General features: G+C 35.8%; 2 protein-coding genes across 3 annotated transcripts; one reads left to right on the forward strand and one right to left on the reverse strand.

The window, feature by feature from the left end:
* Window positions 1-5242: 5242 nt before the first annotated feature.
* Window positions 5243-30481, reverse strand: golim4a (golgi integral membrane protein 4a). Of its 2 annotated transcripts, XM_067389162.1 has the most exons (16): window positions 29928-30481; window positions 23620-23694; window positions 23279-23328; window positions 22954-23007; window positions 22691-22841; window positions 22477-22559; window positions 20422-20505; window positions 16930-17085; window positions 16580-16822; window positions 14933-15198; window positions 14532-14608; window positions 11471-11535; window positions 9148-9336; window positions 8884-8952; window positions 8706-8792; window positions 5243-6192 (listed from the first exon to the last, which is right to left on the reverse strand). In XM_067389162.1, exons 1-16 carry the CDS (start codon window positions 30112-30114, stop codon window positions 6058-6060), a joined length of 1971 nt encoding a protein of 656 aa, XP_067245263.1. In that variant the 5' UTR covers window positions 30115-30481; the 3' UTR covers window positions 5243-6057. The 2 variants fall into 2 exon arrangements, with proteins under 2 accessions (XP_067245263.1, XP_067245264.1); XM_067389163.1 differs by lacking the exon at window positions 20422-20505.
* Window positions 30482-32497: 2016 nt separating this feature from the next.
* On the forward strand, window positions 32498-44767 carry LOC137022908 (uncharacterized). Its single transcript, XM_067389376.1, has 14 exons — window positions 32498-32579; window positions 33354-33481; window positions 34487-34683; window positions 35706-35843; window positions 35955-36069; window positions 36247-36433; window positions 37241-37382; window positions 37951-38106; window positions 38195-38250; window positions 41412-41587; window positions 41696-42096; window positions 43425-43521; window positions 43597-43774; window positions 44332-44767. The coding sequence occupies exons 1-14, from the start codon at window positions 32498-32500 to the stop codon at window positions 44484-44486; spliced, it is 2208 nt and encodes a 735-aa protein (XP_067245477.1). The 3' UTR covers window positions 44487-44767.
* Window positions 44768-72089: the final 27322 nt, after the last annotated feature.

The following is a 72089-nucleotide window of genomic DNA, read 5'->3' on the forward strand; positions in this document are numbered from 1 at the left end:
CAAACGCAACCGCGTGCATCAGCGAAATGTAGGTAGCCTACTGTCATTATTTATCATAGATTTACGTATAAAAGGCACAAAACATTGTATTTTTTTAATCTTGATGTTTAGCATAAACCTCAATTGATAGCCCTACATGCCCTTATATAAACATTGAAAGCATAATTCGCACACTGGCTATGTAACCACCGCATATGCTCAAGGCTTCACATTCAAAAGCCATCGTCCGTTAAGTTCAGCTTATCTTTTCAGCGGCGATCACTAATTCATATGCGCTTTAGTGTTTTGTTTTAATTTTGGTGTCAATTTCAGCGCCACTGAAACCTGAGCCGAGAAGACTGTGTGAGCGGGAAAGCGAGGAACAGAAAAACAAGAGATCTGACAAAATTTTAGGCCTACAGCTTTTAAAATCTGTGAAGCGGTTTTGTTTGTCAGCAGACCTATGCTTCCCTACGGAGAGCATTTTTTTCCAGCGTTTCCTAAAGGATTCATTACAGCTGCCTGAAAAATGATAACAATGCAGATATGCTAGCTCACAACAACAGAAAAACAAAAAGGCTAAAAGGAAATTGAAAAAGGCATACACTAAAATAAGTATAAAGTGAAGTGAAATGACGTGATCTATACGCTTGTGCATTTAACCCATTTATGTTAGTGGACACACATTAGAAGCATAGGCTATATGGTAACATTTTACAATAAGGTTATATTTGTTAGCACTGGTTAACATGAACTAACAATGAGCAATACTACAGCATTTACAGCATCAATCTTATAGATAAAGGGTTAGTTCATTCAAAAATGAAAATTCTGTCATTATTTACTCACCCTCATGTCGTTCCAAAACCATAAGACCTTTGTTCATCTTTGGCTCACAAATTAAGATATTTTTGATGAAATATGTGAGATTTTTGGCCTCCGATAGACTGCAGCATTATTGCCACTTTCAAGGCCCAGAAATGTAGTAAAGACATCATTAAAATAGTCCTTGGGCCTCATTTATAAAATGTTGCCCAGAAACCGTCCTAAACTTACGATCATTTCTCAGATGTGTGTACATGTGATTCATAGAATGAACATAAACACAGAAAATGACTGTCCGGCTCACTTTCAGATGCGAAATCTATAAATCGCAAATGATCTTGAATTTGCGTGCAGCTGAATGGTTTCAGTTCTCCGTGTTTTAAACAACACCTAATTAAAGGTAGCCTGACTACGTCAGACTTCCTACTTCCGCTCAATTTCATTTCGCTTCTGTACTCAGTCTGATACAGCGTCAGAGCTTTCTGTTTGCCACCGGTCTGGAAACAGCCGGGCCAATCAACGAACAGAGGGCGGGCTGAGAGCCATGAAGTAGATGCTAAACGCTGAGTTTTACATTGTAGGTTAGAGAAATCGAAAACCGAAACGACCGCGGAAATGGGAAACGAGACACGGGATGCAATTCGCTCTGTTATGGAGAACATTCAACTCTTTTTCAAACTGAAGCCAGAACAAGAAGAGTGTTTGATAAACATTTGTTTTATCATGTGTTTACAACAGGTTTAAAGTGGAAGTTCAATCATAGATTTGAGTTCGATGCATGATGTCTGTGCTTCGATGCGGCTGTACAGGCGCATAACATATGTCATAACTAAACGTATCTGATTGGCTTACGGGTAACCAATGATTTTAAACTTCAGACAAGCGCCCCCTAGCGAGAGAGAAAACACTTCTCTATTATGCCATTCCAGACTCTGTCTACGAAGCAAAGTGAAGTAGCAGAGTCTGGTATTACCAGGCTAAATTAAAGGTGCCCTAGAACTTTTTTAAAAAAGATGTAATATAAGTCTAAGGTGTCCCCTGAATGTGTCTGTGAAGTTTCAGCTCAAAATACCCCATAAATTTCTTTTAATTCATTTTTTTAACTGCCTATTTTGGGGCATCATTATAAATGAGCCGATTCAGGGCTACTGGCCCTTTAATTCTCGTGCTCCATGCCCACGGAGCTCGCGCTTGCCTTGAACAATGCGTAAACAATGTTTACACAGCTAATATAACCCTCAAATGGATCTTTACAAAGTGTTCGTCATGCATGCGGCATGCATGCGTCGGATTATGTGAGTATTGTATACTGTTATATTGTTTACATTGATTCTGAATGAATTTGAGGCTATGCTCCGTGGCTAACGGCTAATGCTACACTGTTGGAGAGATTTATAAAGAATGAAGTTGTGTTTATGAATTATACAGACTGCAAGTGTTTAAAAATGAAAATAACGACGGCTCTTGTCTCCGTGAATACAGTAAGAAGCGATGGTAACTTTAACCACATTTAACAGTACATTAACAACATGCATAAAACATTTAGAAAGACAATAACAAATATCACTAAAAATATCATAATATCATGGATCATGTCAGTTATTATTGCTCCATCTGCCATTTTTCGCTGTTGTTCTTGCTTGCTTACCTAGTCTGTTGATTCAGCTGTGCACAGATCCAGACGTTCTGCCCTTGTCTAATGCCTTTCATAATGTTGGGAACATGGGCTGGCATGTGCAAATATTGGGGGCGTACACCCCGACTGTTACATAACAGTCGGTGTTATGTTGAGATTCGCCTGTTTTTCTGAGGTCTTTTAAACAAATGAGATTTATATAAGGAGGAAACAATGGAGTTTGAGACTCACTGTATGTCTTTTCCATGTACTGAACTCTTGTTATTTGACTATGCCATGATAAATTCAATTTTTCATTCGAGGGCACCTTTAATGTCATTTACATATAAAACATCACCAGTCATCGTCCAAATCCTTGGCGAGCTGCAAGAATAGCTTAGATTTCCAAAAACCTGCAGTAATCTGACCAGGAAAAGTCTGTATGTCTGCTCAGACCCTGACGTAGTACTAAGCACTTTTCCATGTCAAAGACCATTTTTATAAATATGAGCGTTGGTGTGGATTGAAGTGTATGCGCATTCTAACATCAAATCTGTGTGTACGCATGCTTTATAAATGAGGCCCCTTGTGTCTACAGTGGTTCAACCTCAATGTTACAAAATGACAAGAATTCTTTTTGTGCACAAAAATAAATAAATAAATAAAGTCGTTATTTTAGTCGTGTTTTTTTTGCACACAAAAAGTATTCTCACCAAAAAGCTCACAGATTTCATCAAAAATGTCTTTGTGTTCCGAAGATGAACAAAGGTCTTATGGGTGTGGAACGACATGACGGTGAGTAATTAATATGCAAGTCATTTCAGGTCATTATTATGCAATTCTTTTGTCTTCTCAGGTGTAAATGAGCCATTAATCATGATCATTCATGCCTCCATGCATACTGTGTTTCTTGACAAAAAGTGTCTTACAAAAACTAAATATATTGTTTTATGAAGGAGTAGTAATTTATAGTAATTTTAGTAATTCAGAAATAATTCTGAAGCAAAAACTCTAGTCTACAACCTCCAATACCCAAAAGTCTTGTGAACACAGATTTAATATACTTTTTTTGGCCTTATTTCAGTGACTGAAGTTTTTTGTTTTTTCAATAACCACGCATAAACATTATTCCTTCAAAAATACAAACATGTACATACATGTTCCTCACAATTTATGGTCAAACTCATTCAGAATCAAATGTAAACATCGCGATTAGACATGCTGCATGACGAACACTTTGTAAAGATCCCTTTTGAGGGTTATATTAGCTGTGTGAACTTTGTTTATACAATAATAGAGTCGAGAGGGGGCGGAGAGCACGAGCGATTAAAGGGGCTGCGGCCTGAATCGGCGCATTTCTAATTATGCCTCAAAATAGGCAGTTAAAAAATAATTTAAAAAAATCTATGGGGTATTTTGAGCTGCAACTTCACAGACACATTCAGGGGACACCTTAGACTTATATTACATCTTGTAAAAAAACGTTCGATGGCACCTTTAAATTTTAATGGATATTTTTAAATATACCAGGTTCTGTCATGAAACTCTAGATGACGCAGACTGAGGGGACCTTAACTCTACCTGCTGACAATCACATTGTTAACTACACTGCATAAGCTGATTGGTTCCTGTTGCATCTGTAGCCAATGAATTTGCTGAACAGCATTTAAATAGTTGGTCAATGTTTGTGTAGCAGTTTGCAGTGTGCCTTCAGAGTTCCTCTGAAACCCTCCACCATCCCCAGCTCCACCTGTATAAATCTGCTATGGGTAATTACATATATATATGCAATTTGTGCAGCAACAGCATGTCTTACATGTGTGTATGTATTGGCTGTAGCAAGTCTCTGTACTTGCTCTACAGCAGCGTGGTAAATCTATTCCGCCAAGACCAAATGCCTTTACATTGTCATATCCATTAACATGCTAAACTCTTCAGAGTTGTCATGATAGAAATACCAATATGTACTAGACAAATGTGGTCTGTTTCTTGAAGAATGAGAGGTAGAAAATGTTTTTGGGATGATTTCAGTACATTTTGTTTTACCATTTCATCCAAGGCTCTTGCTCTCCTCTAAGACTGACTGCAGAGCTCTCGCCCGAATCTACACATTACCTCTGTGTCACTTCTGCTGAATCTCATCAGCCTTCCAGGAATTGCAGGATGAAAGCAGAGCAAAGAGATTTTTCCTCTACTCCAAACATCAGCACACCCGCCAGACTTTGTGCATGATTAAAAGAGGATGAGCGTTAAATCCTTCACCAATTTTTATTCCGCTCACAATGCCATTATCAACAAAACGGCACAAAAATATTTCTCTGTTAATCACTTTCAGAACAGAAAACTTGAGAAAAAAATCTAACATACAGATATTTATTTTAAATATAAAGTATTAAAGCTGAGCACTTAACAGGAAAGCTGGTTTCACCAATATTACATCAATGAATAAATCTAAAAAATCATGTGTCCAAGAAAATAAAAAGGTGACAAAACAAGATTATTCCATTTTATATAATATAAAAAACAAAGTAAATACAAAACAAAATAAATACAAATTTTCAATATTGTAGTGATTTAGCATACATTCAGAACAAATCATTTTGAGTAAGCTAATCTAGCCATTTTGTTTACTTTTTGCATATTCAAATTCTACATCTGAATATTATGTCTCTTATTAATTCTCATTTTCAATGTGCCATTCATTTCTCTGCTGTCATAACAGTGACAATAAGACTTAGACGACCAGGTCCAGTAGCACACAAAACACTAGTTTATACTAGAATAGAAGTTGGTAGATCGGCTTGAAAAGAAAAGAGAGGGGGGGGGGGGGGGGGACACAATAAAAATAGTTTACCATAACAGAGTCAGTCGACAAAGATATCAGGAGCCAAATCCCCCTGGCAAGATGAACTACATTTGAGAAAGTTTTCCTTATAATCTCGATGAGGCACTTGGTGAAAAGCAAATAAAAATCAGTATTTAACTAAGTGAATTTGGTTTATGTTTAGGCAGCAGTAATCCCACTATGGTAAATAAGCACATACAGTACAACATTTAAAAATGACGAACTTTCTACAGCTACAATTATCTGCTTGAATTACATGTAAACATTCATGTAGTGACGTCTGTTGACCCAAGCACCTTGCCAAACTCACCCATGATACAATATTTCTGCATTGCATTATTCATCAACAAGATGGATGAATTACCAACACAAATGTGGGCAGGGCCAGGTGAGGATTTAAGGCTGATTGGTGACTGCTGCCTGTCCATCAAAATCAGTCATAACTGTTAAAAGGTTTACTTCAAAGATGGAATATATCTTGTATGTGGAGCCACAACTGATTAAAAAATGGCAAATCTTTCAGTGCAAGAGATTTAAACTGAACTTATTCACTGCTCCTTAGAAGAAGAAACAACAGACAGACGTACAGTAAAGGCAGACAGCAGGTGTTTGGTCTGTAAGTCTTTGGGCGTTTTGGTGCATCTCGGTTTCAGAGTTACACAGACCGGAAGAAAAACCGGTTTCCTATTCATCAGAACGACCCAACAGAACCGTCTCCAGGCATAATGTTTAAGAGGGTGGGGTGGGGAAACCCAATCCAAACATGGCAGCGATTGTCTGTCCTTCAATTGCCTCACATTTCTGCCCTGCGAATGGGTGGTTTGTCCCCATTACCTTCTTCTTCCTCCTCTTCTTCTTCGTAGTTCTCTTCATTGTGAAGTTGGGCGGGTTGATTATCCTCCTTCACAACCTGACCTCTAGCCTCTTCCTGTACAGATACAAAAAACAGCATTGTATAAAAATAATCAAGTATGATGTTTGTTAACACACCTATACTTGGCATTGAGTCTGGTTCTTTGTTACTAATCACCTCAAATTTATTTCAAAGAAGAAATAAAGTGATGCCCTGCATCCGAATATGCCTATATAGTAGGCAAAAAACGTTATTTTAGCCGAGTAGTATGTCCGAATTCATAGTATTCATGAAATAAGCACTCGGATGACCTACTACTTCCAGCAAGATTCTGAAGAGCGCATCCATTGGACACTCTACTATCCCACAAGGCCACGGGAGAAGGTTTGCGAATGGCAGTGTAGTGGCACAACTGACGCCGTAGGTCACAAAACTGTTACAACATGGCGGATGTAGTATGTCCGAATTTCATTTATACTATATCGAGCATACTATTATATTGGTCAAAGTACTTTTCAACTATGTAACCAAATGTAGTACCTACTATACAGACACAGCTATGGGTTTGGACTAACATGAGGGTAAGTAAATGTTGACAGACTTTTCAGTTTTGAGTGAATTGTAACTTTAAAAGTGCACAGATGTGAATAGCATGAAGCATGAAGAACATTCCTTAAATCTAAGAGATGATGTGGAAATGGAGGATGGATGTTTAAAGTGGAGCTGGACCCATGGAAGTAACTGAACACCGTGGAGGACGCTGCAATCGATCTGACTCACCCAACTGTGGCACTGCCACCAGTCTACAGTTACAGCAGCAGTTTGTACAAAAGAATAAGTGAAAACGTACACACACGTAAGCACTACATAACTCTCTGTGATACAGTGGCAGAGACCATAAAATTGTTGGTTTGGAACAGACAGCTTAACTAGAGAGATTCATGGTCCTGCCTTCTACGTTTTTGACAAGAAAGTAAATGAACACTACAGTTATTTGCTAATTTAAGTCATTAACAAATATATAATGCTTACAATGTATTTAATGTATACTAAAATATGCATACAGTATTGTTTAAAATTTGTTTAATTGTGTCTGAAAGAAGTCTCTTATGCTCACCAAGGCTGCATTTGATAAAATTATAAAAGTAGTAGTATTTATAAAAGTATAAATACTATAGGAATTTTGTGAAATATTACAATTTAAAATACTTTTCTATTTCAATTTTAAAATGTATTCCTCTGCTGGCAAAGTTGAATTTTGAACATTATCCTTCAGAAATCATTCTAAACATTCATCATTCTTATTGTTATCAGTGCTGAAAACAGTTGAGCTGCTTAATATCTTTCTGGAAACCATGGTGCATTTTGTGCACCAAGATTTTGTATCATCGTCAAAATCTTTGTCACTTTTCATCAATTTAATGCATCCTTGCTGGAAAAAAAGTATTCAAAAGAAAAACTTTTGAACAATATCAAATACACTACTGGTCAAAAGTTTTTGAACGATAAGATCTCTTCTGCTCACCAAGGCTTCATTTATTTGATCCACAATACAGCAAAAACAGTAATATTGTGAACAAGTTTTACAATTTAAAATAACTGTTTTCTATTTGAATACATTTTAAAATGCAATTTATTTCTGTGTTGGCAAAGCTAAATTTTCAGCATCTTTACTCTTCAGTGTCACATGATCCTTCAGAAATCATATGCCAATTTGTAAAGATGAATTAAATTGATCAAAAGTGACAGTATAGACATTTATAATGTTGCAAAAGCTTTATATTTCAGGGTGAGGGTTCTTCCGCAAGCTGCATGCAGTTCTGTTTATTAAATGCTAGAGCGCCAAAAATTACAGACTGCAGCTTTAAAGCCAGGGTAGGCAATATTTTTCATAAACTTTTTTTGTTATAATGGTTGAAAATCTCTACATCCTGATAGCAATCAATAATGGAAGTTGTCTAAATATATAAAAAGCGTTTTACAGTTCCTCCTGAACCAAACCCGTGATGTTCTACTCGAAGCTGTCCACGTACTCAGACTCAGATTTCTGCCTTTCTACGACAACATTATCAACGGCAAAATGAATCTGCAGCAGTCAGGTAGTACAAGTCAGTGGCCTGCTGCATGAAGCCGGTTTCAGTTACTACCCAGGTAAGCTTAAGATTAGTTTGAGCAAACTCTGTTTTTTTCAGCCTCAAGAAGGTAGACTGGTTTATCACCATGGCAACTTACGCAAACACGGCAAACCTGAGCAGATTTTATCTGGGTTAGATATCGCAGACCAAAACTGGACCAATCAGCTGTAAGCAAAGTGACGTATCTGACGCAATAAAGCCATTCCTCTTGTATCTCTTGCTCCAAATTAAAGCAGTTTAGAGTGAAAGAATTTTAGACAAAATTGCCTCTTTCTTTTTTTTTAAATCTTTTTAATTATGTATAATTAATATAATACATTCATTTAATTATTATATTAATTTACAATTAATATTAAACTTTGCTTTTATATATATATATATATATATATATATAGTGCAAGTCTGATCAAGTCTAATCTTCTCAACAAGCCACAAATTATAAATATTTTGTACCTGTTCTCCATTCTCCTCATTATATGGGTCTCCTTCTTCCTCTTGTACCGCCTCATGCTTCTGATTTTCTACCAGCTCATCTTGAGCCTGGAGAGAGAAAGCCATCCCGATTAGGTAACAAATAACTATTCTTGTTCTGTTTTTAGGACTGCGTCTGTGTTTGCATTTGCTATTCGACCTCATCATCGCCATCTTCCTGGTACTGCTCATCCAGAGCATCTTCCTGTTGGTCTGGGTTTCCAGCCATCTGCATAAAATACCCAAAACTCAGTTAGACATTCACAATTGCATAATAAATATCCCCTAGATGTCGGCAACAGTCAAATTCCCAAACTAAATCACTGAAAGTTTTTTTAATTAAAAAACACTGTTAAACATCATGCTGAAAACATGTCACATCTGCCAGTTAGGAGACTCCAGCTGCAAATAACCGGTCGCTTACCACCAGTTGTTCTTCAGCGGGTGGCTGGTGTTGATTCTCTTCGGCCAGGTGCATGTCAGGGTGGCCTACGGGTGCCGGCTCTTCCTCTTCTTCTCCTCGGGGCTGCTGCTGCTGCTCAGCCTCCTCAAACTCATCCTCACCCTGATTGTTGGGGTCGTCCTCTGGATCAACATCCGCTTCTACAGGTCGCTGAAAGATCGACGTATTTATCATCAGTACACATTCACAATAGCTTAAATTACAAGTAGCAAGCCGTGGATGACTAAATACGTTAAATTCCTGCTGAAGGCCCGAAATTCTGCTTTCCGGTCTGGTAACATGCAGCAGTATAGTGCAGCCAGGGTAAATCTGAAGAAGGGTATTAAGGATGCTAAGGCAGCCTATAAGCGGAAAATCGAGAACCACTTCAGCAACTCAGACCCCCGACAGGCATGGCAGGGGATTCGTCACATTACTGGGCAGAATAACACCAGCAGTCTAACTAACAACAGTGTTCTAGAAGTGGAGCAGCTCAACCACTGCTTCGGACGCTTTGAGGTGGAGAGGACTGAGACTACCATCGATCCAGCTCCTGCCACCAACAGCCAGGCACTCATCATCCAACCTACTGAGGTGATACACATTCTCCAACATACGTAAAGCGGCTGATCCAGATGGCATCCCAGGGCGCGTCCTCAGAGACTGCCACAGAGTTGGGTGAGGTATTTACAAATATCTTTAACCTTTCTCTGTTGCAGCGCACTGTTCCAACATGCCTGAAGACATCCACAATAGTGCCAGTAGCAAAGCAGGCTGCCATAACATCCCTCAATGATTATAGGCCCATTGCATTGACACCTGTAATCATGAAATGTCTGGAGAGGCTGGTCCTGCATTACATCAAGCCTGCTCTTCACTTACTCTGGACCCTCACCAGTATGCATACAGGGCCAACAGGTCGACAGATGATACCATCTGCACTACCCTCCACATTGTACTGTTCCACCTGGAACATCAAGGAACGTATGCACGACTGCTGTTCGTGGACTACAGTTCTGCATTCAATACCATCATACCTAGCGGACTATTTTCCAAGATGTCTGACCTAGGCATACAACACAACATCTGCCTGTGGGTTAAGGACTTCTTAACACAGCGGGATCACATCACTCCTCAACTCTGACACTCAGCACAGGAATCCCACAAGGCTGTGTGCTGAGCCCGTTTCTCTACTCTTTGAATACTCATGATTGTACATCTTATAATACTAACATCATTATCAAATTCGCAGATGATACGACTGTGGTGGGGTTGATCACCAGAAGCGATGAGTCTGCCTACAGAAAGGAGGTACAGAGGTTAATGGTGTGGTGCACAGAAAATAATCTGTCTCTAAACGTCAAGAAACAAAAGAACTCATCATTGACTTCAGAAAGAAACCGGATGTTCACACACCACTGTACATCAATGGGGAGAAGGTGGAAAGAGTGTCAAGCTTTAAATTTCTTGAACCATACACCTCAGAGGACCTCTCATGGACTATAAACATCATGGCGCTAGTCAAGAAGGCACAATGAGCAACTGTACTTCTTAAGAACGCTCAGGAAGATTAACCTGTCACAGCAGCTTCTGGTGTCATTCTATCGCTGTTCCATTAAGAGTGTACTCACACATGGCATGTTGGTGTGGTATGGAAGCAGCTCTGCAGCTGACAAAAAGGCTATGCAGCGAGTCATAAAGACTGCAGAGAACATCATTACAAACCAACAGTTACCTGCCCTGGAAGACATATTCGTCACACGCTGCCTGAAGAAAACACACAACATTCTGAAGGATTTACATCACCCTGCCCATCATCTGTTTGATCTGTTACCATCTGGAAAACGCTACAGGTCTATTAAAACATGTACCACAAGATACATGAACAGTTTTTATCCAAAAGCTGTTTCCCTACTGAACTCTGAAATGAAAAAACATTGCTCAACTACAACACATTCTTGATATTCAAGAGCATGCATTTCATGACAATATCATCTGTGCTCTTTATATTTATATCTATCACCTATGTGCAATAGCATAAGCACTTTATATATATATATATATATATATATATATATATATATATATATATATATATATATACACACACACACACACATTATATATAACAATATAATTTAAGCAGAAATATAAAAAAAATAGTGTACTTTTTGAAATGTACATTATTTGATTTTTTTAATGTATTCCTATATATTTTTTTTTTTAATTAGAAGTACGTGCTTCTAAGTTAAAAGTATGAATCAAGCAATATTATATGTGTTTATAATAACATAAGGGAGCACACCTCATCCTCATGGTGAGCATGGTCCTCTTCACCTTGCCCCGGCTCCTCATGGTGCACGTTCTCCTCTACAAATGACAGAGACATACAAAAATATAATCCTCAGTGCCCAGTTGTTCAAAAAATTTCATAGGGTTCAGAATTATCTAGATTTGGAAATCCCATGTTTTGCTATCCAAGATCAGGTAATCCATCCACCAGTTCTCCAAAATTAAGGTCGAACCACTGCAGTCACGTCGACAGTTTTAACAATGTCTTTAGTAACTTTCCGGACCTTGAAAATGGTGATTATATTGCAATCTATGGACAGGTCATATACCTCTCGGATTTCATCACAAATATCTTAATTTTTGTTCTGAAGATGAACAAAATGTCTTATGGGTGTGGAACATTTTTGGGTGACCTAACCCTTTAAAGGAAATACAAAATGGAAAGGGGATTTTTGTTTGTTTATGTTGTTTTCTTTCTCTTCAAATAAAACACTTTAAAATGACCCCACATTGACTATTTTACCTGTTGTTCTTCACATATTTAGCAGCCTACATTGTGAAATGTATCCCATTTATACAGTGCTGAGAATACTTTTTGTGCACAAAAACAAAACAAAAATAACGACTTTATTCAACATTATTTTCTCTTCTTTGTCATTCTCATACGTTGTTTACGTCCAGCGTTACCAGGTACTCAGAACGCCGACTCATTATTGGCCGGCTCCTGTGTCATCATCACACGCATGCGTCGTGCTGCTCACGTGATCAGCTTTGCCCAATACTGAGCTGACATTCGGACGTAAACATGGAAGCCTTCGTTGTGCTTACTGCGTCAACTATGTAAGGATAATGACAGGGAAGAAAAGAGATTGTTGAATAAAGTCATTATTTTTGTTTTGTTTTTGCGCACAAAAAGTATTTTCGTCGCTTCGTAAAATTAAGGTAGAACCACTGCAGTCACATCGACTGTTTTAACAATGTATTTCTGTACCTTGAAAGTGGTGGTTATATTGATGTATATTGAAGAATACTTCTCGGATTTCATCAAAAATATCTTAATTTGTGTTCTGAAGATGAACAAAGGTCTTATGGGTGTGGAACGACATGAGGGTGAGTAATTAATGACGGTGAACTAACCCTTTAAACTATCAGTCCCCTACTAAGGCACAAAAGAGACATGGTGATGGAAACAAAAAATATGAAATGGAAAAAAAAATTATATTTTAAAGGTGCCCTAGAACTTTTTTTTTAAAGATGTAATATAAGTCTAAGGTGTCCCCTGAATGTGTCTGTGAAGTTTCAGCTCAAAATACCCCATAGATTTTTTTTAATTCATTTTTTTAACTGCCTATTTTGGGGAATAATTAGAAATGAGCCGTTTGAGGGTGTGTGGCCCTTTAAATCTGGTGCTCCACACCCCAAGAGCTCATGCTTGCCTTAAACAACATAAAAAAAAGCTAATATAACCCTCAGCTAATATAACCCTCAAAATGGATCTTTACAAAGTGTTCGTCATGCAACATGTCTAATCGCGTAAGTACAGTGTTTATTTGGATGTTTACATTTTATTCTGAATGAGTTTGATAGTGCTCTGTGGCTAACGGCTAATGCTACACTGTTGGAGAGATTTATAAAGAATGAAGTTGTGTTTATGACTTATACAGACTGCAAGTGTTTAAAAATGAAAATAGCGACGGCTCTGGTCTCCGTGAATACAGTAAGAAACGATGGTAACTTTAACCACATTTAACAGTACATTAGCAACATGCTAACAAAACATTTAGAAAGACAATTTACAAATATCACTAAAAATATCATGATATCATGAATCATGTCAGTTATTATTGCTCCATCTGCCATTTTTTGCTCTTGTTGTTCTTGCTTGCTTACCTAGTCTGATGATTCAGCTGTGCACAGATCCAGACGTTCTGCCCTTGTCTAATGCCTTTCATAATGTTGGGAGCATAGGCTGGCATATGCAAATACTGGGGCGTACACCCCGACTGTTACGTAACAGTCGGTGTTATGTTGAGATTTGCCTGTTCTTCTGAGGTCTTTTAAACAAATGAGATTTATATAAGAAGGAGGAAACAATGGAGTTTGAGACTCACTGTATGTCATTTCCATGTACTGAACTCTTGTTATTCAACTATGCCGAGGTAAATTCAATTTTTGAATCTAGGGCACCTTTAATATATAATTTATATATTTAGTTCTCTCGCAAAAGTTTTGCATTTCCCCAACAAACTTCATAAAGAACACAACTTCTGAGAGTGAATGCAAATTTTCTTGGGGAAACGCAAAACTTTTGCAGAGAACACAAAAGCATTAAAATTCATTTTTCCTCCCATCTCATATTTTTCCTCCCATCACCATGTCTCTTTAGAGTTTCTGTAGCACCTCATGTGACCCACAACAAAAACAAACAAATATGAATGCAATAAGGGATGCAGTTGTTAGAAACTACTTTTGACTGGTTCATCTTTGATGATTGAGCCAATGTAATTTATAGTAATAATTAAAAACACTCTGATTTTTTTTTTTTTTTTTTTGTATCATTTTGACAGCTGTTTGGGAGATGATTTTATTGCTCTAAAATCTTTTCTTTCTTTTTTTTTTTTTTACTTTACTGTACTGAAAGGCTTATTAGGTAGGATAATGTGTACTTTATTACTTTAACAGTTAAACTAATCAAGAGAAAAATAAAAATATAAATGTGTGTATATATTACATGATACTAATGTTGTGTTTTTTGACCAGTTTTAAAGTTTTATTACATTTTTGTTCCTGAAATCCACCCTTCTGCTGGGATCATGATAATCCTAATTTTTTGGGGGATCAAAGGTATCCCAATCTTATCCAAATCAAAACCATGATTGAATTTTGTGATCTAATCTGATTCCACAATCATTTTTTTTCTTTTGAACAATGCATTTTCAAGATTTGATCCAATCCGATAGCGGAAATCCGATCAGATTACTTTTGAACAACTGGGACCAGATGTTAAAACGACAAAAAGAGACACCATGAGTAAAAGTAGCACTGCTATCACATCAAACCACATAAATTGTCACCTTTCTCCTCATTTATCTGTGGGTCATCTTCTCCCTGGACTATATCAGCATCCATGTTTTCATACTGTGCTTTTTTCCTGGTAAAAACAGAAAATAAAATGATTAAATAAACCATTACAGTTTCCTGGCTTAGATAACTGTGACAAGAACAGTAAAATAGCCAACAAACACGCACACATGACCATTCTTCATTAATGTGGAAAGTATTGTTAAAAAAAAATGATAATCACTGATTATTTACTTTTTTGCTTTATTAATATTGCATTTGGTTTGTGACTAACTGTGGAAACCACAGAAAGCTACAGCCTCTCATAGCTTTTAGTTTTTATAAAACATCATTCATAATAAAAATAAACTTAAAATAAATCAATAACTACAAAACTCAAGGGAGGGCCTCTGACCGGAGCATCTCTTGCTGGAGTTGTTGCTCTTTGAGATCGGCTTCTCTGTTCTGCTGTTCCTCTCTCTCTCTCTGCAGACGTAATCTCTGCTCTCTCTCCTTCTGCTGCTGCAGCTGCTGTTTCTGCAGGGCTTCCTGACGCAGGTGCAACTGTCTGCGCTCCTCCGCCAGCTGCGCAGCCAGACGCTGCTGCTCCTGCTGCTGTTCATACGCAGACTTCACCCGTTCTACTTGTGCGTGCTCCACATGCGCCTCAGCTGGTGCCACCTGGGGGCAGAACAGAAGAGTGAGTGAAATGAGTTAAATGTTGGAAGACAATGCAGGAAGGTGGACTGACTAAGCTAACAACTCAATATTAATAATAATAATGAAAACACACAGAATGAAAACACATACTGCAGCACATACAAATATTGGGTGAAACAGACTGTTCAGATTACAGGGAATTACTTTATTGCACAAGAAAAACTGGGATATATAGTGATGTTCCATGTTGTAGTCACAGCCGAAATCTTTTAAACCAGTCTGAATACCGTATACTTCAGGCATTTCCATCACCGATTTTGACGTTATTATTGTGTCACGCAAAAGATAATTTGAAGCCAAAGCGTCCAGACTGAGACACATCTGTAAAAATCTGACTGGAATCGCATTTCCAAACCACCTCCAAATGTGGTTTGCATCAGATTTGAAAAAAAAAAATTGATTTTTGCTCGCAGTCTGAACATAGCCATAGTGTGTTTTTAATTGGATGGAACTGTTTTCGATTAATACTTTATAAAAAAGCATTTAAAACTACATTTTTTATCCTTCTGACCAATTGTCTTATAAGACGGCATAATTTGGCTGCCTGCCCTTTGGAACAGCATGTTATGAAGGCTAAAAATGTTGTCTAGGTAGGCAGCTTACTAGGCTACACTACCGTTCAAAAGTTTGGGGTCAGTGTGTGTGTATGTTTTTAAAGAAATTAATACATCTATTTAGCAAGGATGCATTAAAGGCTTAGTTCACCCAAAAAATTAAAATAATGTCATTTATTATTCACCCTCATGTCGTTCTACACCCGTAAGTCCTTTGTTCATCTTCGGAACAGAAATTAAGATATTGTTGATGAAATCTGATGGCTCAGTGAGGCCTCTATTGAGAGCAAAGCCATTGAAACTCTCAAGGTCCATAAAGGTACTAAAAACATATTTATGTGAGTTCAGTGGTTCTATCTTAATATTATAAAGCGACAACAATACTTTTTGTGCACCAAAAAAACTAAATAACGACTTTTCAACAATATCTATATAGGCCGATTTCAAAACACTGCTTCATGAAGCTTCTGAGCTTAATGAATCTTTTGTTTTGAATTAGTGATTCAGATCTTCTATCAAACGATTCGATTCGTAAAGCTCCGAAGCAGTGTTTTGAAATCAGCTAATATAGATATTGTTGAAAAGTCTTTATTTTGTTTTTCTGGCACACAACATTTTTGTTGTCGCTTTATAATATTAAGATAGAACCACTGAACTCACATGAACTGTTTCAAATATGTTTTCAATATCTTAATTTGTGTTACGAAGATGAACGTAACATAGCCATACTAGTATACTAGTAATTTATCTAATGTTTGCATTCAGAATCATGTCGTAAAAGTTTTGACCTCCTGAGCGTCACGTTGCTCCCTTTCTAGTGCGTTTTCATCTGGTTGGTTGGCCTGTGGCTCCTCCTCCTCCTCCACTTCATTATGCGGCCCATCAAACTCCTCCTCTAGTTTCTGAGGCTGCCCTGCCTGCTCCATCTCCTCCTCTGCCAGCTCTCTCCTCCTCTCCTCGGCTCCTCCCATTTCTCCAACCTCCTCCCTGTGGTGCGATTGAGGCTTCTCGACCTCGTCATGTTTCTCCTTCTGATGGAGATCCACATGAGACAGATCTCATTCTTGAACATTTAAACCAGTGACATGAGTGGGTGTCACTCAGTTTTGACTGCATGATAGGTAAACAGCTTCAATACCTCTGGCTGAGCATCATGGGGTTGATTGTGTTCCTCTGCGTTCCCGTTCTGGATGGGCTTAGCAGCCTCATGTTGCGGGAGCTGCCCTGCAGCATGTCTCAGACTGGGCATCTTACTGAGCGTTTCCTTCAGCTGTTTATATTCATCCACCTGAACCTGGAACCCATGGAGACCCACTACATCAGTACAACACCACATATCAGAGTGAAGGCTTCAAATACACTGGTGAAAGGTAACATGAGAGATGGTTTGGTAGTTAGCTGAAACAGACAACAAATACAGCAAGCCAAAATCAAGAGCCTAGCATTTCCTCCCATCATGAGGGATACATCAAGATCAGAAAAAAACTGTCTATAAAAAAAACCAATAGCAATAATTGTAGAATTACTTGAATAATGAATTGAGAACCCAAAGCAACATTTATTTAATTGACAAAATGATAACACTTTAACTAATGTTAACAAGAATTTATTGTAATGTATTAACTAACATTAACTAACCATGAGCAATATATTACTGTATTTATAAATCTTTGTTAATGTTAGTTAATAAAAAAAGCAGTTCATTGTTCATGTTAGTTCAAAGGGCTGTAACTAATGTTAACAAATACAACTCTTGATTTTAATAATGTATTAGTAAATGTTGAAATTAACATTAACAAAGATTAATAAATGTTTAAGTGCAGTTCATTATTAGTTCATGTTAACTAATGAACCTCATTGTAAAGTGTTACCGACAAAATACTACAAAACTGCATGGTTTTCATTTTATTTACTAATGTAATGTAATTTAGAGCATTAGTTCACTTTCAAATAAAATTTTCTTGATAATTTACTCACCCCAATGTCATCCAAGATGTCCATTTCCTTCTTTCTTCAGTCGAAAAGAAATTAAGGTTTTTGATGAAAACATTCCAGGATTATTCTCCTTATAGTGGACTTCAATGGCCTCCGAACGGTTGATGGTCAAAATTACAGTTTCAGTGCAGCTTCAAAGAGCTCTAAATGATACCAGACGAGGAATAAGGGTCTTATCTAGCGAAACGATCGGTCGGTTCCGCCAAAACCGCACTTTCGTATTCTTCAAAAAGCTTACGCTGTATGTCCTACGCCTTCCCTATTCTACTTATGGAACGAACGCGGCGCCAGTTACATTTTTTCCGTAAGTCAAATAGGGAAGGCGTAGGACATACAGTGTAAGCTTTTGAAGAATACGGAAACGCGGTTTTGGCAGAACCACTTGGAAGGCGATCATTTGTTTATATAAAGCATATAAATGTAAATTTTTTTGGAAAATGACATATCGTTTCGCTAGATAAGACCTTTATTCCTCGTCTGGTATCGTTTAAAGCCCTTTGAAGCTGCACTGACTCCGTTTGGAGTCCATTGAAGTCCACTATAAGGAGAAAAATCCTGGAATGTTTTCATCAAAAACTTATTTTCTTTTCAACTGTAGAAAGAAGGACAAGGACATCTTAGATGACATGGGGGTGAGTAAATTATCAGAAAAATTGTATTTGAAAGTGAACTTATCCTTTAATTATATTATTTAGATCTTAAAGCAAAAATAATGTAATTGAAAAATAGAAAAACAACAACATGGTTTTATTGTATTTATTTATTTGATATTTAATATATATTTAATACTTAAATATATAATTACTTTTTAAAAATAAAAATATTTTGTTAAAAAGCATTTTATTTTGAACGTAAAGCAGAATGTATTTAATTAAAAAAATACTAGAGAACTATGGTTTTAAATGTATTTATTTAATATTTATATTCAATAAATTCTGGTTTCAAAACTGGTATTGATTTCATTTAAATGTAGGTCTTTAAAAAGTTTTTTGATGTTATTGATACTAAACGTTGCACATCAACTTGTACAACAAATAAGATACAAGAGGTTCAAAGCAAAGTAAACAAAGACTTCAAATTTGGGGCTGTTCCTCACACAATACTAATGTATGACTTTAAAAGACTATTCTTTTAAACCATACTATCGTTTTATGATTCTCAATTCATACCCAAGATCCTTCATATCCAAGATCCAGTCCTTCTTCACTAGGGTACCTGTTTTCTTTTCTGTTTGAGTGCCAAGTGTTGGCAGCATATGGAACGAAAATATCACTCTGGATGTGTTGGTTTGAAAGGAGAACAAGTGCAAACACACACACACACACACTAAACCCACTGCCTCCCAGCATCCTTTCTCTATCATCCTGAGAAAGCAGATAGTGACAGTTCTAATTAACAAGCATCTGTACATCTGGTTTTACAAAGCCGTAGAGAAAGAGCGAGTAAACAGGAAGTACAGCATGTATGGCTTATCAGACTCATGCACATTTTAGCATACTAAACAAGGGCAAGAAGTTCTGAGAAACGAGAGAGTGTGTGTGCAAGAGATCATAATGGCCTTGTGGAATGCGACCACACTTGAAATGCAGGCTTAGTCCAGTCTGAAACAGCTTGCATAAGCAGCACTGCCGTCTAACTGAATCAGCAGGATCATGTGCTGCTTTCACACTGAGAGCATTTCTACTGAAAACTGATATGAAGTGCTATGCAGAAATTAAAATAAAAATATTAACCTAGTGAGCTGCCTCGCTTCCTACATAGGCAGCATCCTAACCGTCATGGTTACCATCATAAGTGACTGATTTGGGATGAAGCCACATAAATAACACTCCTAAATTGCACAGGAAAAGCAACTTAATTGCTGCAAGTTACAGTAAGCGTTTGATATTATGTTGTTAAGCTAATGACAATACTCTATGAAATTCCATGTAATAATCTAATTTAATTACACTAAACTATAAATGTTATTAACCATTAATCAATGCTTTTTAGTATTGAATGACATATTTTTTATATATAGAAGTATTTATAACTGACATTTCTCTCAGTTCGTCCACAGTCTTAGATTTACTGTTTTTACTAATATACGTCATATTAATTACATTAATGTAAGCAGTTCCATGGGGAAGAAAACAACATTACTTACAAATATAATAAAATATACCAAAAATTATTTTGTGTTAAAATTATTATATAACAAAATTGTTTTGTGCATGTCTGTACAAAAAATAAAAGAAGCTTAGTTGCTAATTTTCTTTTATCAAACCCACTGAATTAGTATATGTGTAGTGGCAACCATAATTATTAAATTACTATAGCAAAATATTGCAAAAGATAAGTAGGTTTACAGCTCATGTTCACCATGTTTTCTGCTAAGTTCTGCAAAATAATTCTCTATATGCAGCAAAAATAGAGTAATTCCTGAAATACTACTTGCAGCTACAAATCTGATACACAGCGTTGCGTTGCTTACAAAGACATTGTAACTATTGTACTCTGCTAATATGGGTGTAGAAATAAATATAACACCATTTTTTGTGCTGTGTGAAACTGCACTTGCCTTTCCCAAAGAATATCCTCTGCATGGCACACACACTCTTGCACCTGCTTAAAGCGCGCATACACACACACACACCTGGGCAGCAGCTAGCGCACTCTTGTGGTCCTCCAGGGTCAACACAAGCTGGTCGTGGGAGGATTTTAGGTTCTTGTGCTGTTGCTACAAGAGGAACCATCACAGGCAAATCTCAAATACAAGCATTCAGGACAACCACACTGAATATTAGTATGGACAGTGTGATAACGCTGAATTATCATCATAAATACAAACACCTGATGTGCAATGGAAATAAGGCTGAATATGAATTCTGACTGGGTGAATTTCATGAAAAAGTTCAAAAAACATTTTACAAAAATAAAAATACAAGAATATATGTATATGTGTATATATATATATATATACATGTTAGGGCTGTCAAAACAATGCAGATTAATCCATTTCGTATTGACCTTTGAACCTGGAGCAGTTCTAGCCACAATTCGACTGTAAAATGAAGGAGGGAGACGAGAACACACTGGCGCTGCCTGGATCACTGACTGGAACATTTACTTATAAAAAAACGGCCTGATGGAAGTGTTGATAAAAATAAAGTCGTCTGCAGCAAGGAATTTGCATATCACCAGAGTTCGTCCACTCTAAAGTAGGCTACCACATCAATGCAAAGCATCCAGGAGTTAACGTTAATCCGGAGGTATGACCTAGCACGTCGTTAAAGTAGATATTTCATGCTTTCTATAGAAATATTTCTCATGTCTCTGAGGCAAACAGCATATACGCCGAGTTTTGGTTCATTCATGTAAGACAGTTCACGCGCCAGTGATCGTGCCCGCGCCTCCATGTCATGATTATATTTTCTGCTATATTTGCTTCTTATTTATTACATCCAGGTAATTGGTTGGTGAAACATTGATTAAAATTAAGATACAATATTTACAAAACTTTCTACCAAACAAAACTTCATGAAGTGGTTCAAAATCATGTCTGACCCACTCCATGTCTCCCAATATATTCACTTTTCATAATCAAATAGATGAATTTAAAACATAACATAGGACTATTTAAACATAAATATGAAACCACATTTTCTTTAATGGCTACCAACAAATAGCCTATAGTACAGTACAGAGAAATTTCAATTACCAATTGAATTACCAATTAAAGTGTGAACAAAAATAAAAGCAATTGAATGTGTTATTATAATTAAAAGATAGAAAATTACTAGAATTTTTTTACGAACCTCGTTAAAGTCTAACGCAACCTCTGGTGTTACGGCACACATCATCAAATCTTCTTCCTGAAGCACTTTTGAATTTATTTCCTTAGCATATTAGGTCATAATGTTGATTGTTATAGCCATTATTTGAACAGTGAAAATAATAATAAAAGAGTTTTTGAATTTAATGTCACTAATGCTGATTATTCATCGATTCATTTGAATTTAAATATTTAATACTTTCACAGCAAAAATTATGTATGTGATTAATTTAGATTAATTAATCACAGAGTATGTAATTAATTAGATTAATTTTTTTAATCGATTGACAGCCCTAATATATATATATATATATATATATATATATATATATATATATATATATATATATATATATATATATATATACACACACACACACACGGTCACATCAAAATGTATTTCAACTGTCATTCATTAATACAGTTTATTCACTAAAGTAAAAAAAAAATGGTAATAAAATATGACAACATCTCAGAGCTAAACTGTGTCAGAAAAAAATTAATCTTAATTATGACAGATAACACTTGAGCAAAATATGGTCAGGTCAAGGAGTCTGAATAATTTTTGGTCCCAATTTTTCTTATAAATTCTATTGGTAGTTCTCTGTATGAAGAATTTTTGAGTATAATATGTCACAGTTTACTTTATTTTGCTATGCTCACTTACATAAATGAACTATAGTGTCCTGCACCCACTAGTAAAAATATATATAGTATAAAAGAAGTCCATTTTTAAGAACCATAAATATAAAATGTATTACATATATTATATATTAAATAAACATACTTAAATATATAGTAACAGAGTTACTATAGAATTACGTACTTTAAAAAAATAAAAATAAAAAAAAAAGACCTAGTGCTTTTCAGCATTACCCTGGTATCCTGAAGTTGCACATAGACATCCTGATGAGCTTTTCTCAACTGCTTGTTCTCCTCACGTAGGTTATATACATTCTCTGGGGAAGAAAGAGAAAAAGAGAGGCAACTGAAATGACCATAGCTTGTAATTCCACCATGATGCTAGAGTCTTTTAGTTGGTGGTTGCCAGGCTGTGGTTGCTAAGAGAAAGATGGCGAGAACATGATACCTTTGAGCTTAGAAATCTCAGACTCTTTGGTCTGATGAAGCTGGTCAATTCTCTGTTTATGTTCATCTAATGCCTTGTTGTGTTCATCTCCTTGTAGCTGATGTCGCTCTTGTAGTTCATAATATTGCTTTTTTAGGTCGTCATGCTGGTTCTGATGGTAAACGCACACACACACAACAGTTTGTTATCTGTGTTTGCCGTGGGAAGAAAAGACATACTGCATATTTTACATTACATCACAAGCATGCATTTTTCCCACTGACCTTCAAAATCTGATGCTGGGAATGCAGAGAATTAAATCTGACACTGGCATCTTGCTGTAAACGAACAAATACAAACAAACCTGGTCATTTTGTAAGCATGGCATCACCATACCTCTAAATGCCATGCCAGAAAGCCTCAGGCCGTGATATTTAAGAAATATATAAGCCATTTGCATATAAACAACCAGATGAGTATTTGACTGCAGGGCAAGTAGGTGTTGGCTCTCAAAAAAATGTAGCTTCCCCTGCTTTTCATTTAGTTTTACAACAAAAGTTTTTACTTAAAAAAATCATTCTCCATGCCGTAGCTCTCAAAACAACATACCTTTTCTTTGTTGAGAGACTGCTGAGACTCTATTTTATACAAAAGAAAATCTGTGAGGAAAAGGCAAAAACAAGTATTACAGCAGAGAGAAATGCAATAGTTACGAAGCTAATTTATTAACTATAGCATGTCATTATTTTGGAGAGACATTTATGCTTTTTAAATGTGGCTTAAAAGTCCAAAAACTCTTAGGATCTTATTAACATGACACTTGGCATAACATAGCTGTTTTGGGCTGCACCAGTTTATCCATCATGAAAGCTACAGGATGTCATTACACTTCATCATTTCCTCTTCATCAATTTGTCATTGATGTTGTCATACATTATAAACAATCTTGCCTTCTTTGGCTTTTTTATGCTCCAGCCGCTCCTTCTGAAGAGACTTCTCCAACCTGGAGCGATGCTCGTACACAACTGAGAGGAAGAGAGAGAGAGAACAAAATAAATATATTTGTCTTTTGTATTGGTGTTGAGAAAGTAATGCGTTACAACTCCATAATAACTAATTGCATTCATTGGCTAATTTTTATAGAAAGCAATTTAGATTACTTTTGCGTTACTTTTTAATAACAAACAAAAAAACCAAACAAAAAAACAAACAAAAGTTCTATTTTGTCAGATGTAAAGGTCCTTTCACACTTACACCCACACTTTCACACTTTTTTGCTAGTTTCAACCCAATGCAGTTATCATTTTCACATCCTGCGGCACATTGTTTAACAGCAAATGCACTCACGCCATTTGAGCGCCCATGGGCGTGCTGGTCTGAATATGAGGTGTGTTTCTTGTGCATTGTTGGCATGTTGCTATTTTGAGGCAACTGAAATAGACTGCGCCACTGACCAACTGAACCTGGTCTTTGTTATTTAAAGAGCTCGTTAGTAACGTGTCTATAAGAGGGTGCACAACACGAGTATACTCTGCTTATTACACACACAGAGGCGCAGCAGCACACAAACATTGCCAAAATGTCCCCTTGGAATTATAAGATTCTATCTGACATTTTTGCCAAAATTGAGTTATTCACATATTCTTATTCTGTGACAACTTATTTACATTATGTGACATTTCTTTTTTTTAAGTTGTGTACATTTTGGGACTTTTTTTAGAAAACAAAAAGGTTCTATCTACAAAGTCAAATGCTAACTTGGTTTTATCTGTGAGCCTTTGTCATGTCGCCGGACTGCTCCGTGACAGTGGAAAAGAGTGCAGAAAATGATAAATCAGTGACAATTCCACGCAACGTGATGTTTTTTAGAAAACTCATGATTGACTATTTTATTTATGATCTTGTCAATGACAGCAGCCCAAATTCCAGCGAATTTTTGTGTTTTGCTGTATCTATTGCTGATGAGTTTTTTAAGTTAGACACCACGCTAGCTAGCAGTGCTATTAAGAGGATAGGTTTGGGTTTTGTAGTTTATTTAGTTTATTCCAGTCACAGCATTGTCATATGAGGGAATGTTATGTATATATTAGGTTATGGGTTAAGGTTAGGTAACCTTGATCCATCCTGTGTACTTGTATTAAGCTGTATGTAGCTATAAAGCTCCACGCTATGGCACACTGGATTAAAGTGTATACTTCATTAAGTGAGATGAGATGTTAAATTTTACATAGTTGGTAAAAACTGAGTTGTTGCATAGTTGAAATAATTTTAAATGTGAAATATTTTTATATATAGTCAGTGAAACATTTTTCAATGTCTATTAAACTGTTAAACACCTTTGCTGAAGCATTGTCTGTTTTCTTGCATTTTAGTCTTAAAATGTCTTAAATTTCACAATATTAAGCCTTAAAGGTCAATACTCAACAATCTAATTGATGGGTCTTATTTGCAACAATAAACCTTTGCATGTTATTGGTCCTGGTCAGATGTATTACAGTAGCTGCTTTCTGTCTAATAAAAGACAACTTAAACTTAAATGGTTCCTGCAATAACGTGTTAAATTAGCCACCATATTCCTACCTAAATGCACTGGACAAAATATTTAGCACTGCCTTTTATGCTTAACTTGAACAAGAAAAACATTTTCATTCTATAAAATGTAACTGTCTCATGCATTTCAACACATTGTTACAACACTAATTTTATGTTTTAAAACAAATTATAAGTAAACTATTTGTGTTTCTTGAAAATTATTGCTTCAGTTAATGTTTTACAAGATAGAACTTTATAATTCCAAGCGAAAAGTGATTTTTACAATTAGAAGGTTCTATCTGCATTTGACCCGCTCAAAAAATCCCCATTGTCAAAAATCCCCAAAGCAGCAGCAGCAAAAAAAGTGTTTAATAAAGTAAGATTAAACACATTGTATTTTACATTTATTTTAATTAATATTTAATTACTGCAGGTTTGACATGCATATAAAATCGTTGTATTTATTCACAAACATTATAATCAAAAATTATTTCAAAACAACCTATGCTTTTCTTTAAAGAAAATAAATTAACAATATGCTTTATTAGAAACATCAGAAATTGAAGTGACTGCTGATGACCTTAACATTTCCAACCAATGCATTCAGTTGTTATGGCAAAATTTGGCTAAAAAATTGACACAAATTTTGTCAAGTATGATACTAATTTTTGTTTTAATATTTTAACAATGCTTCTGTACAGGGGATGAGTTTAGAGAGAATTTACAGCCATCAATGCACTGCATAAGTAACATTCATTCACTACATTTAACAACACTTTTTAAGATAATTAGTGTCAAATTTCTTAGCTGTGTGTGTGTGTGTGTGTGTGTGTGTGTGTGTGTGTGTGTGTGTGTGTGTGTGTGTGTGTGTGTGTGTGTGTGTGTGTGTGTGTGTGTGTGTGTGTGTGTGTGTGTGTGTGTGTGTGTGTGTGTAACATTAAAATTTAAACGTATAATCCAAAGGTTTATGACAGTTTTGTGCATTATTTGAAAGGTTAGATAAATTTCTCGGTTACCTTTTAACTACAGTCTGAGTTATTTTGTAACTTCTGGTCTCAGCAAAAATGCAACCAAACGTGTTTGTCTGTCATGATTAATGTCATATCTCATTCCATTGTTTTCACCATCTGGTTCAATGAGAGTTGTGTTTTTGAGACGGTGTGTCTTGAAACCTGTGTATTATGCACCATGTGTGTTTTCAAATACAATAATGTGTCCTATGTGGGCATGACACTAAATTGGTGAGTTATATAGCTCAATTATACGTGAAAATATATAGTTTTGCACAGTCCAACATCGAAAAGTAATTTTACTAAACACAGTAAACAGACTAATGCAGTATGAACGCAAAACATCTGTCTGAATGCATATGGCTATAGAGGCTGTGTTTTAAAATATATCATTTAAAGATGTACATTTCTGACATGGGTTTACTGTTCTAACAAATAAAGTATAGCATCCTGACTGTTAACATGCAAATAAAGCACTAGTGCTAAAAATATTAAAAATAAAAAAATAAAAATCTAGATACCCCTCACCAACATAATCTCCACACACAACCGGATTCTTTTACAGTACCACAGTCAGAAAGTAAAGTAAGCTGAGCTATGAATACTTTCCCCGCTGTGTGAACCACTGACCCGTCGAGTGCCACATCCGACCCTCTTAATTTCTCTCTAATGGCATCAGAATGAAAGGTTGACCCGTCTGCTCTTTTTACACGTAACATGAGCTTCGCCAGTCCTCCTCCAAAATCTGAAATACCACAGGAAATGAAGCCTGACAGAAGCTTTCCTCCCCATATTTGTGTTTGTCCAGCAGCGTAGGCTGTTCCTTGAACAGCATTATTACAGTGAAGTCATGGTATGCGTCCTCCGACCCCTTGCCTCTTGTCCTGTATCCTCCCATTACAATCATCATTACATGACAAATCAAGTAGTTATTATGCTGATTAAAGAGGCTGTGCAATGATTAGGACTCATAGGAGGCAGTAATCACAAGACCTCTGAGTGGTTACAATAACAATTAAAAGTAAAATTGTTTTGCAATGAGCAGCGCATATGCTCAGGAAATAAAAGATACGTTGGCTTGAGGCTCCCAAAGCACATTAAAAACTTATATAATTTATATGAATATAAATAAGTATTATTAATGACTTGCATAATTTAGGATAATTATATAATAATTATTAATAATAAACTAAATGAAACCTTTTAAATACATAAATATTTGTATAAATTTAAAAAATAAAAATATTTCCAGATATAAAAAGATGTTTCTTAATTAGTAATGATATTTTTCATTGTCAAGACAAATATGAGACATATATAAATATAATAAATAAATAAAAATCAAATTATAATAAATTAGAATTAACTATGTAAAAATTATAAAATTAACCATTAAAAAATCTAAATCATTTACTGCAGGAAGTTAAATAAATACATAAATAATTTTTTACAAATATACATTTTTTTCCCCAAAAAAATGTTAATCATTTGTTGTTGTCAAGATCTGAACTAAATTAAAAAACTGAACTTTATAAATCTAAAGTTATAAAAATAACTATAATAACTATAAAAACTATGAAATTATAATAATTAAACAAAAAATATTAAAAAAATGTAATAACAAAAAACCCTGATGGCATTCCCCATAACATTGATCCAGATGCAGTGTCTTGCTCCCCTTCCCAGGGAACCATGGTTACAGTCGAAACTTGAGATTTTTTTTTTATTATTGTTAATTTTATAGTTATTATATAATTCATTATAATTTATAACACCCATGAATAATATTTGTTTTGTATTTTTATATACTTTAGTTTTTTTTATAGTTCAGATCCTGACAAAAACAAATATGATTAATCATTTTTTTGGAAAAATGTTTATATTTGTGTGTATATATATATATATATATATATATATATATATTTCTTGATTAATTCTATGATTGTTATATAATTAATTATAATTTATCAGTCATTTATAATAAAGTTTTTTTTATATTTATATTTTTCAGATTGTGTCTTCAAAAGAGAAAATATGATTAATAATTATATTTTTTTTATTTTATACTTAAAACATTTTTTTATAGTTGAACATACAAAAATATATTTATTTAATTTTTTAGTATATTATTTATATTTGTTATATAATTAACATTGCTAAATTATGCATAATAGTTTATTACAGTCATTAATAATACTTTTTTTTTTTTTTTTTCTTTTTGACAAATATAAATATGATTATAAAGATATTTCTAATAATATTTGTTGTAGTTAAGACAAAAATATGAACTGAAGACTACCGGAAGAAAAAAAAAATCTTTTCACATACAAAACCCCCTACAAACACCAAACATTTGAAAATAACTGAACAGTAAATGTGGCATTTAACTCAGTATTGCAAAGTAACAAAATTATAGTTTATTCTGTCAATGCCACCCATTGATTACCATAGATCTGCTTCCTTTGTATTTCATCTAAAAACAAGGACCATTTCTTCTTGCCCTCTTTGCAGACAAACTGCGAAGCCAATCTCTGTAAGACTGGGACAATGAGAGACTGTGATTTTAGGCACAGGTTGAAACAATGTGGTTGCCAACAAAATGTTCTGCATAAAAATGAGCAACTTCAACGGCAGCTGCAGGAAATCACTGCAGTAGCTACACACAGAACCAATCAAACATTTCTAGGATTTCAATACCTGAACATCCAAAAACATTTTTTCCTGATCAGTTTCAAGCTCTGTGTGAATTGCAGCAAAGTTGAATTTGCAGCAAAACCCTGTTAGATTTCCATGAAAAAGTTTGCAAACCACAGCATTTCATTAAATATGTGTCAGTCAAGTGTCATGTAGATGATAACATTTGTGTATTACTCTATGGAGTCATTTTGATCTGACAATCCTTTGGTTTAAACTCAGCATGAAACAGAAGTTGCAATCATTCCCCCCATTGTGACATATATTCAAGTGAATTGCCTTCTTGAACAAGTAAAATTGTTGGGCGAGACTTGATTTTGTCCATGTTGAATTGATTGGATCATTGCGGTTTGCTATTGCTGTGATCTCATGTAAGTAACATGTAAGTAAATAGACAATTTATCAGAGAAGAAACTAATGATTTAGAAAAAAAAAAGATGTGCACAGATAAATACTGCAATATTCTTTTAACTCCATTTTGATGTCATGGTGACTTAGGTCCATAAGACAATGCTACCCCATTCTATTCTATTCTACTCTATTCTATTCTCATGATAAATGTGTGAAACCTTCTGAAACATTTGTCACCAATTAAACAACTTGTGTGAGACATTATTTTATGTCATTTGAAACTTTTCAGAAACTTTTTTTTTTTTTGGTTACCAGCCCAGATCTTTCTTAACCACTAGACAACATTACCCCATTCTATTCTATTCTATTCTATTCTATTCTATTCTATTCTATTCTAGTGAAAAGGCCTTGACGCTTGCAGAAACGTCAGTCAGTGTATTCAATGCATTTGGTGGATTGTATGTGACATTCTTTTATGTGCTTTAAACCTAAAACATTGGATTACCACTCTAGATCTTTAACCTCCAACGTTAAGCAACAACACCACAAACAAAGGATCACCTGGATGAGCACTTACAGTAAACTCCATATTTTTTAGATCTCGTTGCTTGCCAAAGTTTAGGAGAATGTTTCTTGCGCTGTGACGTCATCACGACGACGTGTGTTTTTACCTTGAAGCTGTGCGGAGAGAGACTCCTGGTGCTGCTGATATTTCAGGGCCATCTCTTCTGTCCTCTTCAGCTGCTTGTGCATCTCATAAGACACCATCCCACCATAGATCATCCCGAACACCACCGTGACCAGTAAGAGAGATTGGAAAATCTTCTTCTGTTTCCTGGAGCACACGCCGTTGCCCATGTTCCCTCCTCTCCTGGATTCCACAGAAACGTTCCTGGGAATTGTTTTCTCTTCACTCTTTAGTATAGAAAAAACTCTGTCCCCTCCGAGACTCCTCGTGAAACATTATATTTCTGGACTGCTGCTCAAACGAAATATATCTCTGAAATGTCTCACGTTTTGCCAAGTTTTCCAAAGACATTCAATAGTTTAAAAAAAGTAACGAATCCGGTTGTATTTGGTCCTCGTGGTTAGTCCAAGCTCTGTGAAGATGTTTACATAATGAAAAGCAGTCTTTTTTACTAATTATCTTAAGTTTAGAGAGGCCTAATCGCACCTTTCGTTACGTGTCACCTAAAGCTGCAAGCAGTCAGATCATCCAGCGCTGAAGGAAATCCCGCCCCTCAAACATTCCATTGCTTTGATTGGTCAGGGTTCATGTCAATCAAAAGAGGTTCGCTCTAATGGGAGGGGCGTGTGTCTGGTTTTTATTTCAGACGAAAACTATTGTGTTTTCTTAAAACTTAAGGAATTATGATTTCCACAAAAACATTAAGCAGCACTGATGTTTTCAACATTAGTAATAATAATAAGAAGAAGAAATCATCATTTTACAATATTATTTCTGAAGGATTAGTGACACTGAAGACTGGAGTAGTCTAATGATGCTGAAAATTCAGCTTTGCATCACAGGAATAATTACATTTTAAAATATATTAAATTAGAAAAGAGTCATTTTAAATTATAATAATATTCCATAATATTACTATTACTGTATTTTTGTCTAATAAATGTGGTGAGCATAAGAGAATTATACATTTTAAAATGTACTTTTACATTTTTGAATGCCTTTGTGTATAAAACACATAACATATATAATTACATACAGTACTGAATGAAGTCATTAATATTCAGTAATTTTAACATTCACATATTATTATTGCTGGTGTTATTGTTTATATAATCTGGCAAGATCACAAGGCTGCGTCTTTACAACAGGCTTTTTGATTTTGTAAATATATAAAAGCTATCTTTTCTAACTTTTAATGTCACACACAATCACAGAAGACATTGGAACTGCCTGTATGAGATTTATTCAAAATGAATAAACCGCTTTGACTGTTTAGACAAATGCAGCAGGAGGAAAATATGCTGTGGATGTTCTACATTACACAAAACCCTTTTGTTCCGATCAACTGTTTCTTATTAATCATTTTGCAAACTAAATTTCTAGTTTTTTTTTTTTTAGATCTCTCATTCTCTTTCCCTCTCAACTCTACACTTGAGGAAATGTTATCTAGAATGGCTTTATGGTATAAATATATTAAATGTGTCTATTTAGTCTATAAACACATTAAATTTAAATACAAATGCACAAAACTGCAAGTTTATGAAAAACAGTAGTCTGTAATTTGGCCTTTATTACTCATTTATTACTTGTCTACATTAAAAATTAAAGATGGTTACATGGTTACAATTAGTGTTACCACAGTAAATCCATGATAAATGTTGTTGAATTGTTAATTGAAAAGTATTCTAACTGGGTCGGCTCAATGTTTCTCCTGATGTTGTTAATTAAGTCAGCGCTGTTTCAACTGGGTTTAACTGAATTAAATCACAGAGAGAGCTGCGGATGCGCAGTGCGCACAAGTAGCGCTGTTTCGTTCCGCTTTGGGCACGTTAATGTTTCCCTTGCCTAAAATCTAGTACTGCCACCTTGTGTTGACATTGTGAAACTACACAATTTGTAAATTATGCATGATATATATATGCATATAATATATTTTAATAGACAAGCTGCGGGCCTTTTAAATAAAGGCTGTAATTTACTATTTTACAAACCTATGTGACTTGTTCTTTTTTCCGTTGATTACAAAAGGAGATGTTAAGGACTGACAGCCCAGGTGTCCATTTACTTTCATTTAATTTTCTCCTTGAAAATGCAAGGTGATTGAGGTCATTGTACACCAATCAGGCATAACATTATGACCACCTTCCTAATTTTGTGTCGGTTCCCCTTTTTGCAGTCAAAACAGCCCTGACCCGTCGAGGCATGGACTCCACTAGACCCCTGAAGGTGTGCTGTGGTATCTGGCACCAAGATGTTAGCAGCAGATCCTTTAAGTCCTGTAAGTTGTGAGGTGGAGCCTCCATGGATCGGACTTGTTTGTTCAACAGATCCCACAGAAGCTCAATTGGATTGAGATCTGGAGAATTTGGAGGCCAAGTCAACACCTCAAACTCATTGTTGTGCTCCTCAAACCTGAAGCATTTTTGCTTTGTGGCAGGTTCATTATCCTGCTGTAAGAGGCCACAGCCACCAGAGAATACTGTGTCTAAAGGGTGAACATGGTCTGCAACAATGCTTAAGTAGGTGGTACGTGTCAAAGTATTATCCACATGGATGGCAGGACCCAGCAGAACATTGGCCAAAGCCAATGTGTGCATCATGTGCATAGTGCATCCTGGTGCCATGTGTTCCCCAGGTAAGAGACTCACTCGGCCATCCACGTGATGTGAAAGAAGACATGATTCATCAGGCCAGGCCACCTTCTTCCACTGCTCCATGGTCCAGTTCCGATGCTCACGTGCCCACTGTTGGTGCTTTCTGCAGTGGACAGAGGTCAGATTGGTGTATCGCTTCGTTTGTATTGCATGGAAGAAAGGAAGTATACATGTTTGCAATGACATGAGGCTGAGTAAACAATGGCCTAATTTTATTTTTTTATAGATTAGTATTACAGATTATATTGCTCTGTAAAACTTACTGACTGATAAACTTTTAGCCACTATGGTTAGTCATTCCAGTATGATCAACAGTTAGATCATCTGAAATATTTGGTATCTTGTTTGTGGAATGTGAATTTAGTCTCGAATGGAATGTAGACTGCAAATGTCAGTTTATAAATTTGTATTTTATCATAAATTTGTTATTTACTATGAAAACAATTTCTTAATATCTTATGCAGTTTTGACAAACTACTAACTTAGAAACTTTTTTTTTTTTTTTTGCAATGCATAACATGTTATCCATGAATGATATTTGTATCTGTATAATTATTCTGTAATAGGAAATCAACATTAATACAGTAACCAGATATAAATAATCAATGTTTATGTGGCTTTTCAAGGAAGCTGATTCCTGTCATTCATCACATGCTTGTCTTCAGCTGGTGGAACAACTTAAACAATAACTTGGAAACAGAAAGCATCCACCCGATTCTCTATGTATGGCATTGCTCACCGTGTGATTTCTTCAGACACAATGGCACACGGCACGATGCTGCTGCTGATTAGCTTGATTCTCGCTGTGGGACCAGCCGTAGGTTTCTACGGGGGTTCCATGACGTTCACACCTGGAAACAGATTTCCAGATGGATCAGTGGAGGTAAATCCAGTTTTAACATTTTTGAACTGAAAGAGTCTCACTCTTGCTAATTTTCTATTTTTACTGTCATACAAAATATGTAAGATTAATTGCACATAAAATTAAGCTAATCTAACTAGTAAATAGTTGGTGAAGTTAAGTCTTAGTTTCTGTGATGCAATGCATTGTTATTTTAGAATTATTCATATATAGTATTTATTAATATTTTGAATTTGCTTTTTTGTGTATTTTCAGTTTTCATTTTAATTTTTATTAGAAATTTTTTACTACTGTGTACTAGTTTTGTACTATTTTTTGTTCAGAAAATATTTAGCTTTAATTTATTTTAGTTTTTGTCATTTTAATACTTTGAATTAAACATTTATTTCAGTTAGCTGCCAGGGCAACATTTCTAATTTTCATTTAACTTTTTAAAGTTGAAGTTATATTGACTGATCAAATGAGAAACTGATCAATATATTTGATAATTGATGATTTAATAGTTTTAGTTAACAATAACAAATGGCGTTGCTAGTCGTATGTATTTTTTGTTCCTTGGCAATAACAGTGTACATATGACATTTTAGCCTAGATTTTAAAGTAAAATTATTCAATTCAATTCAATTCACATTTATTTGTATAGCGCTTTTCACGATACATATAATTTCAAAGCAGCTTTACAGAGAATGCATGTCAACATTACAGTTTAAAGAATGCAGTTAGCAAATAATGTAACAATTTAGGCAATTAATTTATAATCACTGTTAGCAGTTTAACTGAAGGTAGAAGCAATGAGCTCCTGGAAAAATGAATTTCACTGACAATAATTAGGATATAGAAATTGGGCAGTGTGCATGTTGATCCAGATGATTGCGTCTTCTGAAGTCCTCGTAGGAGTTGGCGCCGTCTCTTCATAGGTGTTGGTTTTCTGAGGTCTTCTTAAAATTATATATATATATTCTTTCCTGAGGAAAAAAATTACTGGACTAAATCATGTGGTAACTCCGGAATCATGTGTTTTGGCAGATGCACTTTTACTACAGACAGTCCAGCAGGGGTCCCTGTGGTTCTCAAGTCAACTGGATTTGTGAGAGTGGATCCTGTGGCGTCCTCACAAACATAGAAGCTATGGTGACAGACAGCAGCGGACCTGAAGATCTGTGGTGCCAATCGGAGGTTCACATGGCCACCAATGTCACTACTAATGGTGCCTTCATTCTGAGGTAATTCTGATACTTCTTTTATATTATAGAACTATTATATTGTACCTTAATTTATTGATAATAGTCTTACATGGTCACATAATATTCATAATAAATAATAAAATCCTAAAATGCACATACTAAAGACCTTAAAAATTCACTGTCATTATACTAAGTTCTGTAGTTAATTTGTAAAGTGGGTCGTTCCACACCCGTAAGACCTCTGTTCATCTTCAGAACACAAATTAAGATTTTTTTATGAAATCCGAGAGGTAGACTATATGACTTGTCCATAAACAGCAATATAACCACCACTTTCAAGGTCCAGAAAGGTAAAGACATCATTAAAACCATCAATGTGACTGCAGTGTTTCAACCTTAATGTTATGAAGCAACAATAATACTTTTTGTGCGCAAAAACAAAACAAAAATTAACTTTATTCAACAATATCTTCTCTTCTGTGTCATTCTTATACGTTGTTTACATCCAGCGCTTCCAGGTTCTACGTCAGAACGCCGACTCATTATTGGTCGGCTCCTGCGTCATCATCACACGCATGCGTCGTGCAGCTCACATGATCAGCTTTGGCCAATACTGAGTCGGCATTCGGACGTAAACATGGAAGCCTTCATTGTGCTTACTGCGTCAACTGCGTGAGAATAATGATAGGGAAGAGAAGAGATTATTGAATAAAGCTGTTATTTTTGTTTTGTTTTTGCACACAAAAAGTATTCTCGTCACTTCATAATATTAAGGTTGAACCACTGCAGTCACGTCAACTGTTTTACCGATGTCCTTACTACCTTTCTGGATCTTGAAAGTGGTGGTTATATTGCTGTCTATGGACGAGTCATATACCTCTCGCATTTAATAAAAAATAATTTGTGTTTCGAAGATGAACAAAGGTCTTGCGGGTGTGGAACGACATGAGGGTGAGTAATTAATGACAGATTTTTCATTTTTGGGTGAACTAACCCTTTAAACATATAAAATACATGACATTAAGAGAATGCATATGCATTTGATCAAATATCTCTTTCAGTTCTCCTGGTTGCTGCTGGGAGGATAACGTTCAGGGTGTCGGTGGATGGACCCTTCGTACTCATGTTGACACTGGCCGACGATCTGACACTCAGTCTCCAAACAGATCCCCTGTTTCAGCAGCAATTCCAAACATACGGTTTGTGCATTTTAATGTATTAATATAGTTTACATTTGCATTTTCATTAACAGACACATATACTTCCATAAATAAATAATGCATTTTGCTCTTCCTTTTGATAATATTCAGGATTCCTCAGAACTGCTTCCAGAACCTTCAGTTGCTGGCACATGACCCAGATGACGATGTTGTGAGATGCAGGTTTAATGACACCAATCAACATCCAAACATACATCTTCACAAGGTAATGTTAATTTATACACACACACACACACACACACACACACACACTCACACACACATATATATATATATATATATATATATATATATATATATATATATATATATATATATATATATATATGTGTGTGTGTGTGTGTGTGTGTGTGAGTGTGTGTGTGTTTATTCTGCTTTGTAGGAATCATGCACTTTGCACAGAGAAGACTCACTGGCTTTGGGTGTGCATGTGTTTGAGCTCATCCTGGAGGATTATCCTGTTTCAAACATAACTGTGACGGGAGATAATGGAGTCTTCTCAGTTAGTAATGCATCAGACAGTAATCCAACTGCTCTCAGTCAAGTGCCTCTGCAGTTTGGAGTTGAAAGTGAGTGAGGATCACATTTTGCAACATCTGCTATGGGTCAAACAGAGTTATGCAATAAAATAAATTAGGAAGCTAATTGTATAGATATAGCATTTAAGAGGAAATTTCCAGAAATCAAACAAATGGATTCAAATGAATAAAAAAGTAAGACAGATTAAGGTCAATCTCTTTCAAATGTTTTTTAAACAAAATTACAAAAGTCTAATAATTTAATTGAAAGGAACATCAGAAGAATTCATTTGAAAAAGTAAGAAATATTCAGAGCAATCTCTCTGATTAAAATTCCTAATGCAATAATCACAAATTAATGGAAAGGCATTGAAATATATGGCTCAGAACCATGCAGAAATTACTAGAGGGTGTGAAATGTATAATCTGTTGTTGAATAAAGGCACTGATAAAATACAAAGAAATTAAAGTAAAAAGTGTGCATATGAAGGAGTGTTAACTAGACATAGAGACACAGTATAATTCCACCTATTGAGACATCAATCACCACCAACTGAACATTAGACATTCACTTGTGTTTAATTAGCCTGAACAACCAGTTTCTTTCATTTGACATACAGTACGTGCAAGAGCCAGAAACAATGCAATACATGTCAAAAGAAAAATTGTGGATGAACTGGCTCGGTGGTTAATTATATAACACATGTAATTGAAAGTAGAAGTGAACATACTGTACTTACAAAAAGTTTGTGGTTGATGAAACACTTGAATGTGTATTTTAGGTCTGTTGTGCTCATTAATGCGTGCATTGTGTACATTGTTTCCATGGAATTAAACACAATCTATGGCATCTTGTAGTTCTTCCACCAGCCCAGGGTTGCGTGCCAGGGGTGAACAAGCCAAGTTTCATGACACCGACTCCTTTGCATGGAGATGTGCATCATGCTGCTGTGGGACAGGCTCATGAGATCACCCTTCGAGCACAGGTCTCAGACAACAGGTCCGAATAATATTTGGTGTTATATATTTCTCTGCCACACTTTTGTAAGCCAATTAGTTTTCACTGTCTTTGGCCTTTGGATTTGATTGCATTTCACTTTTTTACATTTCTGATGCTACCAAACTTGAACAGCCGAGCTATCATGGAACGTTCCCAGAACTTTGACTTTTGGCTTTGTTCTCTCAAAGTTATGAACAAACATTCTTCCAGTAAGGTTATTATCCTTTGGTTATCTGGTCTTTAACAATGGACACAAAACTTAAGGAAAAAAAAAAAATTACAATCGTGAACATTTAAAGAACATTCTGAAGTAATGTTTTAATGCAAACATTAGCAAAATGGTTTTAGAACATTTTTGTTAGCTGGGAGAGTTGATATGCTGTATCAAAATGTAATTTCTTAATGCAGTGACTTTGGTGAGGAGAATATTTGAACTGAATTTCTTTTTTATCTTTAGATCAAAAGCATACTTTGATATGCTCAACTGACAATGTCTGCTGAAGCAGGTTTTCCATAGTGCCAGTCACTTGAGTTAATGTTATGTGATCTTTCTGTTCCTTTTGTGTAGCATATTTGACTTCCAGGTCAGTGGCCCCTCTAATATGTCTAAGACCCTGACGGGTTTAAGTAATGGGGTTATGATGGCAACACTGACCTGGATTCCGCAGGAGACGGATCTGTATCGTCATGTACCTTTGTGTTTCACAGCAGAAACACTTAACAGGTAAACTGAGATCTGTATTTAAGTTCACCGGTTATTTATGTTCTCTGTATAATTTCTCATGAGTTCTTTTCTGTCTTTTCTTCATCAGTCAGTCAGAAATGAGGTGCATTATTGTGGTTGTGGCAAAGGCAAGGGTTCTATCAGGTAGGCATATGAATATGGCTTAAATGTGAATGCTTAAGTACTGGTGTATTCTGTGTTTTTTGTGAATGGATATGTGTTTTATATAATGTTTTTTTATAACATAACTTATCATTATAAAGAAATTAATAAATACTATTTATATTTCATTTATTTAATTTCTCATATACAATTAAAAAAAAATCAACTTATCTAAGTTAAGTAAATTTAACAAATGAACTTTTTGCTCAAATTATATAACATTAAAGGTCCCTTGAATTAAAAATTGAATTTACCTTGGCATAGTTGAATAACAAGAGTCCAGTACATGGAAATGACATACAGTGAGTCTCAAACTCCATTGTTTCCTCCTTCTTATGTAAATCTCATTTGTTTAAAAGACCTCCGAAGAACAGGCGAATCTCAACATAACACCGACTGTTACATAACAGTCGGGCTCATTAATATGTATTGTACGCTCCCAATATTTGCATATGCCAGCTCAAGTTCAAGGCATTAGACAAGGGCAGCCAGTATTAACGTCTGGATCTGTGCACAGCTGAATCATCAGACTAGGTAAGCAAGCAAGGACAATAGCGAAAAATGGCAGATGGAGCGATAATAACTGACATGATCCATGATTACATGATATTTTTTGTGATATTTGTAAATTGTCTTTCTAAATGTTTCGTTACCATGTTGCTAATGTACTGTAAATGAGGTTAAAGTTACCATCGCTTCTTACTGTATTCATGGAGACAAGAGCCGTCGTTATTTTCATTATTAAACACTTGCAGTCTGTATAATTTATAAACACAACTTCATTCTTTATAAATCTGAAAACCATACTTGAGTAAAAGTATTGATACATTACATCGAAAATGACTCAATTACAAGTTACAAGTAACCAATTCCAATACGACTTGAGTAAAAGTCTTAAAGTATCTGATTTCAACTGTAGGCTCAAAGATGCACTAGTCCTGAGGTAATGCCAGTGAAAATAAGAAACAATTGATTTGTAAGATGTGAAATCAAGTTTATTTTCTAAAATCAAAATAAAACTCCACACCTCAATGTTGCAATAAATCAAGGCCGACACAACCTTTTAAACGTCTACAAACTCTCAAGTCTCAGTCGAGCTCAAGTGCACAGAAAGGCCATAAGTAAACCAATATCCTTCAAAACAATGCACAGTAAAGGTAACATTCAATGTTTCAACATTTTACAATAGTTAACATTAGTTAAGAACTAATCATGAACTGCACTTATATAGCATTTATTAATCTTTGTTAATGTTAATTTCAACATTTACTAATACATTATTAAAATCTTGTTAACATTAGTTAATGCACTGTGAACTAACATGAACAAACATTGAACAACTGTATTTTCATTAACTAACGTTAACGAAGATTAGTAAATACAAATGTATTGCTCATGGTTAGTTCATGTTAGTTAATGCATTAACTAATGCTTAACTAATGAACCTTATTGTAAAGTGTTACCCATTCAATAGATCGTCTTTGGTGAATCGCTGCGGACAAAGTCCCTTTCAAGGAAAGTCTGTTCACTCATCGGCCATAGTTGCTATTTCGGGCATCCAAGACCAAGTCCTATCTATTTGAATGGGGGAATCCTGAAATCTCAAAAACTGCTTGGTGAACTCACAATTAAATAACATATTTCAAATCAGCTAAAAAAATCTGACATGAACTGTCCCGTAAAGGTTATTTCTTATGCTCAAATAGTGTTGAAAAACGTATCTTTCAGGGTAGACGAGCTAATGCACAGGTGCAGTCCTAAGCGCAAGTCTCAGGTTTCTATGGGAACGGCAACCACAGTTATGCAATGACTACCCAGACAGCAACATATACCCCCTTTCCACCAGCACGAACCAGGTGCTAGTTCAGAGCTAGTGCTAGTGCCAGTTCGGAGTTGGTTCAACTGACGAGCCTTCTAAGGACCGGTTTGCCTTTCCACGGGCTAGGGAGCCACCACAGAGCCAGGTCATGCGTCACTGTATAGGTCTCATATTTCACAGCAAAGCTATCGCTACAGCGCCAAACACAAACACACCAGGCTTGTTTGAGATGCATCGGCTTCTCGCAAAACGATCGCGCATGACATCAAAGCTCCGCAAGAACGATCCAAAAGCACAAGTAGTCGTATGCTCTACAAACGCTCCCGCGGAACTCCGATGTCACCCGCCGAATTGGTCCGCGCTGCTCCGATGCATCTCGAACAAGCCTTCTATCAACAATCGCGGAAGTTTCACTACTCTGTTGATGCTCATGACTTTGCGAACCTACATCGGCATCCAAACACGGCTCGCCATAATTTGTATAAAGACGGAGATTACAATCGAGCTGCTATTAGCTCGATTAGCTGCTATTTCAAAAATGGCGGTCACAGGTGTCTTGTTGGTCACGGTAACCCCGCCCCCAGCCCCTGACGCAAGCGGTTCTTACTTCTAGCCCGGCAACGTTTTGGTGCTACTTACGAACCACTTTTCCTGGTTCGGAGCTGGTGCTTTGTGTGTCAAAAGACAAAGAATTGATTTGAAACTAGGCTGTGGCTCCGAACCAGCACTCAAACAGCCTTGGTGGAAAAGGGGTAATAGTCTGGCCCAGATCCGGCCCATAACTGGTACATGTGGATTATACGCGGACCAGATGTGGGCCGGATCTGTGCCGACACTATGTTGCTGTCAGGGTATATCAATCAGCGATTGCCTCTTTTACTTAGAAGGCGGGATGTATTCCGCCATATTGCATTTTGCAGTTTCTCCCATTCATGACTAAAAGGAGTGAACCGTCTTTCTATATCTACAGTCTTTGCTGCGGATCAACCAAAATACTTACCATTTCTAGCAAATGGGTATAGTCCGGTTGAACAAACTTAACAGTACATTGTGTTGCTGGGGCGGGAATGAACAAACCTTTGTGCTCAAGCAAATTACCTTCAAATGAATTTAGAATAGATTTATCGCTGTCCGCTGAGATTGCAGTGAGTTATGAATTGCGTTCTTGCTCATCTCACAAATTATGTAGCTAGTGTGTTCGCATTGATATACTTGCATAGAATAAGCCACTGTATGTGTCGTCCCTTGGTGTTTTTTTATGATTTAAATGCAGGTTACATAAAAATACTCTAATCGTGACTTAATAAATGCATCATCTTTTAAGGTGAAGCAAAGGTAATCTGTGACGATAACAGTATCAGCATTGTAGTCAGTAAAGCCTCCATGGATGGCATTGACCAGAACTGGCTCCAACTGCGAGACCCCACCTGCTCTCTTACCTCCAATCAAACCCACATCCTGGGAACAATGTCCCTCAACACCTGTGGCACTACGATGGATGTATGGAAACTGCGTATTATGTTCTTCTAAGTTCTTTTTTTAATATATGAGTGTTGCATTGAAGCCCTTTACATTTTGATTATTTTTTCTTCATTTATCACCAATCAGGACTCTGGAGATTTCATGGTCTTCAAAAACGAGATAAACTCCTTTGAGAACCCGAATGCTGTTATCACCAGACGCAATCAAGTTAAATTCGGCTTCTCCTGCCAGTATCCCAAAATAGCCAGTGTGTCAAACCGCTACATCAACCATAAATCTGACTACATCTTTACTGAATCCAGCTTTGGTACATTTAGTTACTCATTTGAAGTTTTCACCGACAGCAGCTTTAATAGTCAGGTAGATCCCAGCCAGTATCCAGTGCAAGTTCAGCTCATGGACCCCATCTACATGGGTATTGAAGCCAGTACTGCTCTCCCAGAGGTCACGCTCTTCGTTGAGTCCTGCAGGGCCACTCCAGAAGACAATCCATTCAGTCCTGTCTTTTATGACATCGTCAAAGATGGGTAAGACTTTATCATGAACTAAATTTTCAGAATGGGCAATGGCATGCACTAATGATAGAGTAGAAGTTTATTCATTATATCCCAAGCTTGTCATTGGTTATGTTTAAAACCCTGCAGGATCATTCCAGAATTAAAGGCTCACTGGATTAAGCTTTTTGTCTACTAACAAAAAGGTTTTAGGTTCAAGGCCATGTATAAATGATCTTCTCTAAATACACGGTCGGCCTTCAAGGCTTTGTTGAAATCCTCACAATGGCTTTCCTCAAAACCATTAATCACTTACTGTGGCTTCAGGTGTGGTTTAGTAATGTGAAAAAACGAGTGTGATGGTAAAGATTTTGCACACCTTAACCCTTTTTCTGTGCTAAACACACTTGTTTGAATTGTAATAGTGAAAGAAAACTTATTTGTAATTTAAAGGATTAGTTCACTTTCAAATTCAAATTTTCTGATAATTTACTCACCCCCATGTCATCCAAGATGTTCATGTCTTTCTCTCTTAAGTCGACGAGAAATTAAGGTTTTTGATGAAAAGGATTTTTCTCCATATAGTGGACTTCAATGGAGCCCAAACGGTTGAAGGTCCAAATTACAGTTTCGTTGCAGCGTTCTACACGAGGAGGGCAGTAATACACTTAGTGTCTACACTGCCGGAATTCTAATAGAGAAGAAGAAGATGAGAGCTAGTTCAAGATGAGCATTTATGGTTAAAATGTATGAAAAAAAAATGTAAAAAAAATTTAGAAAATGAGTGATGGTTTCTCTAGTTGAGACCCTTATTTCTCGTCTAGGATCACGTAAAACCCTTTGAAGCTGCACTGAAACTGTAATTTTGACCTTCAACCATTTGGGCTCCATTGAAGTCCACTATATGGAGAAAAATCCTGGAATGTTTTCATCAAAAACCTTAATTTCTTTTCGACTGAAGAGAGAAGGACAAGGACATCTTGGATGACATGGGGGTGAGTAAATTATCAGGAAATTTTCATTTGAAAGTGAACTAATCCTTTAATTATAAGGTCAAGTTACTCAAAGTACTTAATCAGCAAACACTTTATCTGCTATTGAGTGATGTCACAATATCACAAGTCACTAAACCAGAAGTTAATAAACAACAAAAGCAATGACAAAACAGTGTAAATACAGCTGAAAAAAAAAAAAAAAAACAGCAAATAAAATCAACCTTATTAATTATTTATTCCCCTATTGCATGATGGGAACACCAGTATCAAAAAAGTTGAGTAGGTTTGAAACTGTAATGGAACAAGTTATGAAGCTGAACAAGATGTGTTCAGAAGTCATTCGGTTCTTTGATTGTGTTATTTTAGGTGTGTTACGGATGAAACAGTCACGGTTTACGCAAGTGACTCCACAAAATATGACTTTGAGATCCAAGCTTTCAAGTTCACAGGAGGCTTCGATGAGGTATAACATATTCACATAACAATACAGTGTAAATTATGTTAAGCAGGAACCTTTCACTATAATAATTGTCAACAGGTGTACATTAGTTGCTCCGTGATCCTGTGTGCAAAAGACAGCCCAAACTCCAGGTGTGCCCAAGGCTGTCTTGGTCAAGCCGCACGCAGACGTAGGCGAGACGTGAGCCAAGAAACAGCCAGGCATTACATCACCCAGGGTCCCCTACGTGTGGCAAGACAGACTCATAATTCTGCAGGTATATGAATATGGTTTAAAGGGGTCCTATTAGGCTTTTTTACATGTTCAACTTTCTTTAGTGTGAAATGTTGCTGTTTGAGCATAAAAAGGTCTGCAAAGCACAAAGTCACTCCAATGGGTTTTTAATCTCTATATCAGTTATGGAGAATATTGCGAGTTTCTATATTCTCTATATGAAACTCACATTATGGCATGACATTTACGAAATGTGCTTGAGGCACTTGCCCAAGCACAACTCACTGATCCAGCTAACCAATCAGAGCACATTGCTTCACAGAAACAGGAACTAAACAGAGCGTTACTGACAGACTGGGAAGAGAGGTGCTGCAACAATCTGAAATATGTGAATAATAATGTTTTTTAAACTTTAAAGCATGAGAACCTATTCTATTACATCCCAAAAATAAAATTATGCCTTTTTTCTAAATAAGCATACTAGGTCTTCTTTAAAACATCAGTTCTCATTTTTGGCTCGATTATTCCTTTAACAGTGACTGTAATATTATTCCTATCTCATTATTTTCTGTGTAACTCTGCTGCTCTTTCATTTTGTAGCCTCAACTGACAGTGGATTTCTACACGTGAGCACAAGCACCGGGGTCTTTGCAGGACTCTTTGTTGTCTCCATTGCGGTGGTGGTGGGGATGTTGGTATATAATGCCAAAAGAACAAGATCAGTTGACCGCATGCAACTACTGTCCTCTTTCTGAGATCCTTTAGTGGCCAGGTTGAGTAGGCAGACAAAGAATCTACTGTACATCCAGCCAGGTTAAAAATATCAGTTAAAGTCTTTCTGTTTTGAATTCGTATCTCACACAAGAGCAGTAAATGAACAGTTTTTGAGGGGAAATGGTATAAATGCACAACAGTGGCCTTTGGTGCGGCTGGTATTGTCCTAATTCTTTAAGCATATTGTATTTTTTCCCCACTTATTTCCTTCTTCACTTTCACTCAACATGCTTCACTGAACATAACATGCTTACCAGGATGTATAATTATTGGGGAAAAAAACATGAACTTTCACTTGAATATTAAGAATGATCTGACATTTTTGGGATAAAATGTTGTTGGAAGAAAATAAATGTTTAAAAATTAATGTTGGTGTTATGTGATAAGCAATATGCATGCCTCTGTATTCTTAAATAAAATATACATTGAGGTATTTATTTACACTCCTTGGTCAATGCTGTATACATAAAGTGTTTATTCAGTCATTATTGCATGGAAAACTGCTTCACTTTTATTCATTATAAGAAATAAAGAACTGGATTCAATAGAGAAGCATGTAGCTCACAAAGAGCAAACAGAAAAATTCTGAAAGAATTAGGTGGTTTTATTGGATTTTTTATACATACTTTCTCATGAGATCAAAATATAAACCACATGACCTTGAAAAGAAGCTATTAATATCTTCAACATTAAAAAGCTACATTTTATGGAACTTGCTTTATGAAAGTCAATCATACTCATCAACCCAAACCTGTTTTATTCTCACACTTTCTCATCAATGCTGGCAGTACATGCACAACTTTTACCTGGCTGTTACTCACTATCTATTATATAATTGCAATAAACCAATTCCAATTGCAATCTTTCAGATTATAAGATAGTATCGTATTTATGTACTTAATATAAATACCCTGAAATTGAACATTTGGTATACTAAATTGATAAGTATGCTAAATTGGAACAACTAATTTTGTGTACTCTAGTTATCTCTAGCGTAATGGCGGCGCGCAGCGGCTTCTCAAGCTCCCGGTTCAGCCCTTAGTGTTTTGCCGGCTTCTCTAGCTATAGTAAGAGATAGTGAGTGTATGTGTGCAGAGAGGTTTGTGCGATACAATCCACTTGAACTCTGCGAAATTAACAGTAAGTATGAAGCAAAACTACCACAGAACCTGAAATCAGAGCTGGGCTGGATGGAGCTTTTGAGGACAGTGGCATGGCGCTGCACTATACGCCGACTCAGAGGCAAAAGGAAGTTGTGTGCTTGGAAGCAGAAGAGGGGCTAAGTTAAAGTTAGTTAACAACAACAGACTGGTGATTCCGTCCCTTGTTTTTAGCCAATATTTGGGCGTTGGACAACAAAATGGATTTATTTAAGGGATAGTTCACCCAAAAATGAAAATGATGTTTATCTGCTTTGCTGTTTATCGTTTCTTCAGTAGAACACAAATGATGATTTTTAACTGCCAGTCGTATAATGCATGGCAATGGGAACGCCATCTATAAGAGTAAAAAAAACATGCATAGACAAATCCAAATTTTAGCTGCGTTCACATCACCTCGTATTTACCGGTATCTTGAAATGACAACACGTGACATTATATCCGGAGCTGTTCACGTCCTTTGACTGGGAATTAAGCGTTTCCATGGCACCACTATCAACGCCTTTGAATCTACAGTGGTCAGGTGGTACAGCGGCCACGTGGTACATGTGGGAGCTTTCAGAAAACTCCCAGCTTACAAGCTGTAATTACGATCTCTACGAGGACGTGAACGCTTTTTACAAGCTAGGATCTCGTTACTACAGGAATTACGATGCCACGTGAACGCACCTTAAACCCTGCCCCAGATAGCAAACTGACTCCGCAACGGATCCGCCCCGGAGGTATCACAAGCTCCGGAACGGATCCGCAAAACGGGTCCGGAACGGAGTCCACTTGCACATCGCAGCGGATCCGGAACAGATAAGGATTGTGGATCCAGTTCAGATCCGGAGCAGACCCGCCCCGTGTCCGCCAATAAAGTAGTTCATCCGCCGCGGATCCGATCTGGACCCGTTTATGAAGCAGCTGATCCGCCGCGGATCCAATCCGGACCCGTTTATGAAGCAGCTGATCCGCCGTGGATCCGATCTGGACCCGTTTATGAAGCAGCTGATCCGCCGCAGATCCGATCTGGACCCGTTTATGTGGTTCATTTGGTCTGGATACCTTTCAGATCACTCTCGAAATAGTATTCTGGCCAAAACTGGCTACACAGAAACATTTAAAATCTAATGGACCAACATCAGATAGACTGGATTGCTATATAAAAGCTTGAATATTTAATGTTTACCTTTATTAATATTAATAAAACATGATGAAATCATTCAAAACTTTAGCCAGTTACAATAAAACTATAAAAATAGTTTGTAAAAAAAATTTACAGTATGTAATTACTAATACTATTTTTATAGTTTTATTATTTATGTACATTAATAGGTATTGAATAGAATTACAGAAAATGAAATGCAACCATAAATTGTACCAAAAACACTTTATTTAATGAAAAATAACACTTGAGTAAATATTCGAGCAACATTTTTTTGTTATTAATGTTGTAAACGGTTGTACTGCTTAATTTTTTTGTAGAAACTGGATTTTTTTTTGAAGATTCTTTGAATAGAAACAAATAGATTCTTTGAATAGAAATAACAATTAAAACATTTATTTAAAAATAAACTTGTACCTTCTTTATTTTATTTAACTGTTGCGATTTTAAATGAACACTTCAAAACACTGAAGTTAACATTGGCTAGGTTTACATGCACCCAAATAATCCATTTGTAATCGGATTGACTGCTCAATCGGATTGAAAAACGTTCATGTAAACACCTTAATCGATCTGAATGAAATTTCGATCGGATTGGAAGGGGTGGTTTATTCCTTTTCTAATCCGATCAAACAGCAAAAAATAACCATGTAAACGCTTGAATCCAACTACTTTCTCAATCGTATTCAGAAGCCTCTGGGGCACAACAGTGCAATGCTGACACACATTTAAATTTAACGTTCATGTCTTTAGTTGTAAAGATGTATGCCAACAGGCAGTGGCGTATGTATCCCTTCGTCACAATATTGGAAATCCTCTGTTTTAAGACAAGAAGGGGAGCCAGTGGATATCACACAAGAAGCAACGTCCAAATTTTGCGCAAGAGTTATGCTGATGAAAAAGTCTCAAACTCAGTCAGTATTCACCACAAAAAGTGAATGTATAAAGTGACGGAGCTGTCTGAGGCTGCATTAACAAAGCATATTCTCAGAGACGAATTTCAACATAAAATGCTGGTAACGGTAGCCTATGTAACTGTCTAAATTTATTCCATTATTTCTCTTGTGGCCGTACATATAGGCTAGTGAAACAAATGAAAATAATAGTATTTTGTGTTAAACAGGTGGTTTGTGCTTGAAGTAAAGCTTGCGCTTAATTTTCATTGACATTCTTAATAACTTTAAATATAGGCCTATAATTCATTGTATAAGACCTAAAAAAAGTTTAAATCATTTTCAATGATAGCTAATAGCCTAATCTTATAAGTTATATTATCCTCAGAGCACGTCAGTTATGCAGTGATGTGCTATGAAATTATTGTGGCAAATTTATTATAATATTAATTTAATAATAAATGAAAGAAGCCTAACCTAATAGTAACAGAAGTATGTAACAGGCTTACATTCATTGGAAATACCAAATCCTCTTAATATTGCCAAGAATGTATATAAAACAAATATAAACGGACATTTGAATCAGATTACAATGTTTATAGTACATGACATGTAAACAGATCTGCAATCAGATTCAATTCATTCGGATTGACGAAAATTGGTGCATGTAAACGTAGCCAATGAAACTCTGAAACTCTACTGTTGGGTGCTCACAGTGGGACGGTTCCTTGAGCTTCCCCTATCAGCTGCCAGGCTGAACCATCGTATTGTGTGTTTTGTAATGTCTTCATCAGTGGCGGTACGTGATACATGGTTCTTTCTCACAGCACCTGTAATACACAAGCAGATTTTCATTTAAAAAATTAATTCACTTTGAAGCTACCAGTTTTTTTTTTTTTTTTAATAAGGATAATAACCACATAACCACTGCTTTAAAAACAAAAGTGTACTATCTGACATTTATAGGTACACTATGTGACTTTTGGTGCTCTAGCGGTTAATAAACAGAACTGCATGCGTCTTGCGGAAGAACATTATAGCCGGAGCTACTTCTCTCTGTTTATGTCTATGACGTCACGCAGATACTGCGCTACTCCACAGCGCTGCCGACCAGAACCAGTCTAAAATAGTCCCAATATGAACTTGTTTGTTACATACATTTTGAACAACAACAAAAAAAGTTATGTGTTGGCAAAAAAAAAAAAAAAAAAAGTGCTTAAATTTTTTAGCCAGGCAATACTTATTACATTTACTTACACAGGAGGAACTTCTTGGACTCCATCTGGTTGAATGCGGGAAAGGATGTTCCTTGTGACACATTTTGTGTCATGGCCCCCAACAGTTGCATGGGATAAAATACAAAATGTAACAAAAATCTTGTCAATTTCTTATAGTTGAAGGGTTAGTTCACCCAAAAATGAAAATAATGTCATTTATTACTCACCTTCATGTCGTTCTACACCCGTAATGCCTTCGTTCATCTTCAGAACACAAATTAAGATATTTTGATTGAATCTGATGGCTCAGTGAGGCCTGCATTCAAAGCAATGACTCTTCCTCTCTATGATATGAAATAGTGATCTGTAACAACATCACATGAGGTGGAGAATTGTCAAATGTAAACAAAAATAGACTCAAACTTGTACACTAGAACTAAAGTTTACTGATACAAGTGGGTTTTTAAACTTTTACCCAATTTTTTGAAATGGCACAATTATTACATGTTAAAAGCTGTAGTTGTGCACCATTATCAGTATTTGACAAAATAACTGGCTAAAAGTTTAAAACAGTTTTTAATCTTACTTTCCTCAGATGTTTGGTAAAGATGAAATAGAAAGAAGAATACTCCAAAAACACACTGGTGGCACTTGAATGAGCTGTAAGCTGCAACAGAACACACACACACACACACACACACACACACACACACTTATTAATTATGAATTAATATATGAAATAATGATCTGAAACAACATTACATGAGGTGGAGAATTGTCAAATGTAAACAAAAATACACAAACTAGTATACTAGAACTAAAGTTTACTGATACAAGTGGGTTTTTTAAACTTTAACCCATCAATTAGCTATAGGTAGAAATCTTTTAAAACGGCACATTTATTACATGTTAAAAGCTGTAGTTGTGGACCATTATCAATATCTGACAAAAGAACTGGCTAAATCAAGTTTAAAACAGTTTTTAATCTTACTTTCCTCAGATGAAAGATGAAATAGAAAGAAGAATACTCCAAAAACACACTGGCGGCACTTGATGCTGCTACAGAACACACACACACACACACACACACACACACACACACACGCACACACACACACACACACACACACGCACACACACACACACGGTAATTTATTAATCATGAATTAATATGATATGAAATAATGATCTGAAACAACTTTACATATATTCTCTACCTCATGTAAACAAAAAATAGACTCAAACAACTAGAAGTTCAGTGAAAAGAACAGGTAACGTTAGGCCTAACATTAGCTTATCTCGCTTGCTAAGTTATTTTACTGGAAAGGAGTGAAAATTTGCGTTTAGGATTGGACCGAAACCCGAACAGCTTATTAAAATCAGCCCACCTCCCAGAAAGATAAAGAAATTCTGTCCAAATAGCGTTTTACTCAATTTTATTTGCCAAATTATTTTTTTACTCAAATCTAAGTAACGTTAACGTTAATGACACTATAAAGATCTAACTTGACCACAGTCATTTTTAAAAACATCAAACAAAGCAATGAACGGTAATGTTACTGGATACAGCTGAACAAATAAAGCATATTTTAACTATTCTTACCGTGTTTAGTGTTCACCGACCTGCCGGCTCCAGCTTTTCCACGGTGAGGAGAAGGATTCAGTGACGACGTCAGTTGAAAAAAGGCGCGTCCGATCAGTGAATCCGCCCAGCGTCTGTAACAAGTCCGCGAGTTGACAGTGCGCTGTGCGGAGGCGGGGCATATTCTGTGCGCGTTGACGAATTGAATCTGAGCGTACAGCGGAGCTGGCGACTTGAAGGCGGATCCGCCCCGGAGTCTGTTGCTATCAGGGGCGGCTCGTGACGACACACTGATGTCCTAAGACATGGAACGATCGGTTTGTGCGAGAAACTGAACAGTGTATAATTTTTTACTTCTAATACACCACTATGTCCAACTGCCTTGAGCATCCGGTGTGTGAGGTCTGAATGCACTCTGATGCCCAGAAGTGATCTCTCGCACTTATTGAGGTATATGCGCGAGAGATCACTTCCGGCATCAGAGCAAAGTTTTAGACCTCACACACCAGATGCTCAAGGCAGTTGGACTAGTGGTGTATTGATCCACTGATACATAAACTGTAGACTCTTGGACTGAGTTACTCTCTGTGCAATTGGGTACTGAACTTTTTAACAGATAGAAGGCAGACTGTATAGATCCATAAAATCATGTCCTCCCCCATTGTTCTCAGCTCAGAGTCAGATTAGAGGTGAAACAAATGGTGGCCTGGTGCGGCGATAACAATCTCTGCATCAATGTGAAAAAAACTAAAGAAATGATTGTGGACTTCAGAAAGGCCAACAAGAACCACCTCCCTCCCCTCTGCATTGGGGGAGCCGAGGTGGAAGGTAACGACAACCTCACTTGGAAAACCAACTGCCGTAGCCTGGTGAAGAAGGCCCATCAAAGGCTGTATTTTCTGAGGAGGCTTAAACGGGCTGGCTTGGGAACTAAAGTCCTTACATCCTTTTTTAGGTGTGTGGTGGAGAGCATTCTTACTTTGTGTGTTACAGTGTGGAATGGGAACTGCTCTTTTACAGATAGGAAAATCCTGCAACGTGTGGTTAAGTCGACAGAGAAAATTATTGGATGCAGTCTCCAGTGTTGCCAAGTGCATGGTTTTCCTGAGGAATTGGGCTACTTTTACACTGTTGCCGCGGGTTGTTTTTCATGTCCGCAGGTTGAATCGACTAAAATAACATAATATTTAGCCCCTGAAATGTGAATTTTACCAGGGGAGCCCCTCCAAAAACGTGAATTTTACCCCCCAGAACGCGATTTTTACCATGGGACCCCCCTGAAATGCATTTGGGCTAGTTTTGAGTTTTGTTGTGAAAACCTGGCAACCCTGGCAGTCTCCCGTCAATCAGTGACACATACATCAACAGATGCAGGACCAGGGCTGCCAGCATCATGATGGACTCCTCCCACCCTGCCAATAGACTATTTTTCCTTCTCCCTTCAGGCAGGAGGCTGTGTAGCATCAGAACTAGAACAACCACGTTAAAAACTTCTTTACAGAAGCTGTTAGATTTACTAACTCTGCCATACTCTAGAATTGAACAAACTAAACTTTTTGTCTCAAAGTTACAGTATATTGCATTTTTATTTATTTTTATTATTATTTATATTCAGGATTTTAGTGTTTATATATGGGTGTAAATGAATGGTTATTTGTATTTTATTTGTATATATTAGGATGTGTAGTTTAGTTATTTATTTGTGAGTGGTTTTTAACTCGAAATTGGTATCTAATTTTGTTCCAAGCTCATGTACAATGTTTTTTGGAATGACAATAAAAAATCCTTACCTCCTTACCTTACCTTACTCAGAAGCAAAGCTAGTTGAGGTCCAACTACAGATATACTTAGTATATTTGATTATATAAAATGGAACTATTACAGGTATACTGTGGGTACACATTTAAAGATATACAGTGATCATACTATCAATAGTGATATTAAAACACATCTTAGGCTTAATAATGTGCATTGTGCAATAAAGAAGTACTCCAAATAAAGTTTAATTATAATATTTATATCAGTAATTCTCAAGCGATATGTCAGTAAACATGTTAATGTATTTGTACTAAGTGTGAAATAAGTGAAGTTCCTAAACGTAATTTAGGGAGGAGCGAGCCCATCTAATCTTCCAATCAACAGCCAGAGTATATAAGCAGCTGCTTACCTCTCTTCAGTCTCAGCTGTTTCAGCATCCCTCCACCTCCCCAAACTCCACCTTCATTTCAGGTACCTTGCCCTATGTAATCACATCCTATATTTATTCACTGGGGGGTGTATCAGAGCTTGAGTTGAAGATGCTTCATCGAGCCCCTCCTCAGTGGACAGCAAGCCAAATTAGCTAACCTAATACCCTAAAGATTATATGGGCAAACGAACTCGTTAAATGTATTTTAAATGTATTTTGGTATAGGTTTTTTCACAAGGTCATGTTAAATAAGGAAAAGGGCACGTTTTAATAAAAAATACTCACATTTATTTTGAATAACAATAACAATATCTGTTAAAATGAATCAATTTAATCTAAAAAAAAAAAGAACATCACTCAAATCTCAAAACTATTGCAGTGTTTCGATTGAGTCATCATGACTGGGGTGTGTCATCTGCAACTTTTTTATAGGTTATAGAAGAAACAAAAGTAGTAACACCAAAAGTTACACCAATTCACAGCAACAAACCTGCTTATTAGGTTGGTGTTGAAATGCTATACCAATAGAAAGTAATCTTGGATTCATGTCATCTATACCTCAGGTGACTTACTTAGAAAGCACAACTTCCTTATGGCAGTGGAAAAAAAAAAAATGTGACAAAAATGCAGCAGAAGCTGCTGGACAGGATGTGCAAAAGTGATCTTTAAACTAAGAGTTCAGAGAAAGTACATCTCCTTAAATGACATTGAGGTTCTATCACTTTTTTCTGTGGACACACTTTGTTTCAGCATACTAGAGAATACAATTTTATGTGTCATATAAATTCATATGTATTAAATGATTTTTTATGATGTTGTTTTATATGACATAATAATTTAGTAAAAGTAGAAGGCAAACATAAGAGATCTAAAGAATCTTTGTAATCTTCATTTTTGTTTTATTTACATGAATGATCAAATAAAATAGTTAATGAACGCTACAAAATCATTTAAATAAAGCAATTCTAAATTATTTATTTAGGTGTACTTCCACAGCTTTAATTGACTGTCTACACTCATTCCAGTCCAGACTATTTTTTTTTATAATGGATTTTATTTACATTTTGCTCATAAACTGTTATTAGACACATTTCATTTCTTCGACATAAAAAGTTTATTTATGACCTTCCCTATAACATCAAGGACATGTACTACGTCAGCTGTCATTTAATATACATTCTAAAACATATCATCAGTTTCATTTCTTGAGAAATAATTGTCGTTGTTGCCCTAAAGGCAATAAAGTGTAAGGCAATTATACTTAATTAAACCAGTGAACTTAAGAAATACTGAAAAATGCAACCATACAAGTGAAGCTGCAGTGTACACTGACTGAAAATCAGTCCAGGGCAATCTGTACCCAGGACAAACCAACCTTGAGTGCCACAGGGTTCCTGGTTTTATGGTGATCTCCATTAGGCCATTGGCTACAGCTGTGGGTGGTTCCACATTTGGAGGGTGAGCAGGTGGAAGTACTCATGATTGATGTTTTCTCCTAACTGAGGCCTACTCCTATGGAGCTTCTTCATTCAAGTACTGGTGTGCCACAAGTTTATGAATAAAATGTTACACTTTGTGTTGCCAGTGATCATGAAAGAATGATTACTGTTCCTCATTTTGCTGGACATTGTTAAAGGTGCCATCAAACGTTTTTTTACAAGATGTAATATAAGTCTAAGGTGTCCCCTGAATGCGTCTGTGAAGTTTCAGCTCAAAATACCCCATAGATTTTTTTTTTTTAATTAATTTTTTAACTGCCTATTTTGGGGCATAATTAGAAATGTGCCGATTCATGCTGCGGCCCCTTTAAATGCTCGTGCTCTCCGCCCCCGGAGCTCGTGCTTGCCTTAAACAACATTAAAAAAAGTTCACACAGCTAATATAACCCTCAAAATGGATCTTTACAAAGTGTTTGTCATGCATACTGCATGCATGCGTCGGAGTTATGTGAGTATTGTATTTATTTGGATGTTTACATTTGATTTCTGAATGAGTTTGTGGTTTTGCTGCGTGGCTAGAGCTAACATTACACACTGTTGGAGAGATTTATAAAGAATGAAGTTGTGTTTATGCATTAAACAGACTGCAAGTGTTTAAAAATGAAAACAGCGATGGCCTTTGTCTCCGTGAATACAGTAAGAAACGATGGTAACTTTAACCACATTTAACAGTACATTAGCAACATGCTAAGAAAACATTTAGAAAGACAATTTACAAATATCACTAAAAATAGCATGTTATCATGGATCATGTCAGTTCAGTTTTTAATTCTAGGGCACCTTTAAACATGGGCACATACTGGTGGTTACATTTGTGATTACTTATGTTTATTCAAACTAAAAACTAGCACCACAATTCAAAGTGTAATCCGTCTGTTTGGATTTGCATTCAGGCAAATTATCTGCCCCTACAGTTATAGGCAAGACTCAGAGGTATATTTCAGATCAACTAACAGGCCAAGTATAAATATCGGAGCACTGGCTAACTGTAGCCTCAGCTTGTCCTTCTCACACAGAGCTGCTGGTAGCATTAGCATTAGCAACTCTGACAGCAGGGCAAGCTATGGCTCTCTCCCAGAGACATAATACTCAGTCCTGAGTTGGTTTGAGTGTGCAGGTGGTCATAAATTCTGACTGATGAATCAGTTGAAGCTATACAGCAATACTGAAGCTAGTCATTGCAGGTGTTAAGTCTTTCATTGATAGCACTTTAAATCATGGTGCTATGATCATTAGACAGTTATTCTTGATTTTCATAAACATAAATAATCATAAACATAACCTCCACTATTTGCCCATGACATAATGAACCATTAAAAAGTAAGACATCCTTTCTCATTCAAGTGAACGTAGAGGTTGGTTTATATTATTGGTGGACGTGTTTGAATTCCATAGCAATGGTGAACTTTATTTGAATTTTCTTTATATATTGCTAGATGAGTTGAAAACAATAAAATGTCTGTGACCTTATGGAGATTTTTGACATCTTTTGCTTTATTAAAGAATACATAAGTGTCCTGTATTCTCTATTCACCGTAAAAATGTAATTGAATTACAGTGAGGTCAGTTTAAATGCAGTAATTGGCAGGCAACCCCACTGCCAATGTACTGTTTTCCTTCTCTATATAGTACATAATTGGTTATTGTGCTTTCTACAGAATATTGTTGGTTACTGTGATTTTCTACAGTACATAATTGGTTATTGTGCTTTCTACAGAACATTGGAAGTTACTGTGATTTTCTACAGAATATTATTGGTTACTGTGATTTTCTACAGTACATAATTGATTATTGTGTTTTCTACAGAATATTGTTGGTTACTGTGATTTTCTACAGTACATAATTGGTTATTGTGCTTTCTACAGAATATTGTTGGTTACTGTGATTTTCTACAGTACATAATTGGTTATTGTGCTTTCTACAGAATATTGTTGGTTACTGTGATTTTCTACAGTACATAATTGGTTATTGTGCTTTCTACAGAACATTGGAAGTTACTGTGATTTTTTACAGAATATTATTTGTTACTGTGATTTTCTACAGGACATAATTGATTATTGTGTTTTCTACGGAACATTGGAAGTTACTGTGATTTTCTACAGCATATTGTTGGTTACTGTGATTTTCTACAGTACATAATTGGTTATTGTGCTTTCTAAAAAACATTGGAAGTTACTGTGATTTTCTACAGCATATTGTTGGTTACTGTGATTTTCTACAGGACATAATTGGTTATTGTGCTTTCTAAAAAACATTGGAAGTTACTGTGATTTTCTACAGCATATTGTTGGTTACTGTGATTTTCTACAGGACATAATTGGTTATTGTGCTTTCTAAAAAACATTGGAAGTTACTGTGATTTTCTACAGCATATTGTTGGTTACTGTGATTTTCTACAGTTCATAATTGATTATTGTGCTTTCTACAGAACATTGGAAGTTACTGTGATTTTCTACAGCATATTGTTGGTTACTGTGATTTTCTACAGGACATAATTGGTTATTGTGCTTTCTAAAAAACATTGGAAGTTACTGTGATTTTCTACAGCATATTGTTGGTTACTGTGATTTTCTACAGTTCATAATTGATTATTGTGCTTTCTACAGAACATTGGAAGTTACTGTGATTTTCTACAGAATATTATTTGTTACTGTGATTTTCTACAGGACATAATTGGTTATTGTGTTTTCTACGGAACATTGGAAGTTACTGTGATTTTCTACAGCATATTGTTGGTTACTGTGATTTTCTACAGTACATAATTGGTTATTGTGCTTTCTAAAAAACATTGGAAGTTACTGTGATTTTCTACAGCATATTGTTGGTTACTGTGATTTTCTACAGGACATAATTGGTTATTGTGCTTTCTAAAAAACATTGGAAGTTACTGTGATTTTCTACAGCATATTGTTGGTTACTGTGATTTTCTACAGTTCATAATTGATTATTGTGCTTTCTACAGAACATTGGAAGTTACTGTGATTTTCTACAGAATATTATTTGTTACTGTGATTTTCTACAGGACATAATTGATTATTGTGTTTTCTACGGAACATTGGAAGTTACTGTGATTTTCTACAGCATATTGTTGGTTACTGTGATTTTCTACAGTACATAATTGGTTATTGTGCTTTCTAAAAAACATTGGAAGTTACTGTGATTTTCTACAGCATATTGTTGGTTACTGTGATTTTCTACAGTTCATAATTGGTTATTGTGCTTTCTACAGAACATTGGAAGTTACTGTGATTTTCTACAGAATATTATTTGTTACTGTGATTTTCTACAGGACATAATTGATTATTGTGTTTTCTACGGAACATTGGAAGTTACTGTGATTTTCTACAGCATATTGTTGGTTACTGTGATTTTCTACAGTTCATAATTGATTATTGTGTTTTCTACAGAACATTGGAAGTTACTGTGATTTTCTACAGTACATAATTGATTATTGTGCTTTCTACAGAACATTGGAAGTTACTGTGATTTTCTACATGTGATTTCTGATTACTGTCTATTACAGTACTTCTTTACTGCAATTATTGCTGCAATTTTGGACTGAATACAAAGTATTCTACTGCACAAAGACAGTAAATTACTGTAGATTTCACATGCATTTTTTTACAAAGCATCTCGATCACCCCTAGGTGGCTGGATGTGGTATAGGTCATAAACCCCACTCTCTCCATGTGATGTAATTGAATGTGAGACAAGCTAAACAGTCAAATTACACGTCAAATATTTTAAGCATTTTAGGCAGTTTTTTATCATGCTGATGTTAGTTCAAGTGTTCGTTCTTTAAATACATTTGTTTTTAGTTATTTGATGCTCTAAAAACGCAGATTTTGACGTCATGATTGACAGCTGAGACTGACAGCTTTTCTGAGGGACGTAGTCACTGAAGCACCAATTGACTTTTTTATGGATCTTCGGGAGGAGATTGGAGCTTTAACTTTAATTTCTACAATTCCAGAATACTTTAATTCACACCGACATAATGAGTTGTTCTGGAGTATTAACCAATTCTGCGGGAGTGTGTACGGGACCTTGATATGGTGGCTTCACTTCGCCCTCACTACTGCGCAGGCTCCAAGTTCACTATTCGCAGATTCGAGACTCAAGATGTCAAGGCCATATTGGCACACTGACGGGTTCATTTACTACAATGGAAGAGAGTGAAGGTGCGTTGTCCATCTTTTTTTACAGTCTATGGTCAAAATGCAAACTGGAATGTTGGTTTTTGGTCATGCTACAATGCTACTTGCTGGGAAAAGTAGTTAGATGGGCCTACTGGAAAAGCTAATAGCGTCAAACAAAAAGTTAATAGCATCAATCTACTAAAGCTACTGTCAAGCTACTTGCTGCTCAAGCTACTGAAAAAATAGTTAAGTTAATAACATACTACTCCCCAACACTGCAAACATAATATTTAGCCATCATTATACAAAAATATTTGACAGATATTTGCGGCAACTGACCAATCAGAATCAAGCGTTTCATTGAGTACATAAATCATGATATTATTTGTGTGCAAATGTAACTAAAAATTTCAATCAGAGATATTTCCCATTGGTTTCCTCTTTGATATTGCCTTTATCTGATTTCTGAAGCTTTCAAAGAACTATGTTAACATAAACTATGTTTACATAAAGATTTATAAATAGGCCTACTGTTTAAGTTTTTTTATGTGCAATTTAAAAAATTAAAATTATTTTTCTTTATATAGGCTACACTGTGTTCCAAATTATTATGGAAGTGACATATCAGCAGGATTTCAGTACAGTAAACATTCAGATTTTAGTTTCTCATAGGCCTATCTTTTTTTCGATAACTGGTATCAATCTCAGACAGGTTTGTTAAGTAGTTTGCCAGGTAAATGGAAAACCTATACTTGAAGATGTCCACAATCCACATTAATCATGTCACAGTTCTCATGCAATTGAAGAAAGAGGAAGAAAGATCTTTCTGAAGATAAAAAGCATGAAATGGTGCAATGTCTTGCAAAAGGCATGACAACAACTAATATTGTGTGAAAACTCAATGGAGATTATTGAACTATCAAAACATTTGTGAGTGATTTAGGGCACAGAAGAACTAAGGCTTAGTACAGGGTTAGTTAACCCATAAATGAAAATTCTGTCAGTATTTACTGACCCGCATGTCGTTTCAAACCCACAAGACCTTCGTTCATCTTCAGAACACAAATTAAGATATTTTTGATGAAATCTGAGAGCTCTTTGACCTCCGACAGACAACGTTATTACCACTACCCATAAAGGTAGTAAAGACATTGTTGAAATAGTCCATGTGTCTACAGTGGATCAACCTTAATTGTATGAAGGGACAATAAAACTTTTTTTGTACAAAAAACAAACAAAAATAATTTTATTAAACAATTTCTTCTCTTTCTTGTCAGACTCCTATGCTGTTCACGCAGTGCAGCTCCTGCGTCAGCATCACTCGCATGTGTCGTGCTGCTCACGTGAACAATGTCGGCCAATACTGAGCCAGCGTTCTGACGTAGAACCCGGAAGTGCTGCACTGTGTTTACTACATGAACAGTGACTGACATGGGTCTCTGAGGGTGTCAAAATGACTTCTGCAAGACATGTGGAGTTTATAACTGACCATTTTCTGCTATGGTATAAAAAGGATAGTGCCTTCTGAAATAAAAGGATTTTCATTCAAGAAAACACACTATGGTGCAAAAAAAAAAAAAAAACTTACCACAGCAATAAAACTGAAAAAATATTTCTACACCTACTTCACCATTTCATTCTTTTCATCTTCAGAAAGATTTTTCTTCCTCCCCATATTGAGGAAGAAAACTGTGATTTGCTTAACAATGTAGAACAATCTCACTTAAAGCTGATGATTGACATTTTAATCACAGTTCAGATTCCAAAAACATGAGCTATAGATCGATTAAAAGGAAGTTCGTCATCAGTTCGTTGTACATTAATTAATTTGCTTATCTAGCTCAACTGGTTAATTTTCTTTTCAGGATGTCATATGTGTTAGCAATAAACCTTGTTTTAAACCCGAGATTTGTACAAATGAAATGACAATGAAATGGTCCTAGGATTATTCAATTCAATTTGATGGAATTTGCATTTGATGGAATTTGATGAAAGGCTTAACATGTTTTTGAGTGTGAATGAGCAACAAAAGAAAACAACATTTAATTTAAACAGACAATGCCTCTTCTAAACAGATGTGAGTTTGTGGTTGCATCCTATTGTATATGCCTTCGAAATGTTTGTTCAAATCATGAAAATAAAATGTGGTTATCCATTCTCAAGATATGCAAGACATAATGTTTGTATACATACTATATCAAAATAAATACATTAAAAATTGTACCGCAGTATGCTCAATGGCAAATTGAAAAGAATTTAAATGCCAATCATTCCTTAGCAGTAACTAATATGATTATCTTTTCCTTATCTGGAATGATGACAGACCATAGATTGTCATTTCCTCCATCAGGTACGTTAAAATAAAAACCAGTTCTCAGATGGTGAGAGCTCAGCTCGGATCAGCATGTCTTTCACCGCTCTGCTCTTGACCGAGCTTCTGCTGGTCACCATAGTAACAGCCTCACACTTCTATGGAGGCTCAATGACTTTCAACTCAAGAAGGAACTCTGATGGATCGTACAAGGTGAGAACTCCTTGAATATACTTTAACTAAATAGCAGCCATATTCTTTGTTGGGTGAATTATAATACACTGTAAAGTTGTTAAAATGTATTTACATTTGACATGTATATGTGAAGAAAATGGAAAACTGCATAATGAATAGTCTTTATAAGGTTGTTAAAACTTAAATAAAGTGAACTTTAAGAAATTAAAAGACATATCTATGTGTTCAAACAAGTTCTGTAACTCAATATGCTTTGCAGCTGTTGTTGTTTTTGTTTTATTTTTTGTTTTTTTATGTTTAGTCATCATTGTATTTTTAGTTTTTATATTCAGTGAATGTGCATTTTAAAGTTTGGCTAAACTTATGCATATGTATGTTGTTTCATAAACATTCATTTCTACTAAAGCGGACCCACTTTATATTAAGTGGCCTTAACTATGTACTTACATTTAAATTAATAATTTGATACAATGCACTTATTGTGTACATACATGTTTCTACATTTATTTTAAAAACACTTGCATGTAATTAATTTCTGTAATTACATTTATAATTACACTGTTGACCCATCCCTTAACCCTACCCCTACCCTTAAACCTACCCATACCACCAAAGCTTTCCCTAACCTTACCCGTATCCCACCTCAGTAACAGCAAAAGTGTTTTGCAATTCAATATGAACCCATTAAGTACATTGTACTTATTTTTTGATGTAAGTAAATAGTAGTTAAGGCCACCTAATATAAAGTGGAACCACTAAAGCCACATGTCAACCTAATCTCTATTTGGATTAAACTTGAACATGACTGACAGTTAAATGCAATCAACAAAAATGAAGAAACTTCACTAAAAGGAATACTAATCACCATAACAGTGACTTAAAACAAGACATTTGAAATGATAAATCTCATATGTCTCCATGCTTTGACCAATCACACATAATTCAATTATGTGCTAGGGATTTTTAATAAAAATGCATTGCAAAATACATGTAAATAAATACGGTCAATATAGCAATTCACTTTAAACCTTAACGCTCAAAATGTTTAATTGGTTTAAGTAGGGCAAACTCAAATTAAACAAATTAGTTCAATCAAATTAACTTTTATGAGTATTTAGAACTTTCTTTTTCTTTTGAGTTCACGAAATTGACACATTTTAAGGAATCTGAATTGTTTCATTCTTTTGAGTTTTATGAACTTGTTTCTTTTAATTTAGACAAACTTAAATTTATCTGAAACTGGGTTGGGATTTCTATTTCCCACCATGCTTTGCCATGACACTAGAAAGGGAGAATAAATACTAAAATTAAGTGTTAATATTTAACACTTAATCTGCCAGTTCTGCTTACTTAAACTTTTTTTAAATTAAAAAAATTGATGTAATTGATTCCCTCAATTTTTTTTTTTTTTTTAGTTTTGCCAACTTATTTGGGTTTACAGTGTTGCATATGTAACAGTAAAACATTAAGTAATAAAATATTAAATATTAGTAAATAATAAAATAAACTAAGCACACCAGTTCCATCTTAACCACCAAACATGACAGTTCTCACTCTTTAAAATGGGATTTTTTTTTTTACAGTTTAGTCCTTTCATAGATGTTTGTAGCTCATTTTACAGCAGTCACACACGTTTAAAAACATACTGTCATTTTATAAACCATTTATTATTTCAGGTGGAACTTCGCTTCAAGACGACCTACCATTCATGTAGCGCATATGATTACTGGCCATGCAATTCTGGAGATTGTGGAAATGATGTCAGTACTGTGATTGGTCAAGTAGATTCGAGTCCCGATGGCAATAACTGGTGTCAGTCTGAAGGTGTCATAACAAAGATGGTTTCCACCAACAGCCCTTTTGAGCTTCTGTAAGTAAATTTATTATTTAGAAGAACAAAATCATTCACTAATTCACAAAATATAGATCTGAACAAAATGCAAGAATGAAAAGTCAACATATCTCAACAGCAAAAGTAGTTGCTGCTGGATTTACAACACAGTCACAAATTCTGGAAACTGGAATCTTCTCACTTACATTGACCTTGGAGTGAGATCGGACACCTCAGAGCCCAACAGATCTCCAATCACCACCACCTTACCCTTTGTTAGGTAAAACAGCTTTTGTAACAGAATTAATGGAAGCTTATAATGTCTATTTCTATATTTTTTAATCATGATGTGCATTCAACATGATAAAGTAATACAATACTATGTTTCCTTATTGTAATATTATGTTGCAGAGTTCCTCAGAACTGTCCCAGGAGGTACAATCTCTTAGCATTTGATCCTGATGGTGACCACGTCAGATGCAGATTTGGACTTGGACAAAACAATGAGTGTGGAATCTGCAACCAACCTGATGGTTTTACATTGGATCAGGTATGAAAAAAAAAAAATAAGATACTGAATATTTTTTACTGATTTTTCAAGTTATTTTTTTAATTGATAGTATTTGTAGCACTTTCAGAACAAACAGTACTTTTCAGCTGCAATACTCTTAGATCTTACACCAATAGATCTAAGAATAACTTGAACTGGTTAGGATTTAAAAACCTTGAAGAGCAAACCTCTTTTCTGCCTTTTTTAGCTTATTGTTACAAAACAAAAATGGTCTGCACACTAAAGAATGTTCAGCAGATGTTTTAATAAATCACAAAAGGGGAAAAGTAATACAAGTGTTTCAGCTAACAGCCTTCTTCAGTGTACCCATTCACTACTTCTCAGAGATTTTTTATACACAATAGTGAGTATGATAAGACATTTACAAAATCCCCAGAGTTAAATCAACTCTGCTCAGAGTACATGTGGTCCCTCTCTGAATAGTGTTAAAGTAACACTGAAGCAGAGTTAAATTTAATGAGATAATTAAGCAATTAATTAAGTAATGATTGTGCATTAGTGATGAACACCTGCTGTTAACAAGCAGAATCACTTAAGAAATAAGAAAAAACACAAGAACTACAAGTGACTTAAGTCACAGCCTTATTATTTGCTTAATTATCTCATTAACTTTAACTCTGCTTCAGTGTTACTTTAACACTATTTAGTGAGGGACCATATGTATTCTGAGCCGAGTTGATTTAACTCTGGGGATTTTGCTGTGTATAATCAAACAATCAATCAATCCACAAACTCCAGTTCAACTCCATCTTGAAACAAATAATAATATATAATAACTCATCAAGCATACATGGCATTCATAGATATTATCTAATCAGCTGGAAGAGCAGGTGATTCCTTTGATTGAATGCTTATTGTTTAAAGCACTTTAGGCATGAAGTAAATAACTGCTGAATGTGAATTCAAATTCAAAGAAATGTATTATTAATTTATTTTTTACCTAATATATTTCTGAAAATAAAGTATAAAATGCCCCTTTGAATTTATTCAAGGTTGTTGTGTACACACCAAAAGTTACCAAAGTACAGATAAAGACAGATTAATTAAAAAATGTATAAATATACATTAAAATTATACATATTAAATCAATTGTAAAACACCATTGAATAACTTACATTGCTTTATATAACAACAATATTTATTTTTTCTCAAGTAATTGACAGTACAAGTTACAACTCTTAAGAGTTCAACCAGTGGCATAACATTAATGTTTTTAATACATTTTTATATTGTAATAATTTCACATTTAATCTCCAAATTAATGTGGAAACAACATAAAAAGACAGTGTATTTTAAATATTTGATCTAACAGGTAGGAAATGTCTAGAAATTGAATTTGTCAAAGTTAAATTGAAGTTATCAAACACTTCACAGTCTTCACTGCATAGTTTAGATTAAATTTGTATTCATTTTTATTAAAGCTAAAAGTTATTCAATTAAGAGTAGTGAGTGATTTTCTTTTTCTTTTGTTCTTTGATTAACATTAATGGCAGACTGTAGCAGGTTTATTATTTAATATTATGAGCTTTTTTTGCATTTTATTGCACTGAAAAATTAATCGCATGTGTTAACGCGTTAAATTGACAGCACTTATATAAATGCATACACATTTGCCTGATGAAATGCACAGCTCTATGCCCATGACTGAAGTTATTACATTCTAAGACATTGTAGTGTATGTTGTAAGTAAATAGTATGCTTTTGGTCAGTGTTTAACTGAAGTATTACAGTTCATTTACACTATTTTTATTTATAACACATTGTTTGTATTTTCTTTAAAATATAGCATAACTGCTCTCTGTCATATATGCACACATCAGTCCTTGGAGTTTATTCATTTGAGCTGGTGCTGGAGGATTTCCCTGTTCACAAGATTACTCTGTCCTACACCAGCCAGCCTTCAGAGGAAAGATCTCCAATCAGATTAATCAGAAACCGACGTGCTGGTAAGGGTCAAGGAACTGGAGCTTTTCCACCAGGTTTACTTACAACAAAAACCTCACCTAGTACAACAATAACAACTACAACTACGACAACAACACGTATGACAACCACGACAACACCGACAACAGCCACGACGACACCAACAACTACCACAACAACACCGACAACTACCACAACAACACCGACAACTACCACAACAACACCGACAACTACCACAACAACACTGACAGCAACCACGATAACTACCACGACGACACCAACAACTACCACGACAACACCGGCAACAACCACGACAACTACCACCACATCACCTACAACGGCACCAACAACCACAATGACATCCCCAACAACTACTATTTCACCAACAACAACAACACCTACAACAACCACTACGTCACTGATAACAACCATGACAACACCAGAAACAACCACAACGAAACTGGAAACAACCACAACAACACTGGAAACAACCACAACAACACCAGAAACAACCACATCAACACTGGAAACAACCACAATGACACCAACAACAACACCAGAAACAACCACAGCAACACTGGAAACAACCACAATGACACCAACAACAACACCAGAAACAACCACAACGACACCGGAAACAACCACAACAACACCAGAAACAACAACAACACTGGAAACAACCACAATGACACCAACAACAACACCAGAAACAACCACAACAACACCAGAAACAACCACAACACCACCAGAAACAACCACAACAACACCAGAAACAAGCACATCAACACTGGAAACAACCACAATGACACCAACAACAACACCAGAAACAACGACACTGGAAACAACCACAATGCCACCAACAACACCAGAAACAACCACAACACCACCTGAAACAACCACAACAACACCAGAAACAACCACAACAACACCAGAAACAACCACAACAACACCAGAAACAACCACATCAACACTGGAAACAACCACAATGACACCAACAACAACACCAGAAACAACCACAACGACACTGGAAACAACCACAACAACACCAGAAACAACCACAACGACACTGAAAACAACCACAACAACATCAGAAACAACCACAACGACACTGGAAACAACCACAACAACAACGGAAACAACCACAACAACACCAGAAACAACCACAACGACACTGGAAACAACCACAATGACACCAACACCACCAGAAACAACCACAACAACACCAAAAACAACCACAACAACACCAGAAACAACCACAATGACACCAACAACAACACCACCAGAAACAACCACAACAACAGTGAAAACAACTACAATGACACCAACAACACCACCACCACCAGAAACAACCGCAACAACACTGGAAACATCCACAGTGACACCTACAACAACACCAGAAACAACCACAACGACACCGGAATCAACCACTACGTCACCGATCACAATCACAACAATATCTACATCAACCACAACAACACCTATGCCAATCACTACTTCACCGACAACAACCACAACGACACCAGAAACGACCACAACAACATCCATGACAACCACGACGACACCTACAACAACCACTACTACAACCACAGTAGTCACTACTACACAAACAACAAATACATCTGCAATAACAACCCCTGCACCAAAAACAACCACTTTACCACTGAGCAAAATACCTCTTCAATTTTCTCTACAAGGTATGTTTGGAAGTTTTGTAAAGTGTGCTTCAAAATTATCTTGATTTGTTTGTTTGATTAAATAATTACTTTACATATGTTTTAGTTGATGGTCCAGCACCATCTTGCATTGAGGGTGAATATCTACCACGGTTCCTCCACCCAACGCCTTATCATGGAGAACACCTGCAGGCTCATGTAAATCATGATCTTGAGATCAGAGTGAAAGCTTTTGCATATTTTTCAAGGTATTAAGAAAATTTTTTTTTTTTTTATTTAAACATACTATTTTTTTATACTCATACTTGAAACAAAAATTAAACAGTGTTTTTTAACTAAACTGAATTTGGAATAGCATATTAGCATAGAACCCTTACATATTTGTAATATACGTATTGTACTTTTTCTGCCAACTATAAAGGTAGAAATGGCAGAAAAGGCAGAAATAGAAAGAATAGTAGGCTAATATGCTATTCCAAATTCAGCCATGGTCTGTGGGGAAAATCAAAACTGATTCTGGCTGTTCTTCTGCACCTAGTAGAGGGCTGGAGTGCAACAAGGTTGTGCTTTTTGGTATGTAAGGACTGTGCATTTTTTAGCATATCGAAGTCCGGGAGGGCAGCAACGGGGCACACCAGTCTGTTGTAGCTATCTCTTGTCCAAATTGGTAGCTGCAAAAAAAAAAAAAAAAAAAGAGCGTGAGAGAGAGAGAGAGAAATAAAGGTACACAGACAAACTCTACAATGATTAGTTGGTGTACAATTGTGAAGACATTTTGAAATATGGTTGTGCGCTAGTAAAGTTGTTCATCTTGCAATGCTTTTGTTTAGTTGTGGTTTTTGCTATCTAGAATCACTGATGTCATCATTAGTGGACCTCTGAACAGTACAAAGTACAAAACTACAACTGGGGAATATGTGATTAACTGGACACCAACTGCAGAGAACTATGGCCAACACTTTCCATTTTGCTTCATTGCAGAAGGACAAAATGGGTATGTTTCATTGTGTAAAAGTACTTTTTATTTTTTTCAAACACTTTAATATAATGTTATGATTGTTGTTAAAAAAAAAAAAAAAAAAAAAAAAAAAACATTCTATTTTAAGGTCTGATATTTACCAATCTGAGATGAGGTGCGTCATTGCAAAGGTGAATGCCGAAGGTAGGTAAAGCAGACCCAAAATGAGAGATGAATGACTGAAATAAATAACATATGGAAAAAAATGTGATTCAATTTTATTTCTGTGGCATTTTGGGGCATTTAGTCGATGTTTATTAGCTATAAAGCATCTATATGCTGTGTGCAGATATTTAGCAGATATACTACACACACACACACACACACACACACACACATATATATATATATATATATATATATATATATATATATATATATATATATATATATATATATATATATATATATATATAGTACATTTAAAATCTACATCATATATGATTATTGTTGTTATTTTCAGGACCCGTGGCGCATGTAACCTGCACACAGAACTCAATGTCAGTGACAATTGAGAGATCCTCCATCGAACCACTCCATGGCAACCACTTGAGACTGACAGATCCATCTTGTCAGGTTTACTCCAACAGTACTTACATTTTTGCCAACACACCTCTAAATGAATGTGGCACACAGGTTGAGGTGAGACATCCTAGCAGTTTTAAAATCAACATTTGCGATCTTGTGAATTCCAAAGCTAAACTATTTCAAAACGTCTGTTTCTTTGAAGGAGAACAATAATGAACTCATCTTCAAGAATAAAATCGTTACATTTGATGATCCCAGGGACATTATAACCAGGAAGAATCAGCTAGAAATTGAAATCCTGTGCAAGTACCAGAAAAGGACAAACCTTACACTGGAGTTTGATACTCACAGACCACCAGTCATCTTCTCAGAAAAGGGTTTTGGCACATTCAACTATCAGTTTGAGTTTTATTCTTCTGGCAGTTTCTACAACAGCATGGATCAAAAATCCTACCCGCTTGAGTACAATGTGGGAGATAAGATCTACATGCAGATTGAACCGGTCACTCCAGTCCCAAACACTGAGATCTTTCTTGAGTCATGTGTGGCTACACCTTATGATAATCCTAATTACCCAATCTCTTATCCTATCATCACCAATGGGTGAGATTCTACAAACTCTTCAACATTTACATATTATACCCATGTGTATGTTACACAATATGCTTCTCTTCTCAGTTTTTCACACAAATCAATCAAGTGCTTTTTCTTATTTCAGATGCAAAGTGGATGAAACAGTCCAGTTTTTCTCAAGCCACAAACCATATGTCCAGTTTGAAATAGAGGCCTTCAAATTCATTGGGCTCCATGACCAGGTGAGAGTGACATTTAGTCAAGAAAATGTGAGTGGAGTGTGTGTAATATATATATATATATATATATATATATATATATATATATATTTATATATATATATATATATTTATTTATTTATTTATTTATTTATTTATTTATTGTTGTTACGGTAGCTGGTGTAGACACAAGGCAGATACGGATTTCCACAATAATGTAGAGTACTTTAATCAACAAAGGCAGGGAACACCAAACATACACGTTAACACAACAGAACGGACAGGGAGTGAAGGAAGTGAGTCCATTATAAAGGCAGTGATGATGATTAAGTCCAAGGTGTAGATGATGAGTGCTGATGGGGAGATGACGAGGGAAGTGAGTGTGGGTGTGGAAACAGGAGGCTCATGGGTAATGGAGTCTGGGAGACATGGGAACTGTGATATATATATATACAGTGGGCATGGAAAGTATTCAGACCCCCTTAAATTTTTCACTCTTTGTTATATCGCAGCCATTTGCTAAAATCATTTAAGTTCATTTTTTTCCTCATTAATGTACACACAGCACCCCATATTGACAGAAAAACACAGAATTGTTGATTGAACTAAAGGATTTAAGGATTATGGAGGCCACTGTGCTCTTGGGAACCTTAAGTGCAGTAGAAATTTTATTGTAACCTTGGCCAGATCTGTGCCTTGCCACAATTCTGTCTCTGAGCTCTTCAGGCAGTTCCTTTGACCTCATGATTCTCATTTGCTCTGACATGCACTGTGAGCTGTAAGGTCTTATATAGACAGGTGTGTGGCTTTCCTAATCAAGTCCAATCAGTATAATCAAACACATCTGAACTCAAATGAAGGTGTAGAACCATCTCAAGGATGATCAGAAGAAATGGACAGCACCTGAGTTAAATATATGAGTGTCACAGCAAAGGGTCTGAATACTTAGGACCATGTGATATTTCAGTTTTTCTTTTTTAATAAATCTGCAAAAATGTCAACAATGTGTTTTTCTGTCAATATGGGGTGCTGTGTGTACATTAACTTAAATGTTTAAACTTAAAAATGAACTTAAATGATTTTAGCAAATGGCTGCAATATAACAAATAGTGAAAAATTTAATTAGTTCAACATCATAGTTGGTCAGTCATATCTAAAGGCCTTTGCGACGTTAAGTTGCGAAGATCTTGAGTTTTCGTTGATTGGTGTGTCCGTGGCAGCCTGACAAAATTCGATGTTTCGCCATGAAACAGGAAGTTGTTGTAACTCAAGCATACAATGTCCAGTCTGCCCCAAACTTCACATGACACAAACTTGACATGCTTGATAAGAGTCCTGGCTGAAGATATGCCAAAATTTAGTAATAGTAATATTGCCACCAGCTGGTAGCAGGAAGTGTGGCAAATATAAATGATCTTTAATTTTAGATAGATTTTTTAATAATCTTTTTAAATTTTCATCTTTAATTGTGACAGTTAATGATCTAGTAACACTGTGTTTAACGTGGTAAAATCTTGCTGTCATGCATTTGCATTATGGGCCATTGTCATGTTTTTTAAGTGATTTTGGAGCAAGAGAAAACCATCAAAATCAAGCAACTTCTGTTTCCATTCATATAGTCTGATATGGACTCATATGGACAAGTGAAATAAAATATATTTGTCTTTAACTCTGTCACTGGCCTTTTTGGCTTTCTCTCTTCTTGCTCTTCTCTAGGTGTACATCAGCTGCTCAATCATCATATGCGAGGCAAACAATCCCAACACCCGCTGCTCTCAGGGTTGTGTTAACAGCACATTCGCTCCACCATCCCACCACCATCACAAAAGAGAGGCTTCCATCCAGACTGGCAGCCACTTGATCTCCCAAGGGCCCCTGCGGCTGAAGAGGAGCAATGCATCACGTAAGACATCTCTACTTCACGCAGCTTGTGCATCAAATGATTGTATACTAAAAAAATGGCGTTAATAGTTACAACCTTTACTCACATTTCAGAGATCACCGTAACCCAAGGACTGAATCTAAACCTTGTTGTGGTCGTTAGCTGTCTCGTGGCAGCAGTTGCCATAGTGTGTGGAGTGATTGCCTACAGATCCAGGAGCCCAAGGATCAGATACCAACCCTTGCCATCACATGAGTTTTGAGCATGTCAGCTTTTTAGTTTTGTTTTGTTTTTGTTTTGTTTTTTTTCAAAGCGCAAATGCTCTATTTTTCCTGTTAAAAAAAAAGAAAATTTACAAGATAGTTGGTGTGAAAGCTCTGAATGAGAAAATTTGGAAAAGGGTTTTTTTTTTCATTTGTAATAATTTTAGTAATGTGAACGTAATGTGACTTTAAAACTGATTGGAAATACATCAGCTTAAACCAAATGTTGTTCACTGATTTATATAATCATATATTGCAGAAGGAGCAAAGCAAATGTGGAAACAGAACTAGAGTTGTGGTGGTTGCTATGTCACTATATGGTTGCTAGGGTTTTCTCAGTGGCATTTTGTGGTGGTTTTAAAAGTCTTGTTCAGCTAAGTTAAAAATTTGTGATCATTTGCTTATGTCATTTAAAACCTGTATGAAGAAGGAAAGTCAGTCAAATTTGGTATGACATGAGGAAATAATGACAGAATTATTACCATTTATTTTTTTTATGTGAAGTAACCCTTTTAGTTGGTTGCTTAATGACAAATCAAGTACTTGCATTCATAAACTTGGTAAGTTTGATTCATTTCTGTCATTTAGTTCCAGCTATCCCATTCTCAACAAATTCAATAGTTTATCTGTGGCATTACTAAAAATAAAAATTCTCTATGGGTTTATTCATACAGTATTCAATTGTTTTTGCATTATATGTTGGCTTTTCATTTGTATGTATTTTGTAGGTACATATAACTGATGTAACTCTTCATGAAAAACTGAAATTCTTG

The sequence above is a fragment of the Chanodichthys erythropterus genome, chromosome 7, assembly GCF_024489055.1.
Source record: "Chanodichthys erythropterus isolate Z2021 chromosome 7, ASM2448905v1, whole genome shotgun sequence".
NCBI classification, from domain to species: Eukaryota; Metazoa; Chordata; class Actinopteri; order Cypriniformes; family Xenocyprididae; genus Chanodichthys; species Chanodichthys erythropterus.

What these genes read in the sequence shown, in the direction of transcription:
- golim4a (XM_067389162.1), bottom strand. Translation starts at nt 30,114, where the DNA reads ATGGGCAACGGCGTGTGCTCCAGGAAACAGAAGAAGATTTTCCAATCT. An exon ending in TGCAACTTCAGGATACCAGG is followed by an intron (nt 20,506 to 22,476) that starts GTAATGCTGAAA and finishes TTCCTCTTGTAG; the next exon opens with CAACAGCACAAGAACCTAAA. An exon ending in CCCATGATGCTCAGCCAGAG is followed by an intron (nt 16,823 to 16,929) that starts GTATTGAAGCTG and finishes GATCTCCATCAG; the next exon opens with AAGGAGAAACATGACGAGGT.
- LOC137022908 (XM_067389376.1), top strand. Translation starts at nt 32,498, where the DNA reads ATGGCAGGACCCAGCAGAACATTGGCCAAAGCCAATGTGTGCATCATG. An exon ending in CCTGTGGCACTACGATGGAT is followed by an intron (nt 41,588 to 41,695) that starts GTATGGAAACTG and finishes ATCACCAATCAG; the next exon opens with GACTCTGGAGATTTCATGGT. An exon ending in ACAGACTCATAATTCTGCAG is followed by an intron (nt 43,775 to 44,331) that starts GTATATGAATAT and finishes TTCATTTTGTAG; the next exon opens with CCTCAACTGACAGTGGATTT.